The following is a 72,089-nucleotide window of genomic DNA, read 5'->3' on the forward strand; positions in this document are numbered from 1 at the left end:
GAACCTCAGTGCTATAACAAAGGCACAGTGGAATCACAAGATATGATATTGTTGGGACTATCCATCTAAGGTCACCATCACCCATAACGGTTCCACTTCTTTGATCTCCACCGTGGAAGAAGGGCTTCTGCTTTCCAGGGAAATGGGCATCCTCCCAGAGACCAGATCCTCATCCCCGGTGGGTGCACCTCCATCCACACTCTCATATGCAAATGGTCACCCACAAATGCCACACATTATTTTCTACCATCTGATTAGAACTAGTTAGAAAGGGGGCACAAAGGAATCAGATGGCTGGATCAAAAGCTTGTAAATGTCAGAGATCATATGAGAGGATGGAGGCAGCAGATATTTTCAAAGGATGATTCCAAGGGACTGAAACTCCTCGTTTGAAAACAGAGGAACAGTAAAGTTGTAATTGTTGGAGACACCATGGGGTTCATTTACTAAAACTGGACAGTGCTAAATCTGGTGCAGTTGTTCATGGAAGCCCATTAGCTTCTAACTTCAGCTTGTTCAATTAAACTTTGACAAAAAAAATTCTGGAAGCTGATTGGTTTCTCTGCAGAGCTGCACCAGATTTTGCGCTCTCCAGTTTTAGTAAATCAACCCCCATGCATCCAAAGAGGGGGGCAAACGTATTGTAGGACATAGCTGGGTTTCAGGTCAGACTTACATATGAAGTCTCTAAATCTATAAGTTCCCAATTGCAGGTGTTGCCTGAAGCGGGGACAGCAGGAACCTGGGGCCCAGGAGGAAGTCTGGGTTGCCTTATATAGGGGACAGCAAGGAGCTGTCAGGGATAAGAGCAGATGGTCCATGGCCCAAATTAGGGGCCTGCAAAGTCAGGCCTATGGTGGGGTGGTTCTTAGGATCAGGGACTAAATCGAGTCTGATCCAGGGCAGGTACCTCAGGGGGATGTCAGAGCAGGATTTTTCCAATGATATTAATTGCTTGGTCTCCAAATGTCTACACCAGGCTATTACTCTGGACAGATGCAAAGCTTGGTAGTATTTCAGGGGATCAGGGAATGCCACGCCACCTCTCAAGTTGGGTATGGAGAGGTAAGTATAGGGCAATCAGGAATGGGATCAAGCCCAAAAAAAAGTAGAAACTCTCTGAAAAGTGTTCAACAAGAATTGTGGGATCATGTTTGGAAGAGCCTGAAAAAAAATATAACAACCTGGACAGCATGGTGATATTCAATATGGCAGTTCTGCCCAGCCATGTATACATGGGTGTCCGCAGGTAGGGGCAAGGGGGGGCAACTGACCCCCCCCCGGAATTAGCAAGGGTCTGCCGTGGTCGCAACTGTAGCTGTGCTGGCTCTCTGGGTTTGTGCGAGTCGGCTCCACAGCTGCTTCAGATCAGTGTCACTGAGCTTACAGAGCTCTTTACTGCCATCTATGACTGCTTCCTGTATGTGCTCCCCTCATGTTTGCTTTGCTGCCTGTTGTATTTTCACAAGGACGTGTGGAAACAGGACTTGGGAGGAGGAAGACCACCTTACAAGTGAGGGCTGTGAGTACAAGTAAAGGGAGGAGGCTGTTTGTGTATGGGGGGGCAGAGCTGTGCGTGTGTGGGGCCCTGACATATATACAGATGAGGGGGGCAGCTGAGTGAATACAGGTATGATCAGTGAAGGGGGGTGCTAGATACTGTATAGGAAATATCATATCATCTGTCCTGTCCTGTATACAGCTATATAAACCCATCTTCCTTCCTGTATTCCTCCTGAGAGGGCCTAACCCAAAAACAGGATTGGACAATGATAGTAGTGCCAGCTACTGGCACTAAGGCTGGACAGTGTCTTTGCAGAAATAACGCATCAAGCATCAAGGATAGAGAAGCCTGGTAGGGAACTTCTCTAATGGGTAAGTTAGGTAAGTCAGCAGACAGCCAAATCACATTGGTCTGCAAATAGACAGACAGACAGGAGTCAATTGATGGAAAACTAGGCCTATAACAAGTCCAAAAGTCAGAGTCTCACCTTGGTAAGGGTGGCTGATGTCCCAGCCTCCTGGAGAAGGTATCCACTCTGCGCATCAACGGGCCGAGGCCCATTAAATGTGCTCCCCAACCTGGAAGACGTCAAAACACCACTGGACGGCGGTGTGTGATGTCACCAGGTCTGGCTCCCCGCACTGCGCGTGCGTCATCACACTGACGTGCATGTGCGCATCGCCTAGTATCAAATGAGCGGGTGGGTCCAAAACGCAGGTAAAACAAGTGGGAGGTGGTGTTCCCAAAGGCCGGCCACTCCCACCAGGGGAGTCACATGGCCGCCGTTAAAGGGGAAAAAAAAGGGGGCATACAAGGACCAAATGGCCAGGAACATGGGGTAAGCAACAGCCCAATACAGTATTGTAGATGAACAATCACATATAAAAAGGAAATCACAACTTTACGGTACAGTATAATGGTCGGAGATTAATACCAATTTAGGTGTGATAAATACAACAGCATAATATTAAAGACAAAACATAAAATTTGGCAGATTTCAAACCAGGACAAGAAAAGATGACTTAGTTGGACAGTAGGCTGACGATAAAATGGGCCAGTGTATGGTTTCCAGCATTCAGTTAATGATAACCTCAAGGACCAGGAATTTTACCACCGTGGTGTCAAAACGGTGATGCAAGCCAATATGGTGGCCCACAGTGGTTAGGTTACCACTGCTAGAATAATATAAGTGGTCACCAATTCTCTGGCGAAGTTCTCTGATAGTTTTGCCCACAAAGTAGAATTTACATTTGCAGAGCATTAAATAAATTACACCCATTGTACCACAACTGGAATGGGACCGTGGTGCAAACGTTTCAGCGTTTGGTAGCTGAAACCTGGTGCCCTCAAGAATCCGTGGGCAAAGGGGACAGTCGCCACACTGGAAGGTGCCCCTGGGTCCAGTCAGCAAATGTTCTGGTGTTTGGTAATAGCTATTGGTCAAACGGTCTCTTAGAGAGGAAGCTCTTCGGAACACCAATTCGGGGGTAGATCTCACATGCCTATTCAGGACATGGTGCTCAGTGAGCAGGTACCAATGACTAGACAGTATTCCTCTAAGTAGTTGATGGCGGGCAGAGTATTTAGTGACAAATTTGACTGTTTCAGTTTGTTTAGACTTAGGTGGAGGGTAAAAGCAAGGAGCTCCTAGAGCGAGCTAATTCTCAATTTAATGCCTTCCATAATTAGTCCGTGAGTAGCCTCTCGAGAGAAGCTGATCATGCAAAGAATTGGCTTGTGTCCGAAAATCTGTCTCTAAGGTGCAGTTCCTCTGTAGGCGCAAATATTGCGCGTACGGAATACTGTCCACCAGTGGTCGAGGGTGGGCACTTGACGCATGCAGTAGCGTGTTGCTGGCCATCGGCTTGTGAACTAGATCTGTGCCAATTGTACCATCCGGATGTTTGACGATAGTCAGATCCAAAAAGGGGATCCGAGTATCGTTCAAAACTGAATGTAAACTTCAAATTGAAGTTACTGGAATTGAGAATGTGGATAAAGTCCAGTAGCTTGTTTCTGGTGCCTGTTCAAACTATGAACAGGTCATCAATGTACCTGTACCATAGTAGGACATGGTCCAAGAATGGCGTGTACCTGTCATCAGAAGTTATAAGTCTCTCCCACCAGCCCAGATTAAGTTAGCATAAGCAGGGGCACAGGACATCCCCATGGCGACTCCCTGAGTTTGAAGGTAGTACTGATTATTGAAGATAAAATAATTCTTTGTCAAAATAAATCTTAAAATTTGAGGAATGAAGTGGTTCAAGGGCCAGGAAGTCCGTTCCTGTTCAGCAAGAAAGGATCCAGCCATCTAGACACCCTGCTCATGGGAGATACTCGAGTACAGGGCCTCGATAGCTATAGCCACAAGCAGGGCTTCTTTGGATCCCCTCAATGTGTTTCAACAGGTCCACTGTGTCCCCCATATATGAAGAAGGCTAGGTACATGTGGCATTAAGAAGGCATCCACAAATTTACTGGCATTGTCCGTAAGGGATCCAATGCCAGAAACAATCAGTCTGCCAGGGGGTGAATGCAAGTTCTTATGCGTTTTAGGGAGCATGTAGAAGGTAGGGACATGGGGAAATTTGGGGACCAGGAACTCTAGGGTGTCTTTGTCAATGAGGCCCTCATAGAAGACTCCCGTGTAAAGCTCCCGGAGTTCCTGGGCGAATGTGGAGATCAAGGAAGGGGAGATGGGTTTGTACCAATGTTTATTATTTTTTTATTTCAAAATATTTTATTATTTTGTGCAAGAAATTACAAAGTACAATTCAAGACATTGTACGTCGTGCAACGATGCGTTTCTTAAGTAAAAGATAAAGTAGAGAAACAACTTAATTGAACTAAATGTAATAGTCAGCAGCTTGACATTGGGTTTCGTGCAATCAGGTGAGCCTAGGTAAAGAAATACACTGCACTGTAGCTATGAGTTTATACAAATATTTATAACTCTAGGGCGCCTTCTCCCATCGCAGCACCCCAAATGGGATCTCTTTGTGCCGCAAGGGGAGAACGCCCCCCAAGATTAGTAGGTATGTACAGTCCACATCCTTTCTATTGAGGTGTGGAACCTCTACTGAGGTCGGAGTGTAACTATAGGGGCACATATATGATGTACACATTGCTCGGTCAAGAAGGTTTAAGGTCGTCATTGAGTTTCTGGGTATGGACTGCAGCATTAGTCCAGTTTGTCCAGGGTAACCATTGTTTATTGGCTTTGGATGGATGACCATTGCTGGAAGCCATCATTGTTTCATAACTGAAGTGGAGTGAGACCAGGTCTTTTGTTTGTGTTATGGAAGGGGGAATGTCTGATTTCCAATACCTTGTTATGTTGAGTCTGGAAGCTAATAGGATGTGGGTTGTTTTGTGTCTGAGAGGGCCAGGTATAGCCTCTATGTTTAGGTTTAGAAGTGCCATCTCAGGCGAAGGTGGGATAGAAGTTTTGTTGATGTTGGTAAGCAGATTGAACGTGTCTACCCAATATTTTCGGATGGAGGGGCATGACCAAAAGATGTGGAACATGTCTCCCCTAGATGATTTGCATCGCCAGCAAATGGGGGTGTTAGTGTTGAATGTGGCTAGTTTATCTGGGGTTAAGTACCAACGGAGTGAGATTTTCTGGGTGAGCTCCCAGAGTGCTGAAGATTGGGTTGCTTTGTAGATGGACTTGAGAGCTAGTTGCCATTGTGTGTCAGAGAATGTTTTTGTGAGATCTTTTTCCCATTGATAGTGGGGGGTCATCTTAGTGAAGGATCTTTTACCCTGTAGGAGGTTATAGAAGTAGGATATGCCTTTGGGCCGTGGTGTGGGGTTTGTGAGGAAGTCCCATGTCTTTTGGGGGATGTTGTAGAGAGGGAGAGGTATTTTATTTAAACAGTGTTGGATGCGGAGGTAAGTGAAACTTTCAGAGGCGGGGAGAGCAAATTCCCTTTGTAGTTGGGAGAAGGGTTTAGTTTGATTACCTCGTAAAAGTTGTTGTAGTGAATGAATTCCACTAAGGGACCATTTGGAAAGTCCGAGGTCAGGTGTTAGATGGTGAAGAGTCTCTAGGGGTATGTTGAGGAGCGTGTTAGGGGGATTATATTCTGAGGGGGTGATCAATTGTTTCCAGGCATAGACTGAAGCTTTCATGGTCGGGGAGATGGAGGGGGATAGATAGGAGCCCAAAGGGGTGCTCATTAGCCAGATTTTTAGGTTTGGGCGTACCAACGATGTATTTTCTATCTGTGCCCAAAGAGATTGGGTGTTAGGTTGACACCACTCTGGGAGTTGTGCAAGTATTGCTGCGAGGTAGTAATCCCTAAAATCTATGGATCCTGTGCCTCCCGCTAGTCTGTGTTTGATTAATTTTGCATGTGCACATCTGGGTTTTTTCCCATTCCATAGAAATTTGTTGAAGATTGATTGGAGGGTCTTAAAAAAGGAGGCTGGGACTGGGATTGGCAGTGTACGGAAGAAGTATAATATTTGGGGAAGACATGTCATTTTGAAGGCTGCCAATCTCCCCGACCAGGAGAGCTCATGTTTAACGATATGTTGTGTATCAGATTTGATTTTTTGAAGGAGTGGGAGAAAGTTAGAGGAGTAGATATGTCTTGTAGTTTTTGGGAGTTGGATTCCCAGGTATGTGATTTCCTTGTCTGCCCAGTCAAAAGAATACTGTGTCTGGAGTAAATTCTTGGTGGTGAAATCAATATTAATACCTAGAATTGAAGATTTGGTTGTGTTTAGTTTATAATATGATACCTTACTGAACCAGTTTAGAGTATCTTGTGCTGCAGCCAGGGAAGATGAGGGGTTGGTGAGTATTAGAATAACATCGTCCGCGAAAAGGCTAATTTTGTGACAGACGTTACCAATTTGAATTCCGGATATTGTAGTATTGGTTCTAATATGTTGTGCTAATGGTTCCATTAGTAAGTTAAAGATAAGTGGGGACAGGGGACACCCTTGACGCGTGCCATTTGTAATGGGGAATGGTTTGGAGAGCATACCCTGTGTAAAGACCTGGGCCGAAGGGGTAGTGTACATAGCCAAGATGGCTCTAAGGATGTGGTCTCTGAACCCAAATCTCTGTAGGACCATTTTAAGGTAGGTCCAATGAACCCTGTCGAACGCCTTCTCTGCATCCAATGAGAGGAGCAGAGAAGGCGTTCCGGTGGATTCCGCATGATGTATCAAGTTGAGCATTCTTCTAGTGGCGTCTGGTGCTTGTCGTCCCCTAGTGAATCCTGTCTGGTCTCTATGTATGAGGGTAGGTATAATGTCTAAAAGACGTGCGGCGATGGTCTTAACATAGATTTTCAGGTCAAGGTTGAGTAGGGAGATTGGTCTAAAGTTTTTGGGGGAGTTCGGCTCTTTCCCTGGCTTTGGTATCGTAACTATTAATGCATTTAAGTAATCACTCGGAAGTTTAGAGGAGGAGGCAGCGTTGTTGTATAGTTCAGCAAGTTGTGGGACGATTTGGGGGGAGTATTGTTTATAATATTCAGCTGTTAGGCCGTCTGGACCTGGAGCTTTTCCATTAGGTAGGGAATCTATTGATAATAGAATTTCCTGTTCTGTAAAGAGCTTATTGAGTTTCTCTAACTGTTTCTCATTCAGGGTAGGTAGCTGAATGGATTGGAGGAAGAGGTTAATCTCTTCTGGTGAGGGTTGTGGAGTATTAATGTCGTGTTTCAAATTGTAAAGGTCGCTATAGTAATCGCTGAATGCGTTGGCTATATCTTGAGGGTTGGACTGGGGTATATTAGTATGGGGGTGAATAATCTGAGAAATTTTAGTTTTAAGTCTTTTACCCCTAAGATTTGTTGCCAGAGATTTTCCTGCTTTATTGGAGGTGGCATAAGAGGTGGCTTTAATTCTACGTTGGAGATATTCAAATGATTGAAGGAGTAAGGTTTTCAGTTCTTGTCTTAGGTTGAATAGTTGGTGGGTTATTGGGTTTTGGGGTTTAGTCTTATGTTGTTGTTCTAGGGAGGCTATACGCTGCGTCCTCCTCTTTTTGTGAAGGGAGCTTAGTTTGATTAACAAACCTCTAATATAGGCCTTATGGGCGTTCCACACCACCCCATGGTCAGACACTGTGCCTTTGTTTATAGAGAAAAATTCAGAGAGATGGTTGGAGATTTCTGTTGTGTACTTTTCATTTTGCTGTATGTAGTTGTTTGCGCGCCACAGAAATTTGTTGCGTTGTGGAGTGGAATCTGAGATAGAGATAGATATTGGGGCGTGGTCTGACCATGTTGTGGTGTGGATTTCAGATTTACAAATATTCTGGAGTAGCCATTTATCTGTTGCAAAAAGATCAATTCGTGAATATGAATTGTGCATGGGAGAATAAAAGGTAAAGTCCTTTTCTGAACCATGGTGGCAGCGCCACACATTGAATAAGTCCTGTGTAGACAGAAAATTCTTCAATGGCGATATTCGCCGTTTCGCAGGAGCTGTTGTGTCCATGGTGACGTCAAGAACATTGTTGAAGTCCCCGCATAGAAATATGTGGCCTTTTTTTATCTGGTTGATTAACCTCTGTACTTTGTGCATGAACTTCATCTGTTGGGTATTTGGTGCATAGATGTTGGTTAAAGTGTAGAAAATTTTGTTGATGGTGCACACTAGAATTAAGTATCGACCGTCAGGGTCGATTAGTAGATTGGATAGGTGGAAGTCCACCGAGTCCTTGATTGCTATCATGATTCCTTTGGATTTGGTAGAATGGCAGGCATGAAAGATGTGTGGGAATTGGCGGTTGTTGCATAATGATGAATCTGAGTTTATCAGATGTGTCTCTTGGATACAGAGAATGTCGCTCTTGAGAGCTCTGGCGGTTTTCCATAAAGAGTGGCGTTTAGCCGGGTGGTTCAATCCTTTGGCATTAAGTGAGAGGACATTTAGTGGCATTGTGGTGTGGGATGGAAATTGATCTGAGTGAGAGTCACTTACAGTTAGTTGTCCTGGTCTAGGATACGGAGGATCCTGCTATCTGTGTCTGTTGGCAGAAGGAGTTCGGTCCCCTGGTAGGGAGATGGTTGGCTAGAGGAGCTGCGGATAGAGCAAAATGTTAATCACACTTTATATTAGTAACCCAATGATCAAACTGCCGATAAAGTAACTGTGCTTAGTTGAAAGGAACAACGTAGAGGAGGTGTAAACACCGCTTCAGCCTCTATTTGGGGGTTAAACAGTTTTTAACGAAGGGACCTGAACAAACAATGGAAGGTTGCGTAGTCTCCAGGGGAGGGGTGAAGTAGTAGTTAGGCCTACTATGGCAATAGCTGTAGGGTCTCTTCAGCTGGGGTGGTGATCCATACGGTTGCGGGCGTTAGAGGGGCCGCTGCGGATTGGTGGGGTCTTTGGAGGTTCAGTGATTATTCCCCAGTTGTGGAGGAGGTGCAGGCCTTTGTTTAGGTCATGTATAGTGTGAGATTGACCATTCCTAGTGACCAGGATAGTCGCTGGGTGGCGCCATTTGTAAGGAATTTTGTTGTTTTGTAGCCCCTTTGTGATCGGGTTCAAGTTTCTTCTTAGCTGGAGAGTGTATTTAGAGAGATCCGGGAAAAACTGGATTCCCGTGTACGGAGCTGGTAGTGGAGATTTGTTTTTGACCCCTAGCAGGAGTTTCTCTTTAATGTGAAAGAAGTGGACTCTCATTAAAACATCTCTGGGAACAGAAGCAGCAAGGTGGGATGGCTTGGCTATCCTGTGTATTCTGTCTATGATTATGTCCCTGGGGGATGCTTCTGGGACAATGACGTGCATTAATTCCTTTGCGTATCTTGGTAGATCTGCAGGCATTATGGATTCGGGGACTCCACGCAGTTTGACATTGTTCCTGCGAGATCTGTCCTCTAAATCGGCCAGCTTGGCGCGGATCCATGTTTGTTCCTCCCTCACATCTTCACACACATCTATGACTTCTTTAACTGTGGCTGTGCAGTCACTCATATTTTTTTCAATGCATGTCACTCTCTCATCTATAGTGTGTATGTCTGAGGAGATTTTAGCAAATAATGAGGAGAGATCTGTCATGAGGGAGGTCTGTAGGGACAGTAGCATGTCCTTTAAGGTGGTGTCCATCACAGGCTGCCCCGATGTGGGGAATGATGCCATTGATGAATGCAGGGCCTGGTTGCTGAGAAGGGGATTGAAAGCCTGGGCCTCAATTTGTGAAGGGGGCGGGCGCTGCGGCGGCACATCGAGCCTCATCTTAGCTTTCACTGGGCTATTTAGCAGGTGGTCACCTTCCAGGGGGTGAGTGGGTAAAGCTGGGGGGGTCAGATGAAGCGGATTCTACCGGGAATTCGTCCGGTAGATCCGTGTATGATTAGTTCGGCGCGGCCTGGCCGGCGCCATCTTGGCTTTCACTGACCTGCTCCGCCGGCTTGTAGGAGAACTCGGTGAGTTTTTTGGGCTTGTATTCCGGGTTTCTCTTTCTGGATACGCTGGCCATGTTCCCAAGTGTCTCAGGCGCAAGGATGGCGCTGGATTGTGTTAGCTGTGCGGCCTGAGTAGCTGTAGTATCTCCCCTGTGGGACGAGCTGAGGATTCAGGCGTCCATCTTCAGCTCCGGTCAGCCACGCCCCCCCCATGTTTATTATTAAGGACAGCAGTTTAGTTTAAATTTGTATATTTATGTAAATCTACTGTAATAAGGCTAGCAGGATGGTCAGGGTTAAATTTACAACCAGACCTTCCCCTACCCTATATTTATCCAATGTTATTAACCGCCTGCTGACCAGCGCATGCCGATGTGAGTCAGCAGAATGGCACTGGTAGGCAAAAGGGCGTACAGGTACATTATCTTTGAGAAGCGGTGTCGCGAGCACATGCGCGCCACCGTAGGCGCACACCTGCCGCAGACTCCATGGCCGTGACTCGATGTCTGCTGGGTGCCCGTGATCTTGTCATTGAGAGGAAGAACGGGGAGATAGATGCTTTTGTAAACAAAGCATTTCCCATTCTGCCTAGTGACAGGACAGTGATCACAGCTCTCTCTCATCGAGAGCTGTGATCACTGTTCTGTGTGTTGAAGTCCAGCCCCCTCACAGTTAGAATCACTCTCTAGGACACACTTAACCCCTCCACTGCCCCCCTAGTGGTTAACCCCTTCACTGCCAGTGTCATTTACACAGTAATCAATGCATTTTAATAGCATCTATCGCTGTATCATTGACAATGGTCCCAAAATAGTGTAAAAAATGTCTGACGTGTCCGCCATAATGTTGCAGTCCCGATAAAAATTGCAGATCGCCGCCATTGCTAATAAAAAAAAAAATAATAACATTGTTATAAATCTATCCCCTATTTTATAGACGCTATAACTTTTGGGCAAACCAATCAATATATGCTTATTGCGTTTTTTTTTTACCAAAAATATGTAGAATACATATCGGCCTAAACTGAGGAAAAAATAGTTTTTTTATATATTTTTGGGGGATATTTATTATAGCAAAAAGTAAAAAAATGTGTTTTTTTCAAAATTGTTGCTATTCTTTTGTTTATAGCGCAAAAAATAAAAACCGCAGAGGAGATCAAATACCACCAAAAAAAAGCTCTATTTGTGGGAAAAAAAGATGTCAATTTTGTTTGGGTACAACGTCGCAAGATGCGCAATTGTCAGTTAAAGCGACGCAGTGCCGAATCGCAAAAAGTGCTCTGGTCAGGTAGGGGGTAAAATCTTCTGGGGCTGAAGTGGTTAAATCTGCATGCACTGTATTTTGCACCGCTCTGAGACTAACTGAGGCATGTGACAACTTGATGTTTAGCTCCCCCAGCGGTGCCTCTCCAGGAAATGAAGGAGCTCTGTATAAGAGCTATGATTTATTCCCACCATTATAGGGTCACTGCGCATGCACCAATTGTGCACACGCAGTGAGGGGAGTCGGACCCAACAATGTCATCCGCCGGCGTTAGCCGGCTAATGAATGTCAGCTGGGTTGGAGATACAAAAGGATGCCGAGAGCAGCCCCCAGCAAGGAGGACAACCCCCCGGAATACACAGTAATAGGAGACACGCGGTGAGTCATTGGATATTGTGGAGCACTGCAGTCGTTGATACATATATCCGCATCAGGCCAGCCGTATATTGTTTGGCGGTTTTGGCACTGGGGATGGATATGTTGTCACGGATGTAAACTGCTCCATAGATATGACACAATAAACTCCACCTATTTCTTTCTTCCCTTACTGACTCTCAACTATTTTGATTATAATTATCCATCAGGTGGAATTGTTTCTTGCTGCATCTACTGTACAACTAGACATTTGCTTAAAGAAACAATTCACCGCCAATAGACCGTTTAAGAACACACTAGCAATAATACTCCTTTATTTCCTAATCCCGGGGGGTTTACACTGGATTTGCTGACCCAAAAGGTCGGTAATCTAATATATTAATTTTTTAACAATTTCAGCTTTATGAATGTTCTACCTTAAGCTAGTTTTATTGCCTATTCTACAATATCTAAACTACACTTTTCAGTCTATTTTCCTTCTTTTTCTCTTTTAATTCTCCAGTCTTTTTTCACTCCCCCCCCCCCCTCTTCCTTTTCCCCCCTCTACCCCCCCCCCCCTTTCTTCCTTTCCCATCCTTTTCTTCTCTATCCTAGTTCTTTTCACCTTCCCCATCTACTTTCCCTTTTCCCTCCCCCCCTTTTCCTTTCTCTTCCCCCCTTCCCCTTCCCCTCTTTTCTCCCTTTCATTCTTTGTATCTAATTTATCTGGCTGTAACACACATACTTATAGACATACTTATAGACAATCATTACAAGCCAGACTGTGTCATCTAAACTATATAACATTTAATATCTAGTAATATCTATCTATTTATCTATCTAGTAATTTAATAAAAGTGTAGGTTAAAAAAAAACTAACAGCGTATGGCCAAATTTAGGGTTTACATCTACTTTAGAGTGATTCTGTTAGCATAGGGACCCAGAATTGTCAGATACCTACAGTGACCAGAGAAGCAACAAAGTTGTGGGCCCTTGGAAAGCTTGTTTTTCTTCTTCTTTTACAGGCTGACTTTACTTTGGGCCCATAATGACAGGATTGGATTAAAGTGGATGTAAACCCTCATATATACCCAGTGAAGTGAACAGCCACAAATGATACACAGGGATGAAACAAATCATCCTACATAAGTTTTGCTTGCATATCTGCTGTCTTCAGCTTTATATATTCTTTAGAAAGTGCACATCATGTTACAGATTTTCTCTTCCTGTTCAGCACTCTGAGTAAAGTCTGGGCATACAGCCAAGACAGCTGATTGGCGGAAAAGGCACACACCCCCACTCCACATAGGTAGAGACAGGCAGAGACTTGCAGAGCTGTTTCGTGAATAGTTTAGCTGTCTGCTAATCTATGTATAGCCACCTCCCACGACACAAAATTCAGCCTGATTTTATCACTGTTGATGGAGAACTTGTCAGAAGTTATGAAGGGGAAAAACCACGCTCAGTAAAAAATAATAATGAAATAAATATGTCAAAAAATGATAATAGAAAACAGTCCAATGAGCAGTAGCTTAATGCGAGATATGTACAAAACAAAGTATGGAAAGGAGAAGCTGTGCAACGCAGCTTCTCCTTTCATACCCTGTCAGAAGTTATGTTGATAACAGAAGAATCGAACAGGAGAAAGCCACGGGACTTAGTGCTTTGAAGAGAGATAAGAAAACACTGCAGATATATGTGCCCAGCTCAAATTTCATGAATCGGGTTTACATCCACTTTAAAGGGAGCACTATACACTAAAAATATTCTCTTATTTCTCCCTTCTTCATGAAAACACTTGATTCTGTGTGTGCATGGAAAAAAAATATTTTTGAATCAGTAGACCAGCCATCCGCAATTATAAAGCAAAGTGGTCAGACAAGATGGAAAATATTTGTTAGAGCAATCATCTGTGTACCTGTGCAATCAGGTGCAAAATAATCATATTATAACACAAATACTAATGTTGTTTTTTCACATGGCAGTCAGAATCATTTATTTTTGAATAACTGACAACACAATTTTCATGGTCATGTGTTTTTACGCATCTGAACATACCGCTTGACAGTGACAAATAAAACACGGGACTTTTACACTTCCCCTCGTTCCTGCTTCAGTTGTCACTTTTCATATATAGATTTTGATTTTGACATTTGCTGTCTGCTCTGATTTCCACTACTGAGATAAATGGCTTTTGGTCGCTCAGGTGTTAATTTTTTACATTTACATGGTTACAAGAGTTGCATTTATGAGGAACTCCACTCAGTGCAGTGAGCAGGTTAGTAGTTGCTTGACAAGGGCATCCTCTTATAAGATTAGAAGTGTCAACAGGAGGTGAGGAAAATATATGACAAGATCCATCATGCTTTGCTCAGCCTTCTCCAATATTTTCTGTAGATGTAGATACACTATATTACGAAAAGTATTGGGACGCCTGCCTTTATGCGCACATGAACTTTAATGGCATCTCAGTCTTATGCTGGCCATACACTATACGACAAATCAGCCGAAAAATCGTTCGTATAGACACTTCGTTCGTTTTTCGGCAAGTTAATGGGCACAAATCGATAATCCTTTGTGACGTTTTTGTGGAAAAAAAACGAACGGGAAGTTTGGAAAATTTCTGCCGAACGTACGATAAATTGCAAGGTTAATGTGTTTCCCGTCCGAACTGTCTGCACTAGGTATATGTAAAAAAACGAACAAAAAATTATTTATTCATGTCCACTGAACAATTTATCGGTCATTATATGATGGCACGATCGTTTGCGGTCACGGTCAAACGTTCGTTTTTCGAAAATGGGTTCGGCCGATTTTCTGTATAGTGTATGGCCAGCATTAGTCCGTAGGGTTCAATATTGAGTTGGCCCACCCTTTGCAGCTATAACAGCTTACCTGCTTCCCGACCGCCTCATGCATATATACTGTGGCAGAAGGGCACGTACAGGCAGATTAACATATATGTACATGGCCCTTTAAGAGGCGGCTTGCGGGCGCGCCCGCCGGGAGCTCCGTTACTGTGATCGCGGGTCCCGTGGACTCGATGTCCATGGGGATACCTGCAATCGTCTCACGGTGAGGAAGAACGGGGAGATGCTAATGTAAACATTAACAAGCATCTCCCCGTTCTGTCTAATGACACTGTCACTGATCACAGCTCCCTGTGATCGGGAGCGGTGATCCGTGACGTGTCACACACAGCTCCTCCCCCCCACAGTTAGAATCACTCCCTAGGACACACTTAACCCCTACAGCGCCACCTAGTGGTTAACCCCTTCACTGCCAGTGACATTTTTACAGTAGTCAATGCAATTTTTTAGCACTGATCACTGTATTAATGCCAATGGTCCCAAAAATGTGTCAAAACTGTCCGATGTATCCGCCATAATGTCGCAGTCATGATAATGACTGATCGCCGCCATTACTAGTAAAAAAAAATATCAATAAAAATGCCATAAAACTATCCCCTATTTTATAGACGCTAAAACTTTTGCGCAAACTAATCAATAAACGCTTATTGCGTTTTTTTTTACCAAAAATATGTAGAAGAATACGTATCGGCCTAAACTGAGGAAAAAAAATGTTTTTTTATATACTTTTTGGGGATATTTATTATAGCAAAAAGTAAAAAATGATGCGTACTTTTCAAAATTGTCGCTATTTTTTTGTTTATAGCGCAAAGAATAAAAACCGCGGAGGTGATCAAATACCACCAAAAGAAAGCTCTATTTGTGGGGAAAAAAAGGACGTCAATTTTGTTTGGGAGCCACGTCGCACGACCGCGCAATTGTCAGCTAAAGCGACGCAATGCCGAATCGCAAAAAGTGCTCTGGTCTTTGGCCAGCCAAATGGTCCGGGGCTTAAGTGGTTAAACTCTTCTGGGAAGGCTGTCTACAAGGTTTAGGTGTGTCTATGGGAATGTTTGACCATTCTTCCAGAAGCATATTTGTGAGTTCAGGCACTGATGTTGGACCAGAAGGCCTGGCTCCAGGGGTGGCCGTCCATTAGGGGTGCACGGGCACTGCCCCCCTATTCTCTCCACCCCCTATATACAGGGGATAGATTCTTGCATAGCATGAATCTATCCATGGCCGCCACTGCCGCCCCCTATTCATGTGTCAGGCCCCTTTCGGGTCACCGGGCATATGAATTAGAGTGGCCAGGGTTGTTTTTGAAGAACCTGATTAGAGCCATAGGCTCTAACAGGCTTTAAAATAAGTTGGACTCGGGATGCAGAGCATTGCTTCTGAAGCCCACCCAGGTGTGTTGCAACAGCGAATGAAAATTTGCTGTTGCAACACTGATCCTCCTCCCGGCCAATCGGGAAGCAGGTATAAAACCTGTTTCCCGATTGCCCAAAATGTCAGACGATTCTATTGGACGCCTAGCGCCGGGAGGAGGAGAGAGGAGACACCGCCGAAGCTGGTCCAGGAGAGGACACTGGTCCCCAGAGCAGCTTTCCTTGAGCCTGCCACGCTCTCCCTGCCCACATCCAAGGTAAGGACAGTGGGTGGTGGAGGAGGAGAGAGGAGACACTGCTGAAGCTGCTCCAGGAGAGAACATTGGTCCCCAGAGCAGCTTTCCTTGAGCCTGCCACGCTCTCACCACCCACATCCAAGGTAAGGACAGTGGGTGGTGTTCTATCATGTTGAGGTCAGGACTCTGTGCAGGCCAGTCAAGCTCCTCCACCCCAAACTCACACATCCATGTCTTTATGGACCTTGTTTTGTGCGCTGATACGCAGTCATGTTGGAACAGGAAGGGGCTATCCCAAACTGTTCCCACAAAGTTGGGAGCATGAAATTGTCCAAAATGTCCCTTCACTGGAACTAAGGGGCCAAGCCCAACCCCTAAAAAACAACCCCACATCATAATCCCCCTCCACCAAATGATTTGGATCAGTGCACAAAGCAAGTCCATAAAGACATGGATGAGTGAGTGGTGGGGTGGAGGAGCTTGTCTGGCCTGCACAAAGTCCTGATCTCAACCCTGACAGAACACCTTTGAGATGAATTAGAGTGAAGACTGCGAGTCAGGCCTTCTTGTCCACATCAGTACCTGACCTCACAAATGAGCTTTTAGAAGAATGGTCAAACATTCCCATAGACACACTCCTAAACCTTGTGGACAGCCTTCCCTGAAGAGTTGAAGCTGTTATAGCTGCAAAGGGTGGGCCAACTCAATATTGAACCCTACGGACTAAGACTGGGATGCCATTAAAGTCCATGTGCGTGTAAAGGCAGGTGTCCCAATACTTTTGGTTATATAGTATAGGTGTGATCCTTGTGGAATCCTTGAAACACCATCATCAGAAAGCGTTTGGCTGCCTTCCCCAAGTGTCTTTAGAACTATTAGCATCAGAATAATTGTCCAGAAAGCTCCACCTTTTATCATTAAACCTGAACTATTAATTGCATAATTACATTGGCACTGCTTGGGCCAAAGTAAGTATGCATTATTCATACCTAAAGGGGTGCTGTGGAAGCTGACAATCACTGGTGCTACTACAGTGATTATCACAAACTTCCAGGTTATGTGTCGAGCAGCTGCTCCATTGCACACTGGCCACATGGGGGTCAGCACCTCTGCCATTCACAATGAACTCAAGATGCTCTTTGAATTTATGAGGTGGAGATTACCACCCCTTCTCTCCACCACATCCAATCATAGAGTGCCTTGTATTCACTGAATGTAAATGGCAGTATTACTGAATGAGCAACCCCCTGTGGTCAGTGTACAATGGGGCATCTGCTTGGAACAGGATGCACAAGATCAGGTCAGTCTCTATGATTACACCAATTACTACAATGATTGACAGCTTCCACAGCAGTGTGAGATGTAAGTTTGTAAGTATGCAATTAAGAACATACCTGGGGGTCAACTTTGAAAAGCAGTCCTTGAGCTCTAGTCAGTCACTTTGTCTAGGCTGAGTTGATGTTTTTTAGACTGCAACATTGTGATCTTGTAACAAGTCACAAGATAGAAGTTTGCATCAGGGGGTGATCTAAGTAAAATTTCTGTGAACACAGCCAAGAACTGCACACACACCATGATTTTCACGGTTGTGCCATCTATAAGCGGCTATCTCAGTCCAGGAAGTAGATGCTGATCCTGGATGATGCCCCAAAAAAAGATGCTGCCATCCTTCTGCAAAGAGAATGAGATGATGGCTGTCAATACCATGGTAGAGGATGAGCTGACGAGAAGACTTCCCTCACACCACCTGTCCTATTACCCCTGGTTGATGACAGGATATACCAGGGCACAGAGTGACACAGGTGCCTATAGAGGATCATGGCTGGAAGATGCTACGGGTGGTGCAGGAGATGCCATAAGCACAGAACTGTAATCCATGCAAAAGGTAATCAAGAAGCTTGCAGATACAGAATCGTGAATTGGAGTCAGGCAGGCAGGATTCAGTAACAACCGGGCAGCAAAAGTGCAGAATCGGGAAGCAGAAGCAGAGTCAGGGCTAGGCCAAGGTCAGTATTAGAGGAACAGTGAATGTACTGAATCAGCGGACAGAAGACAAGGTCAGTCACACGCTGGCAGATACAAGCAAAGGGTCTGGTCACTGGTCACAGAAGCTAATGACCACTTAGCAGTCTTCTGAACACCCATGTAGCTTTAAATAGGCCCATTAGGCACCAAAAGATAAGTGTCCAATGTGCACGCTCATCCACACTTACGTACGCATAGCTATCACTCTGTGTAGGTACATGAACTGTGTTATGTGCATGAGCATATCTTCATGCATGGCTACGGAGATGATTCTTTTGACAATGACCTTGTCAGGTAAGAGTATTGTGATATTAGTATGAGGTAATAAATATCTGTATGTGTTGCACTGACACATAACTTGCTTCCATTTGAAATGAAAATTAGAATTATATCGTATGTTAGGTCCACTTTAAATGCTTAAAAATAGTTTCTGTTTCTTTGTGTTTGGGAAAGAAGAAAATGTGAATTATAACAATAGTTTTGTAAATGAAAATCATCAGGGAAGGAAGTGGGTTATGGAAGCGCCATCAACAACCCTTTCTACCTATAGGCCAGTGATGGCAAACCTTGGCCCCTCAGATGTTTTGGAACTACATTTTCCATGATGCTCTCTGCAGTGTAGTTGAGCGTCATGGGAAATGTAGTTCCAAAACATCTGGCGTGCCAAGGTTTGCCATCACTGCTATATGCCATCAATTGCAAAACCACAAAGTAGATCATCCCAAGAACATTTCTTTAGATGTTTTACATTTCTTTGGCTGTGGCACAAGGAATGCCATTCTGCCACACCATCTTTGCATTACATCAGTAAAACTCAAAGAAGAGGGCACCGCTCATCCAAATAAAAATGGTCAGCTCGACACCTTTCTCTGCCACCACTCACTGCTCCTTATGGCACAACAGCTTTCCTCTCAAAACAAGCTCTAGCTTTTGGGCCAACGTTCTGTAATGGTTCAGTCTGAGTAAGAGACACACAATGTAATGTTTAACAACTAGACTTTCTCTTATAGTAACAGGACGGCCTTTCTTGACGTTAATATAAACATCAAGATCTTGAAATGTCCTAGATCCTGCACCCAGGTGCACTTTCCCTAGTATTGCTTGGCATGACCCAGGGAAGGGGTGGGGGGGGAGTTAGATGTACTTCTCCCTATTATTCTTTAGTCTGGAATACCACATGCTCTAGTCACCACATGGTGAGTGCAACTCAATCTTTTCTCATTAGTCAGCCAACATGAAGTGAATCTGGTTTCTGGCAGTATTTACAGTATCTCTCTTCTAATCCTGATCAGATGCCGTTTGTTCAGAAGGACCAGACTGGTGCTTTATCAACTGTATGATTTCCTGCTAATGACATGCTCTGTCGAATAGCTCCCTAGTGTGTATAACAGCAGCATATAACACAGCCCCCATAATTGTCTAGATTTTTCTTTTTACTATGGGGCTATTATACTGTACACCTCAAGATCTGGGAGAAGATGAGTGTTATTAGTAAGAAGTTGGGCAGTTGACTAAGTTGAATTTATCAGGTCCCCTCTTATCCCCATATCTTAGCTCTGAGAGCTGTCCTCTAGACAAGAAAAAGTTATTAGCAAAAGGAAACTTTCAAATCATCATCAGATTGTTTTAGAGTCCACCGAGTTAGTAGCAAAGCTGTATTGCAGAGATTCTATCACACAGCAGCTTTACAATACCACTGAGGGTTCTCTATAAAATAATAAAAAAAAATGCTTTTACAGGCAAAACAGTTGCTAGATGAACCTTTACTAGTAAAGCAACTCATCAAAAAGGAAAAACAAATTAACTTCCGGGCTGATCAAACTGGACTTCAATATGAGTTTCTAAATTAATCTATGGTAAGTGCAAACACAGCAAAAGTTTCAGATGCTGTAAATTCTGGAGCGTATTGAAGTAGCGGATAGGTCAGTATGTACAGTATCTTTTGCTTCCATAAATGTCATTTTTGTGCAGGATCTGGACATGATGACAGTGATGAACTTTCTGTCTTTTCTCACCAGAGGTCTAAAACACACAGGGCTAAAATGCAAAGGTGAAACCAGGCTACTCTGTGCTGGCATCTCTGTCCTATTCATCTCTAGAGATGCTAAAATTAGATACATTTTTTTTTTTTTGTTTAACTCCTCATAGCCAGACTTAAGGTTTCACAACCCCCCTTGATCCCTATAGACATTTTCCCCCTTTTGACCCCTGAAGGATTTCGTTTATACAGTTTTTGTTTTTATACTCAACTTTTAACAAAAGTTTTCAGGACAGTCATGTGATGCCACATGATCTTTTTTTATCATCCCCTCTTCTGTAGACTGGGTCAATACTGATGCAGAAAGTAACACTGACATGAGGCCATCAGCACCGCTCCCTGCACGAGTGCATTGTGAATGCAGGGTGCCATGGTGACATCCTCTCACTTCTTGGAAGAGCGACACTGGGCATTGTTCAACCTAGAAGACCAAGAACATTTGTTATCAAGCAGAGGTACTGTGGAGGACATCTCCAGATCAAAGGTAAATATTTCATACAGCAGAACTTGGGTAACTTTTTTAAAAATTAAAGTTTGCCCGCAGATTGCAAAACATAACAGCATCAAAGTAGTATAATGTAGTCAACTACAGTAGAGAAATCACACCAAACATAGTACTATCAAACAAGTCAAAGGCTAAGGAGGATCCTAGACCTGACTGTGTTGCTTTCCTGCACTGTAGGCTGCAGAGAAGTCTGCTCTGTCTGGTAACAGGTCCTTGGATCACAAGTCTGATTTATCAGGAAATAAAATCCACAAGTAAAATAGTTTACATCTATGAATGTCAATTGTATATCTCATCATTTGCCTGGAGGTTACCTATGATTGGATGATGAAAGAACAGAAGCACACTGATAAGGTTAGCTCATCAACCATTCCTGTAAACATGTAGGACTGACAGCCAGTGCAAAGTGGTAGAGCTCTAATTAGATAAGAATGTTGATCCTTTGTCTCTCTCTCTCTACTCGTTTTGTAAAAAATTATTCCAACTTTGGACTAACTAACAATCTCAATATCTCTCTACTTACCAACCCTAGAGAAAATTCTTCTTAGCCGATTTTGAATCAGAAGACACTTTTTCTAACAAAGTAATGGAAGCCATAATATACTTTCAATACAAGAATACTATTAAAGTTACAGATATAAATAAGCCTATAATTCTTACTTTATATTTTGTATGTCTTTCATAAATAACATAACTACGTAACGCAGTAGACACAAATAAGCTTATTTTTTGCTTATGCAACTGGAACTATTGTTTTGTAGGGAAAAATACTTAATTTATAATTGTGGATTCTCCCTGAAAATTACTTTGACGTCAACAACTGTTGGATCTTTGTCTATTCTTCTAAATAAAGATGTTACAAAAATATATCCAATATTTCTCTTTTTATGAATATATACTTTAATTAATTGGAGTTTCTTTTAGATAATACATACATCATTTCATTTCATAAGTCATCTTTCCATGAAGTTATACACTATATTTAAATGCTATCGACTTTTTGTCTTTTTTTACATACTGTAAATAGTGATAGGGCATGAGTTTTGGAAAGTTTTAATTGGAAAGTTTTGTAGGAAAACCCCAGTGCTATTTTTTATATGACAATTAAAGATCAGTTTATATGATTTACTGTACAGGCTAGAATTAGAGATGATTTTAAAGAAGAACTAAAAATAGAAAGCAGGATGCCAAGTTTGCCATAAATATCATTATGCAGCTCCAAGCATGCTGGCTGCTAGCCTTGTATCTGAAAATGTAGTCTCTAGTGCAATGTTTCCCAACATCAGACATTTTGTACATAAATTTGACTTATTTTTTAGATAGATTGTGATAATTTCTAAACATAAAAAATGTATTTTTATGATTTTTTTTGAATACCTAACACCAATACAGTATATGTACTTGTTGGACATTCCATTCCAAAACAATGACCATTAATATGGAGTCAGACCCCCTTTTTGGCTTTAACAGCCTCCAGTCTTCTGGGGTTGTGAGATGTGTGTCTGTGGGAATGTGTGCCCTTTTAGCCAAAAGATCATGGATGAGAGGTTGGATGAGAAGACCTGGATCACAATCATTGTTTCAATTTATTCCAAAGGTGTTTGATAGGGTTGAGGTCAGGGCTCTGTGCAGGTCACTCAAATTCCTCCACACTAAACTCATCAGACAATATCTTTTTGTACCTGCTCTCAGTGTCACAGTTCTGCTGGAACAAAAGAGGACCTTCTCTGGGGCCGTGTCTGAGCCACCAAGCTGCATGGCAGCCTGAGCCAGGAGCTCCGTCTATCCCCTACCTCTTCTCAGCAACACTGAGTGATGGCAGCCACACAAACACTTGCCACTACCTCAGGAACTGGTGCCCAACACAGGGAGGAACCACAAAGAGGAAAAGCACCCCTACTCCTGAAAGCTAACCAATTCCTTCCCCAAGACAGCAGCAGAGGCGAAGAAAGATGGCGCTGGTACACAAACCACTCTGCTCCCAGCGGCACAGCCGCCCTCTCCTCCCCCAGACACAGAGCTGCAGGCTGAGTTGGAATCAGATAAAGACATTGCTGACACAACTTCACCACAAAGGCATCCCAATAAAAGACCTGCTCCATCACTGCTGCAATCTCCATACAATAAGGCTCCAGTGAGTAAAAAAAAAATGTCATGTCTCCTGCTCATATTCTACCATAGATAGCTGAGTCTTTTACTAGCCAAAAATACATCTGTGTGGTGCCTAAATTCATCTTTGCTTACTAACTCTAAATACAAGGACCAGGTCAAATGGGAACTCCTTTCTTTTTTTCAAACAAATGAAACTTAGGATGTAGACAAGTTCATATTGTGGAATTCGCATAAAGCTCTCATGAGGGACATATTGATCAAGATGGGTGCATTTGAGAAAAGGAGGAGAACTTAAGAGATATCCGATTTACTATACCAAATTCAAACTTTGAAGAAAAAACATAAAACCTCACTAGATATTAATATAGCTAAAACTCTCTACATCATACAGTACAAGTATGCACTTAAAAGATCCAAGCTTAACTTTTAAACCCAAGCGAATAAAGCAAGCACCCTACTAGCTAGACAGGTCAAACAGAAATAAGGAAATCCAGTGTATCTTTTCTTGGGGACCCTAAAAAAGGACTAATTACTAATCCGTTAGAGATTGCGAATGCTATTAGGAAAATTCTATGATGCCCCAGCCTTTCACCATCCTACAGAATCCCAAATCAATACCTTTTTAGATTTGATCCACCTCTCTTCACTGTCTGCTCCCCAAGAAGCCTCTCTATCTGCACCATGAGCAGTGAAATACACAAAGTCATCCACAATCTTCCTTCTAATCACCTGGCCCAGATAGCTATATTAACAAATATTATAAAATATTTTTGGACATCCTTTCTCCACACCTGAGTGCTGTAGCTGTTTAAACAGCCAAGGCAAGCTCTTTTCCTAGGAAATCCTAGGAAGCCCTTATCGTTGCAATACCAAAGCCTGGGAAACCGCCATCAGATCCCACAAACTTCAGACCCATCTCCCTACTAAATAGCAACATTCAAATTTATCCTAAGGTACTAGCCAACAGATTATGACCCCTTATAGGATCATTATTCACACCCAGACCAAGTAGGGTTTATTGAAGGCTGACAAACACCCGACAGCACAAGGAGATTCATTGATTTGATTCAATGGGCTGAATACTATTGAAAGCCTTCTCTGCTTCTATCCTGAGATGCAGAGAAGGCATTTGATCGGGTGCTTTGGGGATACCTCAGACAAGTGTTATGTAAATTTGAACTTATCGGATCCTTTGGAGAAACTATTATGGCCTTATACTCTGACCCAAGTGCTAAGGTATGGATTTCTGGCATGTTGTCCGATTCATTTCAGATAACTAATGGCACTAGACAAGGCTATCACTCCTTATCTTCACCCTAGTTATTGAGCCACTAGCGGAGACCCTCCGCACATGCAAAACATTTAACGGATTACAGCTTGGAAAGGAGGAGCATAAAATTGGTTTATATGCAGACGATATTTTGCTCACCTTAACGGAACCCCTTTTTTACTTACCAGCGCTTAAAAATATTTTAAAAGAATTTAGCACCATTTTGTTATACAAAGTAAATGAATCAAAACTATTTATGCTTCCTTTACAATTGCCTTTAATTACTCAAAAAAAAAAAAAAAAATCTGGGGTTACCTCTTTCTCTTTGGTGCACTCATCTCAAATAACATACATGGTACTCACATTCTTAGGACTAACTATTCACTCTTGCTTAAAAAAACTCTCAGATCTTTGTAAAGACCTTTCCAAGGCCACAGTTTCTTGGGCAGGAAAAATAGCCCTAACAAAAATGTTCCTCTTACCCTACATACTATACTTTTTCAGAACAATTTGCCTCCCAATGTTATCTTCTCATCTTAAGACATTGACATAAGACAAAAATGTTAGATAATTTTATTTGGGAGCAAAAAAAGCAAGAGTGAATAAGATATATTTGTATACTCTTACATCTCAGGCAGGTTTAGGGGCTCCAGACCTCTCTAAATACTACAAAGCTTCTATCTTAGACCAAACAAAGTTTTGGTGGTCTCCCTCAGCAGATAAAATATGGATTCTGAATGATCATCAAAAAGAGGTATTTCTCTGATTTATACCTCTCTGTGTATAAAGGCGCTTCCTGAAAAATTTCCTGCCATGATATCATGGGAACAAGACCTGGGTATGTCGTTGACAACACAGCAATGACAGTGAGCCCTCTATTGGCCTAGAAAAATATCCCGCTGCATCTCTCATTGGGAAACTATGCAAAAAGTGTTCCATACGTGGTATCTTACACCTCAAATATTAGCCTGCCAACATCCTGCTATTCAATCCCCATTATGCTTTAGGAACTGTGGACACATGGGATCTATCAGCAATATAAAAATGAACCTGTTCTGGAAGGAAGTTTTAGCCTCCAATGCTCCATCACTGGTGTGACTCAACCTCCAAAACTGGAGACTGCCCTTTTTCGTATAGGTCTAGACAAGTGGCCTTATCAGATAAAATTCTTTACCACAAATGTCTTAATTGTTGCCAGCTACCCTAACAAAAGCATTGAAAAATACTCACGCTCCAGTAATTAATTCAGTAATAGACCTTTTAAATACTCATGCTTCCTTCGAGAACTTCCATATTTCAGAAAAATTGGGCCTATTGGCTCAAAAATAGTAGAAATACTTGCAAAATTGTCAAAGTGTCTTTGTATGTTGCAGCATTAACCATACCCTTCACAAATGAATGTAATAATTTATAGGGGAGCCCACATACTGTACCTTTGTCCATATATTGTAGGTTTTGATCATTTGTAAAGACATCAACATGCTGTTTTATCTCATTACATTTATTTTTTTAAACTTCACTTTAATGTTGCCATTCACTATTTTAATGCTTTGTAATGTGGATAGAAGAACATTAACAAAATAGGGCAAAGTGCAGAAAAAAAACCTATAAAAACATCTTTTATACTTTTAATTTTTTGTATATTCCTCCAAAGTACTTTACATTTTATCACAAATCACTCGTGGAGCGTTTTTACAGGATCATCCTGAACTTTGTACGTAGCTTTTCTCTGATGTGAAACAAGAAAAAAAACATGTATTCAGACAGAAGGACTGTAAATGACTTTGATACTTATTGAAATGGATGATAAGATTTATTAAACATGGTGTAACTAAAAAGGCATCATAATTACATGATTTCAGGCCTACTTAATCGTTATTGATTAACCACTGATTACCTTTGAATTTATTCTGCAAGATCAGCGCTTCTAACAATTTAAAGATAGAGTAGACTGCTTCTTAAAATATGTTATAAATCAGCTTTTCAAGACTACATGCATCTTTTTTAATCACTTCCAAGGGAAAAAAAAAATTCCAAATATTTACTTCTACATTTTTGTTCAGCTATGTCATTGGTAGAATATCAACAGCGTTGTAAAGTGAACCTGTCAAAAGATGAAGAGCAAGCATTCCATACCTGGGAATCACTTTAACTTCCTCTAACAATAAATTAATGGATGCCAACCTTAAGCCTCTAATACACACCATAAGGGAAGACATGCAACGATTTGCCAAAATTGAGCTGTCCTGGGTTGGGAGGTTGGCGGCAGTCAAATTCCAAATTCTTCCTAAAATTCTATACATTTTCCGCACAATATCGATCCTCCTATCATCACATTACCTTTCTTTGCTGAAATCATTATTAAAAACCTTTCGCTGGAGGAGCAGCAGAGCTAAGTGTGCTTTTCGTCACCTTAAAAAGACGGGTGGGTGGCCTGGGTCTACCCGACATAGAGGACTATTTCTATGCCGCCCAACTTGCTCCCAACTTGCTCCTTGGTTCCACACTTCCCAAGACATTCTTTGGTTAGACATTGAGACCCCATTCACGCGTTCAGTTAAGCTATATCACCTTTTGCTAGTGGACTCATGGGCCCCATTAAACCTCAAAAGTCTCCCCATACCTACCCGTGCCTCCATTATATCATGGAGAAAGCTTACAACCCAAACACTTCAGGGCCCAAATCAACACCCAAACACTTCAGGGCCCAAATCAACACCCTATATGTTACCCTTTTAGGGGTTTTAGAACTTCTCATCCCTTGTAATTCCCTTAAGCAATGGGAGGAAGAAGGCATCCTCTGGGTGGATCAGCTTTTTTTTATGATAATCTCCCAAAACCATTAGAGTCTCTACAGACTGAGTTCAACCTACCCAAATCTGCTCTCTTTACGTACACCAAGATTTTCACCTTCATATCCAAATACCCCCCTCCTCGAATGAAGCTCTCCAACCACGTTTGGAATTTTTTATCCTTCCCAACTCCTTCACACAAGGGGATCTCCCTGTTTTATAACACCTTACAAAACCAAACAATTTTTGTTAAGACACCCCCTATGCTAAAGTGGGAGGAAGACCTCCAGCTATCCTTCTCTGACACCCAATGGATGACGGCCATTCTTTGTAATTATTCAATGTCCCACTGTATATCACATTGGGAACAACCGCAAAAACTCCTTTCCCACTGGTACCTGACACCTTACCAACTTTCCAAGTTTTCTAAGACTCAATCTCTCCTCTGTTGGAGAGGATGCAGACAAATAGGCAACCTCCTCCATACATTTTGGACTTATAACAGTCTCATGAGTTACTGGAGAAAAATCTTCTGTATCTTCAGAAATCACAGGGGTCCTGACACAGCCTAATCCTGCACTAGCTATACTCCATGTAGGTATAGAGAGATTCCCCCGCAACCTTAGAAGGGTTGAACTTGACTTCCACTCGTTAGTGGCTGTTAAAACAGTGATAGCCAGGCATTGGACGAAAAATATGGCACCCAACTCTTCTGAAACCATAGATCTAATCAATATGCAATTTTCTTATAAAGAATGGACTCACGAAAGAGCTCCTCACATGCATTGTTTGATAGTTTGTGGAAACCAATGGATGGATAGAAAATACTATACCAATGTCTTTAGAATCATTACAGTATTTGTATGCTCTTTTTTTTGCATTCTGGACCACTTATGTATAGTGCATCTTATTGTATTATCATCATTTTCGTTAACTCTGTGTTATAACTTGTAAAAATAAATAAAAATTAATGAACTAAAAAAAATGAAGAGCAGTTGTTCTTAAAGTGTCCATGCACATAAGATAAAGGTCCCATTCACACCAGAACATGCCTTTCTCACATCGTGTGTGAATGTGCTGTCCTTGTTAGACGTGTGTGGGGCCATTACTTGTTAATGGCACTCCAAATGCATCTAACAAAAGTTGCTCATTTTCAATCATAGTACAGCGGTACCATACGGTTTGGTGTGGCACAATTTGCAAAAGTGGCATCTGCACTACTTTTTGTGCATTCTTGTCCATTAAAATGAATGGGTTGTCAAAACTGTTACTCGCATCTTTGCGTTACTAGGGGTTAAAGAGAGCTTGGGTGGGGTGGTTCATTACAAAAGTTCCAAAAAGTTAAGATATCTGGGAACATAAGCTGCCAATCACAGTGCTGCCTGGGACCCCCTGTAGTCAGCAATTAAATAGGAATTATTTGATGGTATGATGGCTGTTATTTAGATCAGTACACACATGGCCTCCACTTGTCCAGGGCTTCTGATGGATCACTCAGGCCTTCCATATTGCATTGTGTGATGGGGCATGTATGTTCTCTACTAATAGGAAGTGATAGGAAGAAGGAGAGATAGCAAGGAAACGGAGCAGGGAAGGAGCTCTGAAGGACCGAAATTTGCCGCCACCCATAGAAAAACTGCTTACGCTCTTGTTTGACCCCTAATTGATATTTATTACATATGTTGTACAGCACGCCAGCAGGGATGGGTCCTGAACAAGAGGTATATTTCAAAACTATTTGGGTTGTGGTTCGTTTAACCACTTCAGCCCCAGAAAGTTTCACCCCCTTTCTGACCAGAGCATTTTTTGCGATACAGCACTGTGTTGCTTTAACTGACAATTGTGTGGTTGTGCAACGCTGTACCTAAATAAAATGTATGTGCTTTTTTTTCCCGACAAATAGAGCTTTCTTTTGGTGGTATTTAATCACCTCTGTGGTTTTTATTTTTTTGAAAAAAATATATATATTTTTAACTTTTTCTGCTATTTTAATTTTTCAGCTATAAAATATATCCAATAAAAAAATGTAAAAACCTAATTTCTTCATCAATTTAAGCCAATATGTATTCTGCTACATGTTTTTGGTAAAAAAAAATCCTAATAAGCGTATATTGATTGGTTTGAGCAAAAGTTATCGCGTCTACAAACTATGGGATAGATTTATGGACTTTTTTTTTTCTATTTTTTACTAGTAATGGCGGCAATCAGTGATTTTTAGCAGGACTGCGACATTGCGGCGGACAAATCTGACACTAAGTGACACTTTTTGGGGACCAGCGACACCAATACAGTGATCAGTGCTAAAAAAATGCACTGTCCTTGTATAAATGACACTAGCAGGAAAGGGGTTAACATCAGTGGCGATCAAAGGGTTAAATGTGCTACTATGGGGTGCTTGCTAACTGTGTGGGGGATGGTTTGACTGGGGGAAGAGAGAGATCCGCGTTCCTGCTTAGCACAACACAACACAAGATCTCCCTCTTCCCCACTGACAGAACGGCAATCTGCCTTGTTTAAATAGGCAGACCGCTGTTCTGCCTCTCCACAAACAATCGTCAGGTGGACATCATGTCCGCCGGACCCACTGATTGGCTCCCACTGTGTCCAATCACAGCAAAAACAGTTCGTCTGGGGCTCACGTGCTTGCCCCAGACCTGGAAGAAGCAACCAATGTACAGGTACATTGTTTTGTGCAGCCGAGCCATCCCACCGCAGTATATGTGCAGTGAGCAGTCCAAAAGCGGTTAAGGGGGGGCGATGGAAAAACATTTTAGTATTCATGAGTTCTCACCCATGAAGTGTGAGGGTTTTCCAGGGTAGTCTGATCAGAGATGAGGAGACTGACCTACAGTGCTCTCTGGATTGGTAAGTCTTCATTTATGACCCAGAATTCAGAGGCTCAGAGAGACTTTGGGTGGTTAAGAGCCTCCAAACCCTGATTACAGGGACTTTGGTCTGGATAGGGTTAATCAACCCGCAAGGAAGGCTTGAAAAGGAACAGGAAGGCGTCAGCACCTGTCTGTGAGGTGGAGTGGAGTGGTTCACAGCCATGAGAAAGTGTTGACTATCTGGCGATTGAGACACTGTTTGTTGGGCTCCTGTGACCTTTGCGGCACACCAAAGTGGGCAGGAACCCTAAACCCTAGTGTAAGACTGGTATTTCAGGAGTAAGCCAATATGTTAGTTTCATTATACCAGAAGTATGGACTGTTTTTTGTTTGTGTTGCTGACGAAAGCTGTTTCTTTTGCTTGTTTTTGAGTGGTCAATAAAGGCTGTTTACTTTTACAAACAGTTGGCTTGTGATCCCTGGCTCCCCATATCACTCACAGTATATGAAGCACTTCCTTAAAGTAGAACAATTACCTCCTGCCTAAATAAATATCTGCTGCAGGGAAGTACTGATGCTTTCTTGTAATCACTGTGACGTTTATTTCACACAAAAACTATGGCATGGCAGAAAAGGGAAACTATTTTAGCTGAGAACAAGATGTCATATTTTTTACCTGGATTTTCATAACTCACAACAGCAATCATTATCACAGTGGCACTGTGGCTATCATTGCTATTTTGCTGCATTTGGTTTTATTTCCACATAAATCCTTCTGGCATAGAATTTATATGCGTCCAAACAAATTGGCATCAGTGGATGTCTGTATAGTTGTTACTTATTATTATTATTGTAATTCTTATCTGAATAAATTGCTTGTTTATAAATCAGAACATACTGTTAACACTGTCTGCACACTGTGCACATTCCTAGTTCTTTAGTAAAACGTTACATATAATTGACTCTAAAGGTTAGTTTTTTTTATTTTTACAATAACAAACTTGTCATATTTACCTGCTGTGTGTAATAGTTTTGCACAGAGCAGCCCCAATCTTCTTTTTGGGTCCCCTGCCGGAACTCTTGGCCCCTCCCTCCCAGCCAAGAGCCCACCATAGCAAGCTGCTTGCTATGGGGGTGGTTGTGTAGACTCGCTTCCGAGCTGCCTCTGCGTCTCTATGAGATGTTTTTTTTTTTTTTACCTTCATGCATAGAATGCATGGAGTTAACAAAAAAGCCTTCTGTATTTGCAACCACTTTAAATTAGATCTATACCTACAATAATAGACCTATTCTACTCTGACAGAATGCACCCATCAATCCTGTTCAATATTTTGGCCACTTTCAGGTGAAGGATCCTAAGTCAGTTTGATCAACCCAGGTTTTTCATTAAATCTACCCAGGATCTATAGATACCCCGGTGAATATTTAGGCTTAAGGCTTAAGGTACATAAAGGGAGCACAGCATACTTGGCCATCACTTTAGTTTTTATCCCAGATGTTACATAGGAACATAGTTAGTCAAGTTGAAAAAAGACACAAGTCCATCTAATTCAACCAATAAAAGGAAAAAAATATATATCATACAATCCCATATACACAATCCTTGTCAGGTACAGGTGTGACCAGAAATGTGTGGATTGCCACAGAGAATACCAGGCTCAAGTAACGTGTAAAATAATATGATTTATTTAAAAGTAAGTGAATAACATAAATGTAAATGCATCGCCAATGTACCAGAACTGTATAAATCAAACCAGAGAACCAAACAAATAGTGACACACAATGAACAACTGCCCAAACCAAGTATATACAGGAAACAGGATAAGCAAAGTGTAGTCGTAACAGAGCCGGGGTCATACACGGAGATCAAGCAGAGGGAGCTGGGAACAAGACAGGACAGGGAGAGGGTAACAGGAGACAGAGCGAGCAGGTTGGAAGGGATCTAAAAGTGATCGCTGCTGGGACCACTTTTATTTTGTAGACAATCATCCACAGAACATGAGGATACTGGGGTTATGGCAGCTAGCTGCTGCCAGAACAACAGTATTTAGCGTCCAAGTAATAACGAAAATGTACTGTGGGCGGTCGTCAAATGGCTAAATCTCTTTTCCTCCAGACATAAAGAGTGTCCCTTGTCCTCTGATGATGATGATGATGTTGGCGTAGGGTTCCAGTCCACTCCTCTACTATTATTTGTTATCCAATGATCTGAGGATTTCCAAACAGACACACATACTGCAGTATCTTTTCTGTCACTAAGATACAGAAAACTTGGTGTAACAATTGTTAGTGCTAATAGTTTTATTTTTCCCAGCTATCAGTCAGTTTCAAATCTGTTTAGAGCGCAATTAAAGTGATTGTAGACCCTTACAGACCACTTTTTGCTACAGGTAAGCTTATAATAAGGCTTGGTTGGTTTAGGAGATATCCCCTGTATTTGCATGTGCCGACGTCATCGGCACATGCGCACTGAAGCAAAGTGAAGCAATGGCACGTACGTGCCGTTTGCTTCAGTTAGTTTGCCGTTACCGGCGGTTCCAGCATGCATGCGCGGGAGTGACGTCATCACGGCTCCAGCCAATCACATCGCCGGAGCCGCGGTACCCGGGAGTAACCCCCAGGAGTGATGTCGCCGGCCAGTGCTGTGTACGGGCACTGCAGTGAGGGCTTCGATCTCAGGTGAGTATTACATAATGAGCTAGTATGCTATGCAAACTTACTTTTTCAAGGTGGGTTTACAACCACTTTAAATCTTCAGTTTTAGTCAGCTAAATACATTTTGGGTGCATCACAACAAAAGGTGTTAAAGGTGTTCGATGTCGTACAGTTTGTTTTTTTTCTAAAGCAGCCACAGGCTGAGTAGAAAGGTCTGTCTCCTGCCAGCAGCTGCAGAGAAGGACCTTTGCTCACTGTGTGAAAGAAGTGGTCTTCATACAGAGGTCCGACACTCTCTGAGCTGAGTCCTATATTGCTGGCGCTGCAATCAGAAAATTTCACGATCTCTGCTGCTTAAAGAGCTCTGGCTCTGATTTATCAGGGAGAATGTCGGGCCTCTACAAAAAGATCACCCCACAGAGAGCAAGGCTCCTTCTTTTTTTATGTTTAAAGTATTTTATTGATTTTCAAGAAGATAACAAAATATGTCAATACAGGATGCATATCAATACAGGAAGCATGTCAATCAGTAGACAGAGACATTGAACAACAATCTAGTTCTACATAACCAGAACCTATAAATTTGAGAGATAGTCTTCAAGGGTTCATACTATTTTCTAGGGATTTGGATAAAAAACAAAAAAGTGACTGAGCAGCCATGGACCAGGTTGTATTAGGTAGAAGATCTTGTTATCTCCTCTCCCTACACCCCAAAAGGGATCAAGCTGTGCAGGGGAGGAGAGAGTCAAAACAACAACAAAAAAAAAAACAGGTTTTTGAAGAAGACTGTCAAACCACTGTACCACCAAAACTAGTTGATGAAGCTAATCTATGAGTGACCATGCATGGCATCCAATAGAGATAATAACAAAGGAAAAAAAGAAAACTGGAGGGGATATGCCCCAATATCTGCACCACAGATGTCCATCTATAGGACATTATTACACCGGAACAAGTCCCAAATTAAAATAGGAGCGGTAAGGAAAAAAGAGGGGGGTGGGGGGGGGAGAAGAGAGAGAGAGATAGAGAAAAAGAGAGTAAGCCTTCTGCCAGTCAGACTTTGAGTAAAGATATTACGATGTGTTTAAGTTTGAGTAGTTGTCCACACCTATGAATTTGGCCCAAGGCTCCCAAGTCTTCCCGAACTGGGCTGAGGTGTCCAATATAAAGCTCACATCTTCTCTTGGGCCATTATCCAAGATATTTTGCGTTTAGCTGCTGCAATGGAGACCCTAGGGAGCTTCCACGCTTTGGCTAAGGTGAGCTTAGCACCTAGTAATATAAAAAATATTACTTTTTGCGAATACTTTGGAACCCTGGGAATTAGTTGATTAAGCAGGGCCGTCAGGGGAGACTTGGAAATGGTCAAAGCCGTGACTTTAGATATGATTTGAAAAATTTTGTTCCAAAAGCCTCTGATTTTGGGGCAGTCCCACCAAATGTGCATCATGGTGCCCCTCATATGGCACCCTCGGAAGCATAGAGGAGAAACTGCAGGATACATGAGGGAGAGCCGGGAGCGGTTCATGTACCATCTGGTGATGACCTTCAGGCTGGCTTCTATTAGTGAAATATTGAGGATACCCTTGAAGGATCGAAATAAAGTTTTGTGCCAGGATTCAAGATCCCAAGATTCCTGCGTGTCCTTCTCCCACTCCAGCATGAACGGTGCTTTCTGACCACTTGTAGCAAGCGACGTGTAGATTATGGAGATCCCCCCCTCTGCTCCAGGAGTTGTCCACACCATTGTTCATAAGGGGTAAACTGAGGTGGCTCAGGTTTCGAATCCCAAATTGAATGAAGAAAATGTGACAGTTGCCGAAATCTAAACCTCTCTGAGTTGGGGATGTCCAGGTGCTTAATGCAGTGGGCGAGGGAAATAGATCCAGCTGAGGTAAAGTAGTTCCTGATCCGGTACATCCGCCTATCTAGCCACCACTGAAATGCTTTGATGTTTAGGCCCGGACAAAATTCTGGGTTATGGAAGATATGTATTAAAGGCTTGATTAGTGAGACCTAAGAAGAAGACTTCCTGAGAGTGTCCCAAATCCTCATGGCATGTGACAGGGAAGGTGATAAGATGGGATGCCTAGTCTTAGGGGGACACCAGAGGAGAAAATCCAAGGTGAAGGATGGGACTGCCTGCCTCTCCATATCTACCCAATCTGGTCTGGCCGTTTTAGAATAAACCACGGATAGCTGAGCAAGTCTGGCTGCTTGGTAATACCAGAAAAAATTAGGGAGACCTAATCCCGCCTTATTTCTCAGGCTACATAATGATCGTCTTGCTAAGTGGTGACCAGATTTACCCCAAATAAATGTAACCACTTTACTTTGGAACGCCGCAAGATGATCCTTTCTTATAGCGATCGGGAGCGAGCGAAAGATGTATAAAAGTCTCGGGAGGAGGGTCATTTTGACGGAGTTTATCCTACCCAGCCAGGATAATTGGTGTGGTGACCATTGTTTAAGATCTAATTCTAATTTCTTGTAGATGGGGGGATAATTAGCTTGATATAGTTGTTCAAATTTAGGTGTAAGATTTATACCTAGGTATCTTAGAGAAGATTCACTCCATGAAAAGCGGAATGATTCCTTCAGCTGAATCACCATAGATGGTTGGAGTGACACATTGAGTGCTTCGGACTTAGTGTAGTTAACATGTAACCCTGAGATCTTAGCAAAGTCATCTAGAAGCTTACATAACACAGGTAGGGATGTGACCGGGGAGGTGAGGTAGAGAATGAGGTCATCGGCAAATAAGCTGCATTTGTGCATTTTGGGCCCACATCTGACTCCCGCTATGTCCGGGCTGGTGCGAATAGCAATTGCCAGCGATTCAATTACTATCGCAAAAATAAGTGGTGATAGTGGGCACCCCTGGCGAGTCCCTCTCACTATTTTGATGGGGTCTGAATACTGCCCTTGCAATTTGATCCTAGCCTCAGGGTTAGAGTATAGTGATTTAAGTAGCCCAGAGAAACGGGGACCGAAGCCCCACCTTTCCAGAATGGAAAACAGGAAGGACCATGAAACAGAGTCGAAAGCCTTTTGTAGGTCTAACGACAGTAACATACTCCCTGTAATTATCTGGGTTGATGGTATAGTGGTGGGACCCTGGAGGCGGTCCGGATTACAACCCGTAAACCGCCTCCAGGGTCCCACCACTATACCATCAACCCAGATAACTACAGTGAGTTTAACCTTGACTCTCAAGGTTGTTTACTTTGCCCCAAACATTGTTTTTTCATCTCCATTTTCTTTCCTAAATAAATTTTTATCATATGTTTCTATAGATCCTGCATGTGCTTGCTCCTGACGAGTGGTTTTCAAGCCACGAAATGCGTAGAGCTACCGGTTGCCGTGTCCTCATCTATCTCACTAAGCTTATCAATTAGTACCAATTTTATTCCCCCTCAGATCTAGTGAGGCCATAGGTTCTGCAGGCATTACCCTTTATATTTTTGTTTTATGTCAATTCTCCTTGAGGTGAATGAGGGAATTACAGTGTTTTACTATAAATGATTACCTTCAATTTTATTGTTCATTACCTTACGTATTGAATACCATTGATATCATCACATGTTATACGGACGATGTTTATGGTCTAATCATTATATGTATGTTACCTTGTATCAATGTTATTGACCATTGTAACTCTACAAACTTATTTGTCTAATAAATTCCTTTACATTTATCCAATTACTTCCTTGCTGTCACGTGCTTCATACAAAGTCCCACCTTCCCTATTAACCAACCCCCCTTCTCCTTCGTTCTTTTGATTTGATCGGGTCCTTGCCTTCCGGGGATGAACCCAACTTGATCTTTATTAATATAAGATCCAATGAAGGACGCCAGGCGATCAGCCATAATTTTAGTCATTATTTTAAGATCGTTATTGATCAAAGATATGGGTCTATAGTTAGTAACCTCACCTGGATCCTTGTCTGGTTTTGGGATGACGGTTATGAAGGCAGCGTTCATCTGAGAGTCCAGAGGGTCTCCTTTGATTTTAGAGTTAAAGCGGGGTTCCACCCAAATTTTGAACATTATCTCTATGCATTCTCTTCCTTGCCTAGATGCTGACATGCTGTGTAAAAAAATTTAAATCGCCGTAATTACCTTTTTTTTCTAATCTTCTTAGCACTTCCTGGTTTTCCTCCCATGGGAGTAGGCGTGTTTCTAGACTCTCCCAGACCTCCCACAGTTCCCAGCATGCATTGTGCAACAGCGCCATCACAACATCTCGGTGAATTCTGGGAGCACAGCATTCACCGCATCCAGGAAATACATGCTTGTGGGCTTCAAATGCCCACAATGAAGATGGAAACCGCCTTCAGTGAATTTTATAAGTTATTCTTTACAACGAAATCGGACACAGGCGGACTTATTACACAGAACATGTGAGTAGATAATCATGAGAAGAAAAGTTTGCGAATGAACTCCAAAAAAAAAAAAAAACGATAGATAGGTGGACCCCCGCTTTAATAAATTTAGCCAAATAAGGTGCTATGGTATTTGCAAAAGCTTTATAATATGGTATAGAGAATCCATCTGGACCTGGTGTAGAGCGTTTCTTTAAGTTTTTTATCACAGCTATGACTTCCTCTGCAGTGACTGGGGCTTCTAGTTTATCTCTGTGGTCCGCCGACAGGGTGAGAATCTGTACATTTTTGAAAAATGTGGTCACTTCATGAGAGATTTGCCCCGTGTTCACTATAGAGGTCAGCATAGAATCTATGAAAGGCTTCCATGATTTTGAGGGGATTCGCCGTGGGTGGTTGACCAGCTATTTTAATTCTGGGGAATGTGTAAGAGTGGATACGTGGAGTGAGTTTGGAGGCCAGCTTTATCCTTTTGGTGGTAGTATTTTGCCCCTTGCCATAGAATGCTTTTTTCTGCCTTAACTGTGAGAGCTAAATTAAGTTCAATCTGGGCTGTGTCCAGACGGGACATGGGAACACGACATGGATCTCTCTTGTGCTCCAGACGAAGTGTTTGAAAGTTCTTTTCAAGATTGTCAATGTCTACCTTTTGAGCTCTTTTAATTTGGGAAGCTATTTTAATTATTTTCCCTCGTATGGTCGCCTTATGAGCTGCCCATAAGGTTTCAGCCAAAACGTCAGCAGTTTCGTTCTGAATAAAGTAGTCAGAAATGGCCTTTTCAATTTCTATTTTCCTAATAGGGTCTGAGAGGATCATTTCATTCAATCTCCAGTAAGGGGATTTGGCTTGTGGAGCTTGGTTGTTAATTGCCACACTCAACAAGGAATGATCAGACCAGACCGTGTCTATGATCTGTGCTCTTTCGGCTGACGGGATTAAGCCATTTGAGACCAACAGATGGTCCAATCTGGCGTATGATTGGTGTGCATGGGAGTAATGTGTATAATCCTTTTTGGTGGGGTTTAGCTCTCTCCAAATGTCTGTGAGGCCTTGTAGGTGAATCAATTTAGCTAACTTGGATCTACTCCTGGTTGGGCGAGTCGATTGGGCGTGGGGGGGTTTGGATCTGTCCAGGCCCTGATCAAAGGCTACATTTGAATCTCCGCCAAAGATTGTGGAGCCTTCTAATTGGGGACCTAGCGTTTTGAACATGTTACTGAAAAATCTAAGTTGTCCTGCGTTAGGGGCATAATAGGATACCAAGTAGTAGAGGGGACCATCAATAGTTCCTTTTACAAGGACAAACCTCCCCTCTGGGTCCCGCTGTTCATGCTGCAATGTGAATCTACAATTCTTTGAGATGAGGACTGCCACCCCTCTGGTTTTGTCTTCCGCATTAGCCAGATAAAAAAGGGGGGAACTGGGCGTGTACTGGATCGGGAAGTGTGTTTCCTGAAGAAACAGAATATCTATTTTGCGTGATTTCATATAATCTAGTACCTTCCTACGTATAGAAGGTGAATTTAACCCTTGGGTATTATGAGTCGCTACTCTTAACAGTGTAGACGGTGAATCAGAATTAGCCATGGAGCAGGGGGGGCGGGAGTACCACTATCTACTGTCACTTACCTGGACCAAGCAGCTATGGGATTCTGAAGTCTGTGCAGGAGTGGAGATCTGTCGCTTTCTGTGTGGGAAAGGGTCATCGACCAGCAGATGGCAGAATGCAAAAAAAGAAGATATTAGAGAGGAAAGAGGAAAAGGGGAAGGGGGGAGAGGGTAGAAGGGTGGCTCAAACCCACGAGGGGCTTGAGTGAGCAGTGAGAGCAATGAAGCTCACTACTCAACAATAAAGAAGAGACATCCAATCCCTGCTGACAGGGTGGACTCCTAACCCAGGGAGAAGGCATAACCTAATCCGTGGGGTAGGGGGAGGCACGGCATAACTGCCCCAACCTCGGCGCACCTTTAAACAAACTGTAAAACTAAAAAACAGTATTATCCTGATTTGGGGGCTCAGCAGACCCCGGCAGCCCACCCCCCGATAGTCCGCTCACCCCTCCCGATGAGAAAAAGATGGGAGGGGGGCTCGGACTTCCCAGGAACCAGCCTCGGGGGGATAGGGCCAGACCCACTAACCTAACACATCAGCAGTGAATGTGAGAGAGCAATAGGATACTGTAAATAGCCTCTGTAAACTTATACCTGGAACTGTAAAGGAGACAATTGAAAAATGAGAGACTAACAATGAACTTTGACCAGATCCCAGTAAATTCTACATTGACGTTATAACCGTGCAAATAGATCCTGGTAGGTAGGCCTATATCAGGATCAATAGGTAAAGTTGTCAACAAAATGGCGAATAAACCAAACAAAAAGGGTTATTGAGCTATGGGAATTTGTGGATGAGAGAAGAAAAAAAATTAAGAAAAAAAGGACAAGAGCTTGTCTACTCCAGTGTCTCCCGGAACTCAGATTGGAGACTAAGGAGAAAGTCCTTTTAGAGTGTTACCAACAAAAAAAACCTTGACCCGTGGTGTCATGGAGGTCTGGCTTCTTTGGAGCATTTGTATTTAGGTTTGTCCCAGACAGGCTGAAGAGGGCTCGCTGGAGAGGGGCGTTTGGTGGAACCTGTAGAAGAGTTAGTGAGATCCATCGCTGACTCTTGTGAGATGAGGCGAAGATCTAGTAGGATACGTTCATCTTCTTGTAAGCTGCGGAAGGAATGCGTCTTGCCCCTATAGTCGAACTTTAGTGCAAAAGGGAAGGCCCATTTATACTTGATGTCACGTTGAGATAAAATAGTAAGTAGGGGTTTCAGGGATCTTCTTTTTTTGTATTGTGGTTGGTAAAATGTCAGCGAACACTTGAATGGCGTGTCCTCTGAACGCGAGGGGGTGTTGATATCTGCACTTTTTCATCACTTCTTCCTTCACAAAGAAGTAGTGGGGTTTAACCACTATATTCCTGGGCAGGCCGTCTTTCCTCGGGGGTCCCAAGGTTCTGTGAGCTCGATCAATCTCCAGCTTGTGCGATGGAATGTCAGGAATAATCTGCCTGAGGAAATCTTGTACCACAGGTGTGGTGTCTGTGATCGATTCTGGGAGCCCCCTGATTCTAAAGTTCTCCCTTCTAGATCTATTTTCAAGATCATCGATACGAGATAGAGTAATGTCCAGTTGATCTTGTAACACCTGGATGTGGTCAGAGTTCTGTCTGGTTTTAGAAATTGTTCGGTCAAGTTTATCTTCAATAGCTTCCATCCTTGAGCCAAGGATTTGGAAATCCTCCCTGATATCTCCTGTAATTTTGGCTGCAGTCTGAGCTAAGCCTCTGTCTAACAAAGCTGACAGTTGGGAGAAGAGATCAGGTTCTGAGAGCAGTGAGTGGGAAGGTATGTCTGTCAGTACAGGGCCATTATCATTGTGAGGTGAAGCAGGCCTCATGGGAGAGCGCAGGAGATCCTCCATTGACTGTTCAATAAGAGCTTCTGTTGATGCAGGGGAGTGAGCCATAGGCATGAGGTTACTCACTGGGGTCCCAGGAGGGTGGATGCGGGTCACTGCGGCATATGACAGCCTGTCTCCAGGGCTCTCCTCAGCGTTCTGTGTGCTAGTCAGCATGGATTCAGCCCACTCCGCCAAGGCTCTGAACTGCAGCTCAAGGTCTCACTTGAATGATCCTACGGACATGGGTCTGTGCCCCAGCAATTCCGCCAGCGGATGGGGTGGGTATAGCGGCCCCCGGGGTCCCGGATCCCCCGCTATGTGTGCCGGGTAGTTAAGGCAGTGCGGAGCTCCTGGCTTAAGCGGCCATCTTGGAGCGGACCGCACATGCGCCCTTGGCTCCTTCTTTTTCAGGATGCTGGCAAGACATGGGCTTTTCTATTCAGGCTGTGGCTGATTTTTAACAGGTAGTCTTTCCCACAACATTTCCTTATCCTTTCAAAGATTGCTCTAACTGGCAACTAAATTCCAAATCACTTCATCTACTTATTCTTCCTTATCACCATACTGTAACATGACCATGCATCACACGTCCAGCTACGTTCCATTTTCATAAGAATAACGGTGAATTAAAACCATGATTTAATGAAGATATTATGAAGCAACCTGTGAATCTAAAACATTGCTAGAGCCATTACTTCCCCTGATTCAAATGTGATACATCATCATGAAAACCTCGTTTTACATTATTTTACAATAATCAGTTTAAAAATAATTATCTCTAATACAAATGATGACGGTTCTCAGAGATTTATCATCGCTGGTTAATTGCATTGAGCACATTTTTGCTTTGTGTGTAACTTTGTGCAGAAAGTCAATAATGACAAAGCTAAATGTTCAACACCTTTAAATTATTTTTTTTTTATTTATTTTTTGCATTCAATATAAAAAAATAGTTTACAAACACATATACAAAGAAATGTAGCTGAAACAAGATCTATTTGAATGGCCTTAATAGCTATGAAAGGTACACTCCAGCCAAACTTGGAAAATAATTAAACCTTCAAGTCTTGAAGGAAAATAGCTGAAGCATATCTAAACCCAAAAACAGAAATGCAATATATTGTAGCTTACCATTACATAATTGTGGTGGCTGCATTTGTTTTGTTTTCAGTCTTTTGCCTTTATTTTCACCTGGTGATCTGGCCAGTAACACACTTTCCTGTCTTGAACAGCAGAATTGTCAGTATGGGGAGACAATAAATTAAAGATTAACTCCTGCTAACTTATTTTAAGCAATTAGAGTGAGTTTTTTTTTACATAAAATAATGAAAGCTGACCATTATAAGTAAAGGTACATCGAAAAATGAAAATGCAGGATGCGCTTGGCCGAAAACCAAAAACGTTTTCTACAATATATATATATTTTCACATATAATTGTATTATATTCGACTTTCTTTATTAATATGATGAATTTAAATGAATATGAATTTATTGTCGGCCATTATTGGCACCTTTAGCGCAAGAAAAGCTTAAGAAAAATGCATCCCATTCAATTCTATGTATGTCTTCACACTTGTCCGTTGTGGTGTTAAAAATCCTGCTTGCTGCGTTTTTGGTCAGTTAAAAAAAAACGCACCTAGGCTCAGTGCTTTCTTTCAATAAAATGCATTGAACACTCAGCAAGAATGCAGCAAGAACGCACCCATTTTACGTTTTTGATGTGGTTTTGAGTCACATGACCTATGAAAAACACACAATATATACTGTAAAATCACCATTTTCAAAAATGTAAACAAATCACAGCAAAATCGCCATTTTCGGACGATATGTTTCGGCTGCTGAAGTTTCCGTGCATCTCTAATTATTAACTCCTCCTATCAGTGATAAATTAATCCACTCAACCCTCTGCCACTTTTTCTGGACAGCTTGGTCATTAGAGTGGTATTAAACACTTCCTATCTTATGGTGGCTCCTTTATCCATGGAGCAGCAAATGATTCCCTCTTGGAAAGTGTCTGGAGAGGGATGTGTTTGATGAACTAGTAGATTTAGATGGACTTTACATAAGGGACTGACAAATTAAAGCCAAACTCCACCCAACACGTTTTAAACAACAGGTTTTTTTTGTCTATTAAAGTAAAGGCAACATACAAATTTTAGTAAATCCTCATATAAATACCTGAAAGTTACACATGGTAATGAACATAATAACTGAAATTATTATTTTCCTACCATATAGCTGAAATTGGGGTCTATAATCCCTTTACTATTCATTATCTACTGGATAATGTTAGTGATGGTGGGAGGAGTTCTGCAGAGTTGGTACGTCATTTCCTTCCACTGTGCCAGCATCTGCATCTCCCACAGGGAACTACATTTTCCATGAGTCTTTATGTCTTCTATCATGCTTTGTCTATTTTGTATAACACACGTCGATCTATCAATTAATAGCTGGGTGTGTGCTAAGCAGAGTTGTCCCTCATTAAAGGAAGTGAACATGAGAGCTTTCAGCTGCGGGGGGAAAAGGTAGCTATCTCAATATCCTTACTGCTATTTGAAAAACAACCAGTGAGATGTTTAACAGATTGTAGAGTTAAATCACATATTGATTTTTCCATTTTGACCATAGTTCTTCTTTAACCACTTCCCACCCGGCCACTGCACATATACGGCCGGGTGGGAGCTTCCTCCTGCTAAATGGACGTTCAGGACCGTCCCTCAAAAGGAGGGGAATCGCGCGCGCGTGCCCTTGCAATGGCGCAACCCCGATGTGCATCTCCCATCGGCAGGAGGGCTCTGTGAATGGCCCTCCTGATCACATGACGACTGTGTCCAATCACAGCCGTCATGTGATGTAAACAGAGAGCTGGTTGCTAGGCGATTGGCTCTCCTCTCACACGGAAATTGTCAGTGAGGAGAGGAGAGCGGATCGCTGCAGCCAGCCAGTGATCAGTGAGTATGAACTGTTTTTTGCAGCTTTTTACACACTGATCACTGTTCCAGTGTCTCCACACAGTGTAGAATCACAATGTCCCCTACATAGTGTCCCCAAAACACTGTGCCCTCACATGTCCCCACACACATGTCCCCACACATGTCTCCACACAGTAAAAACACCTGCCCCACATATGTAACAGTAAAATCATATGTCCCAATGATCATCTGCACACATATGTACATGATCATCTGAGTACATAAGACATGTAGCAGAATACATTTTGGCTTACATTTATGACAAAATTTGATTTTATTGGATTTCTTTTAAAACAGAAAGTAGAAAATATTGTCTTTTTTTTTAAATTGCAGATCTTTTTTCACTTATATCGCAAAAAATAAAAAAATTATTTGTGAATAAATACCACCAAAAGAAAGCTCAATTTGTGTGAACAAAATGATAAAAATGTCATTTGGGTACAGTGTTACATGACCGCGCAAGTCTTATTGAAAAGACAAGAGCGCTGAAAGCTGAATATTGGCCTGGGAAGGAAAGGGGTGAAAGCGCCCAGTATTGGAGCGGTTAAGGTTAATGGATTTAACTAAATGAAAAAAAAATGAATTGTTGTAAGCACCCCTATCAGTGTTAAATGATTTGTCCCTAAGTTCCGCTTTTGCTAGACAGCTTGGTCTGTTAAAGGAAGTTGAAAAATACCAGCCAGCCTGTGTTTTGCCTTTGCCACTTGTAAAATAATAGACTTAATGGAGGGATCAATGGGTAAAAATAAAGGGGAAAAAGCACCCAAAAAATAAATGAATGCAGTCACTAAATCTAAGGAATGGTAAGTTACAATATATATATACAGTATAAATACAGAATATCACATTTTAGATACAATTTTAGTGTAGCACCATAAGGGCCATGAATTTGCCACAGGTTCCTCTCCCCAAATTAGTGCAATGGTTGCTAGGCACTCTTCCTGGTTCAATAAACAGTGTAATGTTTGGGGTATTTAGCTCAAGCGATAAATGCGTTTTTAGTGCAGTGAGTCCACCTCAGACAGGCATTATAGTTAAGGGCCTGGTAGCCCACGTTTATTAAACCGAAAAACAAAAGCAAAAAGGTCCATTCAGGATTCCCACGCAGGGGTTTAACTTCATTAAGCACTCCAAAAATAAGGAAAACATACCAAGCCACCTGGCTCTCTTGTCAGCAGTTCCTCTGCTTGCTCTCAACAGATTTGCCAATTCTTTACAGCCCCCTGGACTCACTGGCTTCCTCAGTCTCCCCGACTCTCAAGGCTGGCCAGCCTTTCCCAGTCCCTGGGCAAAGAATCCCCTTTACATAGGCTGCAGACTCCCACAGGGCAGACCGCTCTCCAGACACAGGTCTGTCTTCACACAGCAGTAGCAACAAGCTACACACACTCCACCTTCCTCCACCCTCTGCTCTCACTAGCCCCTCGTTATATGGGCTGTGTGCACCTGGGCACACAACCTGCTGGCTCTCCATAAGACATGGACACAGGGTTAGGGATCCTATCCCTTTTCCCAGTGACAGGGACTATTACATATCCCCCCCCTTTGTTTCGATCCGGAGGGAGGAACACCAGCACCCGTCATGGTTGGGACACCTCTGTGCTGGCTGTCAGCCACGTAGGCCCAACCTTTTTTCCGGGTGCGCTTCCAGGTACGTCCCACCCTGGATCTTAACAGGGTCCTACATTTCCCTATACTCCCCCCTTGTTTCGCACCGGAGGGAGGAACACATAAACCAGTCACTAAGAATGGGACACCTCTGTGCCAGCCATTCGCTGCGTAGGCCCATTTCTTTTTCCGGGTATGTTTCCACCAGCACTTCACCTTGAACCATGGGCTCCCACTAATCTCTCTATCCCTTCCACCTTCTGGCCACGGGATCCTCCTTTTCCCTCCCACAGACCTACTCTCCTGGGACTGTTGGGGACCCATTTCCATGAAATCTGTCAGGGACTGACCCCTCTCACTACCTGACGCAACACTAACCAACAACATCTGTTTATCAGGTTCACTAACCCCTGTGTGGTTACCCTTGGCAACCAAATCATCTGAGATCAACACCACATACTTCTGTTTAACCTCGATAGCAATGTTCCACAAGGGGTTATTTAATTCAATATTATCATCATCATCATCAAGACCTCTTGTCACCTGGTTTGCTAGGACAGGGTCTAGGGAGGGACCATCTACAGGCAAGCAGTTACTCCCTATGGGACATTCCCGCAGTTTCACATCGCTCCCGGTTGTCCAACACTCCAATAGCGACTGTCCTACCAACACACATTTTGCGCCACATTTTTCCACACCAATCTCTTTAACCATTTCTGTGTCCATTGGTACCTCAACCAATACCTCTGAGTTGTCCGACAGTGCTCTACAGTGCTTCTCATACACTTTTTCATTACAGTTACCAACACTGCCATTTCCTGTCAAAGTGTCTCCGGGTACCTCAAACTGCACCTCCCTGCGAGTGATGGATTGAATTCCCACTACTGCTGCGTCTTTTCCGGGCCCTTCCCTTTCACGAGGTCTAGCGGGTGAGACAGCACACGCGCCATGTACCAACCACTGCTCAGCTGCACCTCGGATCGCACCAGCAGGAATGCACCTCATCACACCAGCATACGGAGAGACTTCTACTATGTCTATCATTTCTGATTCCTTTAGCAGTTCCCCTGAACGCCTTCCGCACATAACTGTCGCTGGAAGCATTCTCGCAGAGAACTGCGAGACCACTTTCTGCAAAAGTAACCAACATTGCAGTAACCAATTTTTATCAACCTTGCTTAACATCGCCTGTACCACGTGTCTCCACTGATTGGTACTACGCAGTACCAGGTCGCCCATCTGCGGTGGATACATGCAGGTATACAGCGGAAAGATTTTCACCAATTCCAACAACATCTCAGTTATTTCTAGACATGCCACATCTAAACACAGAACTCTAGGGACTTTTCCCTTACTAACGACGTGGAGGGGCTCATTTGCTAAGGCTTGAGAGGCTGAGACACTCAAAGAGACCTCCACCTCAGAGGCCACTGACAAAACTTGCGGCTCCCAATGAGCACCGCTAAATGCATGTGTCACACTCATTGTCTCATTTTCAGCAACACTGAGCCCTTCCAAGTCCCTATCCATTATCCCATCATCCTGGCACTCAACATGACTCATCTCTTTTGCTGTGGACAAAACTTCTGCTATATATGCGCCCTTTTCCGATCCTTCCGCCTGGAGGGGGTTAAGTTCTGCAACAGCCAACGCACCTGTGTCTACTGGCTTTGCAGCCTCTCCATTTGTCACAGCAGCAATAGTGTCCAGCTTACTATTACCTTCAGAAATTTCTTTCCACCACGCTATCACCTTAATGGCGAGACTATCCCAGTCTATCCTGTCTGTGCTCCAGTCATCAGCACTCTGTAGTACTGCTCCCTCTGCCCATGGAGACACAGGTGGACAGAGTGGTTTAGCAGCAGACAATCTGCACCAGTCACTGTCAACCACATCAGATTGTGATAATACATACTCCCTCATTTGAGCTATTTTCCCATTGTTTTCCACCTGAGCAGTATCAGAGCTGTCCTGGAGCCCCGCCGGCTCCAACACTGGGAGTCCTCCTGAGATTTCCTGGGACAACTCTGCTGCACTACCTGTGGTTACCATGGGAGACACCAAACCATCAACATTGTCAGTAATACACTTTTCAACATCATCATTACTTTTGAATACAACACAATAAGTACATGTATCATCAGCCATAGACATAGTAGTGTTATAAGCTTTAACAGGCTGTTTTTGGTCAGAACACACAGCACCCCGTGTAACGCTCAGCACACCACCCTTCCTCTCCAAAGGCATTCTTTTGCCCACTAGGGCGGCTCCACAGTTGTCCTGGGAAACCATGTGCCTCACCACTGCGGGCTCCTGGGAGGTTTCCCTGGGCATCTCTATAGCACCTGTCACTAGGGAACCTGGCACACAAACTGTATTGGTCACCCCTAGGTTACCACTTCCAGCACTCTGGTGGATTACACCAGGTACATACAGAGTCCAGTCTTTTTGAGTTCTTAACCTTGCTGCAGGTTGAGCTTCAACCTGTGTCTCCCCACTACTCGGGGTAGCAAACTGCAGCAAGTCCATTTTTACCACTTCTGCTGATCTCCCAGCCGGATATACTCCCACTTCACTGGGATCAGTCCCGCAAACTGCAACAGTCTTACCATAATCTGTAGCAGGTAACTCTGGCTTCATTTGAGTACGTTGTCTATCCTTTTACTGACTAACTCTCCCTGGTGGCCATGGGATGAAACTGCAGCAGCCACTTCTGACTCCTTAGCACCCCCTGCAGGCACAACAGGTACTTCCTCACTGTTGCCAGAGGTGACTGAAAATAGGTTTGCACAAAAATCTGGGCTTGCAGACAAAGACTTCTGCCCAGTAACCACATCTCCAGGCATGTTCCATAACCTGGGACAAGAAAAAATTTCATGCCCCAGTTGACCACATTCCAGGCATGGTACATTTTTACACATATCTTTAATGGGATGCCGCTCCACATCTCCACTGTATCTCCTCCTTCCGGTTAACACCCGATCCCTTGTTGCTAAGGGAGATTGCACTCTTCCAGCTGTACTTTGCTGACTCTCCCAAAAGCAGCGACTTTGCGCTCCTTGAAGCATTGTTGCTTTAAACATGCCACGATCCTCTGTCGGCAATACGTTTCTCGCGTAGTCCACAGACTTGACATCACTGCCATTGCTACGGGCAACCACATACTTGTCAAACTTCTGATAAGCCTTTTGGACACTCCTGGGACTTAAATCAGGCTTTCTAAACATTGTTGCAGACCTCTGTCTGGCCGTGTCGCCTTGTATTGGAGACTGAGACAAAGGGCACTTGGAGATAACATGCCCCCACTCTCTGCACCGAAAACAGCGCTCTTGCTTCAGAGCCTTGACAGGGCTTCCCAAATTGCATCCTCTTGTAAGCTTGGGACTTTGCACCTTAATAGCTGGCCTGCTTGCACCAGCGTTGCCAGGGGCAACAGCATGCACTTCCCCTTTAAGTGTAGCAAAAAACAGTCTGCAATATTCTCCGGCAGGCTCAAACTCTTGCTTCATCTCTGCAGTCACTCCACCACACTTTTGCGCTTTCCAGCAAAAAATGAAGCACTGTTACTTTAAAGCAAGTTGCTTTTCACTTCATGCAAGCTTTCCTCACCTGCACAGTGCACACACAGATTGTGCTGTCTCATGCACACAAACACAGTTCATCAATTTAACTTCTGCGCAATGCAGTTTGCCTGGCTGCCACACACCGCTAGCAGCAATTCCTGAAATGACTCACTACTGGCGCAGAGACCCGGACTTCACCGTCTGTCTGCCCGCATTCGAACACCACTTGTAATGTTTGGGGTATTTAGCTCAAGCGATAAATGCGTTTTTAGTGCAGTGAGTCCACCTCAGACAGGCATTATAGTTAAGGGCCTGGTAGCCCACGTTTATTAAACCGAAAAACAAAAGCAAAAAGGTCCATTCAGGATTCCCACGCAGGGGTTTAACTTCATTAAGCACTCCAAAAATAAGGAAAACATACCAAGCCACCTGGCTCTCTTGTCAGCAGTTCCTCTGCTTGCTCTCAACAGATTTGCCAATTCTTTACAGCCCCCTGGACTCACTGGCTTCCTCAGTCTCCCCGACTCTCAAGGCTGGCCAGCCTTTCCCAGTCCCTGGGCAAAGAATCCCCTTTACATAGGCTGCAGACTCCCACAGGGCAGACCGCTCTCCAGACACAGGTCTGTCTTCACACAGCAGTAGCAACAAGCTACACACACTCCACCTTCCTCCACCCTCTGCTCTCACTAGCCCCTCGTTATATGGGCTGTGTGCACCTGGGCACACAACCTGCTGGCTCTCCATAAGACATGGACACAGGGTTAGGGATCCTATCCCTTTTCCCAGTGACAGGGACTATTACAACAGTCTTGGGGTTGCTTTCTTTTAAACTTTATTGCTAATTAAACTTGGACATGGCATAGGGAGCTGTGAGATACTCAATTAACTCTGAACAGCAATGAGAGGACACTCTTCACTTTGGCGCTACTCCTTAGGACAGTCCCCTTTATTAATGGCCCAGAATATGTACTGCACTGAGACACTGTCGGAGATACAGCAGCAGTCACCAGGATCCCGCACTCAGGTCTGTACTCACAATGTCTCTGGATACTTGGATAACTCCTTCCAATATCAGTCAGACGTGAACTCTCCAGACTGGATTCTCAGTGAAATTCCTTGCTTATCTTTAGAGATTCTTACCAAGCAGGCCCCCAGCTTTAGCATAGCTGGCAACTTCATGAGCACAGGAAGAAATTCAGCTGGGATCCCTGGGAGGGCAGCAGCCCTTCTGTTTGGAATCCTCTTCTCCTGAAGAACAGAGCAGCTCCAGCTACCAGGCTATTTATGCACTCCCCCAATCACTTTCTGGGCACCCCCCCTCCAGAGATTGGCTGAGACAACATAAATATTCAGGTGTCTGATTTGCCTTTCCAGCCTACTACATTTTGGAATCTTCCAGAAGGCAGGGGAAAACAATCAAACCTGCAATCAGAGGAGCCCAAAACAGCCCAAAGCAATCGCAAACTGCTCCACTGATTACAGCGGAGCCAAAAAGAACTACATGTACCTAGCTTTCCTAGCAACCTCTCTAGGAGGGTGCTACATCAGTTTTTCATCAAGCCATAATTGTATTTCATGTGCTTCCTCCCTCTCCTTTATTTCAGTACTTTGAGATCTTGCAACCCCTGTTGCTTAACTGTTCCTAATGCAGGAGAGATATTTTCCAACACATCCATTACAGATTTCTTAATATCTCTCACTTACAGAGAACCTGAAAGTGGTTGTAAACCCTTTACAACCACTTTAACCTACAGGTAAGCCTAGATTAAGGCTTACCTGTAGGTGCTTGAAATATATCCCAGACCTGCGCGGTCTAGGAGATGTTTGCAAATCGCCATAGGGTGATTTCTTCTGCACCGGAGTTAGAAAGGGCACGTTGTGCCGTTTCTAGCTCAGGTCATGCCGTTAAAGGTGGCTCCCGCACGCATGCGCGGGAGTGACGTCACGCACCGTCGCTTCACTCCACTCCAGCCAGTCACAGAGCCGGAGTTCGCAGCCCCAGGAGGAAGAGGGGTGAAGAATGGATGCTCACTACTAGCGAGGAGGACGGGGACATCGAGGGCTTCTCCTGTAGGTAAGTGTCACATAATGGGCTACTATGCAATGCATAGTAGCCCATTATGCTTTACCTTTGCAGGGAAACAAAGAGGAAGTAACACCCATCAGGGTTTACTTCCTCTTGAAGTCTCAATGCGTCTATACTAAAAAGTGGCTAAATTTTTTCATCCTTTGGAAGATTCTATTTGTTTTCTGAAATAGTGAAAGAAACAAAATAACAAAGTACAAGCTTCAGGAAGAAAACCAAATCAGCTCATTATGTAGAGCTTAGATTAAAGTACATTCATGGTCAAAATTTACAAAAATCACACATGTTATGTAAGTGAAGTGAAATCCAATTAAAAAGCCTTGTCAGTTAAAAAAAAATGTGTTTCTTGCCAGTTAAAAAATGCCTTCATGTCAAACTACAGAGGAAGACCATAGTACAGCTATAACACAAAGCCAAAATAAGGTAATACAATCACTTTTTTCTATTCGCTAACTAATTAACTAGCATTAGCCTTGAATTTAGCCTTCAGCAAAGTACTCTGTATAACAAGCATTGAAAACCAAGGCTTAATATCTACTTTAACGGAAACCCCACTTTCCCCACAAAAAAATGTAGCCTATAAAATTACTAAGCCGGGATGTAATTTAACAGTATTAAATATTACCTTTCCATTTCAATCTGCAGCTGTTGTAATTTTCTAACACTGTCAAAAAATATAATGCAATATGGCATCCTGGAGGCCTTTTGTACGGAATGCCCCCAGAAATTTGATTTCTTCCTCCTGTGATTTGATCACCAGTTTTAACAAGATGGCACTATAACACAGAGAAGTGTCGAGATGATTGTAATGAAAGCTGACCCACCAATTGAGGAATCAGTCTGGAAAGAACATGGTAAAATAGCTAGTTCGGACTTGGTAGTAATCTTCAACAAAGTTTGTGAAAATCTTTGCAATTATATAGATCACTCGGTGGGGATCTTTTTTAACTTCTCAGTGAAAGTGGAGTTACACTTTAAGATGATCTTAGCGGACTTTCTGATGTTAGCTCAGTTGTTCCTCCATAGTTCACTGATTGGTTGCTCTTCTTAAATTGAATTGGCATATTCTGTATTACAAACATAATTGTATTAGGCAGACTTCTCGCAGTGATATCTTGGAAATGTTAAAAGGAATAAAAGAAAAGAAAAAATAGTATCCCCCACTGTGACTACTTAAAGCGGAGCTCTGGGCTCTTTCAGAAAAAAATTAAAAGTCAGCAGCTACAAATACTGTAGCTGCTGACTTTTAATATTAGGACACTTACTTGTCCACAAATCCAGCTGTGTCTTCACCCGAGCCGATTTTTCAATCGGTTCTCGGATGCTGCCGCCTCCATCTTGGCTAAGGGAAACTGGCAGTGAACTCTTGCGGCTTCACAGCCAGTTTCCTACTGCGCATGCGCAAAGTGCCCTGTGCTTTGTGAATGGCCCGGTTGCGGGGGGAAGAAGGAGGGGGCCTGTGAGTTCTCTGCGTCGAAGTGAGCCAGATGTGGGAGCTGGTACTTACCAAAAGAGGAAGCAAACAAGCGGATCTCCCCCTTTTGGGTGGAGCGCTGCTTTAATGAAAACAATATTTAGTAAATACATTGTTCTGATTATAATTTTAAATACATATGTACATAAAGCAATCCATCCATATGTGTTAAACACCTGCTTCTGCTGTTCTTCCCGTTTACTAACACAGCACAGTAACTGACCCTTAAAGTGAACCCATATAGTTACATATTTACATAGTCAGGCTGAAAAAAAACACAAGTCCATCTATCTCAGTGGTTCTCAACTCCTGTCCTCAGGGCCCACTAAAAGGCCAGGTTTGCAAGATAACTGAAATACATCACAGGTGATATAATTTGCTGCTCTAGTCTGCATCTCCCCAAGGTAATACTTAAAATCTGGCCAGTTAATGGGTCCTGAAGACTGGAGTTGAGAACCACTGATCTAGTTCAACCAAAAAAAAAAAAACATTCGCATATACACAATCCTATACCCACAGTTGATCCAGAGGAAGGCGAAAAACTCCAGCAAAGCATGATCCAATTTGCTACAGCAAAAAAAATTTCCTTCCTGATCCCCCGAGAGGCAATCAGATATTCCCTGGATCAACTTTACCTATAAATGTTAGTGCCCAGTTATATTATGTACACCTAGGAATGAATCCAGGTGTCATAAACAGGTGTGACCAGAACTGTGTGGACTGCAACAGAGTGAACCAAAACATACGTAAGGTGAAAAAGTAATGTAATTTGTTAGGATAAGTGAACACAGATATAAACGCACCTCCAATACCAAACAGTGTAAAACAAATCAACAACCAAACAGTATGTACAGCAAATAGGGAATACCAGAATCGTAATCATAGCCAGGCCATTGTCACATACGAGAGATCAGCAGATGGGGGCAAGGATCAAGACAGGACAGGGAGAAGGTGGAAGGGATCAGGCTGCAGGGCAGGGGTACAGGATAACAGGAACACAGGAGGGACAGGAACATGGAACAAATACAGGTTCAGGTTCTCAGGATAACAGGTCAGGGCTCAAGGACAATACCAAGGCAAGTGTGTGCTTGCCGAGTATAAATACACATCTCCTGCAATTACTCTCAGGTAACGCCTGATTGCAGGAGATGATGTCGGCTCCAGATTGCTAGGAGACGCCCGCTGGTGGACACCAGTACTGCGGCCCAAAGATCTGACAGTGCCACCAGCAGGTGAAACCTTTCCTGACAGCTCCAGACTGCCAAGAGACACCCGCTGGGAGACACCAGTACTGCGGCCCAAAGATCTGACAGTGCCACCAGCAGGTGAAACCTTTCCTGACAGCTCCAGACTGCCAGAAGACACCCGCTGGGAAACACCAGTACTGCGGCCCAAAGATCTGACAGTGCCACCAGCAGGTGAAACCTTTCCTGACACCAGGCCTTTTTTAAAGCAATCTTACTGAGTTGGCCAGAACCACCTCTGGAGTGAGTCTATTCCACATTTTCACAGCTCTTACTTACGGAAAAAAACTTTCCGTTTGTTGGAGATTAAATCTCTTTTCCTCTAGATATAAAGCATGCCCCTTGTCCTCTGTGATGAGTGACCTTAAAGTGAATAACTCAACACCAAGTTCACTATATGAACTCCTTATGTATTTGTACATGTTGATCATGTTCCCCCTTAATCTCCTCTTCTCAAGATAGAATAAATTCAGTTCCACTAATCTTTCCTCATAGCTGAGCTCTTATGAGTTTGGTTGCCCTTCTCCGCACTTTCTACAGTTCTCCGATATCCTTTTTGAGAACTGGTGCCCAAAACTGAACTGCATATTCCAGATGAGGTCTTACTAATGATTTGTACAAGGGCACAATTATATCTCTCTCTCTGGAGTCCATACCTCTCATAAGGTTGGAAATATGGGAGCTGCCATTGTTGACTTAAATTTAAAGGTGCAGGCTTTGGGCCTTAATCCTTATCCTGGCTTTACTGAATTGTAAAGCACTGACCTTGAACATTGCTATTGTTTACAGCATCCTAGAAGTTAAAACGTGTTCCAGGAAAACAGGGAATGAAACAAAGTTTTTTTTTTTTTCTTTTTTATCTCGTTCAATAATTTTTATTCTTATAGATTGCAATTAATTACAATAAATCAGTATTATAAGAAAACAAGTATTACGAGATAAAGTCAAAACATAGATTAAAACTTCTTATATAAATAAGGATTAATAAAATAAAGGTAAGACTGTAGTATATTATGATAGATTATATAATAGATAATGCATTGTGTTAGAATATTTGCACTGAAGAATAAAATAGAATGTTCAAAATAGAAATTAGTTTACAAGTGTAAGAACATTAGTCAGGTATTATTATAAATACGTAATGTTAGAGAGGGTTAATGATAAAATAATAATATAAAGCAATATAAAACAATAATGGTTTATAAATTACAATCAGGGCCAAGGTCCGTCTTTGTGGCTTGGTATTCCCTGGGATAGTAGTTGAGCAAATTTTCTGCCCCTATTTGTACTATAAGAAGGGGGTAAGGAAAGGGAAGGGTTAGTAGTAGAAAGGGGATAAAGAAAAACCTTCCAGAGAGTAATATAGTGTGGTATAGTATAAAACATGCATCATTTTTTTCTTTTTTAAACAGCATTGGTAAACAAAACAAGTGCTGTGTGCTACATGTTTTTTAGGGGGTAACTATAATGGCATTAGGTCAAGTTTGTTTTAATTTGTTTTTAGTTTTTTTAATTTTTTAAAGTGTAACTGCACCATTTGGGTAGCTACACTTAAAATAGAGCTCCCCCACCCTGTTTAACATTCCCTTGTCCTTGATCCAGTTAGATCATTGTCCAGCTTGCTTAGCCAAACTGTTTTTCAGAAGTATAATGGGATAAGTGCTCAGCCGGGAAGATTTTGCAAAACAGTTAGGTAATCTACGCAGCAATATCTTGCTGGTTTGAGCTCAACTGAATGTAACCTTTTCAGGAGGGTTGGGGGTGTTCTCATACCAATGTAAGTACACCAATGAGTACACTTTAAACTGATTTTTTTTTTAAATCTTTTTGAATTACAGTTGCATTGCATTTCTACAAGAAAAGATACTGTATTTCTTCCTTCATTATGTATTTGATTTGTAAGTTGCCCAAGATAGACTTCAGTCAGTCTTTGTATTCATTTGTGTAGAAGATATATTTTGCTGACATTACCTGTTGCCAGATGTTTGAATCCTGCTGCTCGCCCTGACCCTTTGGCTAATTTTGATCTAGACCTCTTGAACTTACACTATTTTACCAAAAGTATTGGGATGTTTGCCTTTACACGCACACAAACTTTGAAGGCATCCCAGTTTTAGTCCGTGGATTTCAGTATTGAGATGCCCACCCCCCCCCCCCCCCCCCCCCTTTGCAGCTATAACAGCTTCAACTCTTCTGGGAAGGCTGTCCACAAGGTTTAGGAGTGTGTCTATGGGAATGTTTGACCATTTTTCCAGATGCGCATTTGTGAAGTGAGGAACTGATGTGGACGAGATGGCTTGGCTCGCAGTCTCCACTCTAATTCATCTTAAAGATGTTCTATCAGGTTGAGGTCAGGACTTCACCCCAAACTCTTTCATCCATGTCTTTATGGACCTTGCTTTGTGTACTGGTCCAAATGGTGGAGGGGGATTATGGTGTGGGTTTGTTTCTCAGGGGTTGGGCTTGGCCCTTTAGTTCCAGTGAAGGGAACTCTTAAGGCGTAATTTTTGGACAATTTAATGCTCCCAAATTTGAGGGAACAGCTACGACGGCTCGCGGGATCGTGCCGACCTGCCGCAATATAATTGATGTTGTCTGGTCGGCAAGCAGTTAAGGAAGGCACTGAGACATTGGAGTGGAAAAAAGCTTTATTAGACCCATTGATTGGTGTATGGGTGGATAAATCTCTTAAAATCTTAGATTGAACCAACTGGATATACTTACCTGTTGATTGACTGAAGAAACAGCTGCATATATTTAAGTGCTGGACTTTTTGAATTCACATTAAATCGAAAGCCACCAGTACCAGTAGGTATAGGAAAAATTCCAACATTCACCAAGATGTTTCCAAAACTTTCAGAACTAAGACTTTGTAAGACATCCTCTGAATAAATGAAGTTACAGTGGGATATAAAATGAATTACACAGCAGTGACCCATTTGTCATGGTTATCTTGATACTGACATTGTTTTAATTAGTTTAGCTCTGCTCTGTGCCCCTATAATTGTGAATCTCTTACAGATAGGAATCATGAAACCATGCCTGAAGAAGGGATCTAACTGCTTCTGAAAGCTTGAACCTCAAAATATATACAGGTCGCCACATAAAAGGCATAAAAGGTATCTCTCATATTTGTACTCTTCTACAGATTACAAATGTCAACATTTTTTATCCTTAAAGCATTTGTAAAGGCATTTTTTAAATTAAAATACCAAACATGTTATACTCACTAGCTCTGTGCAATGGTATTGCGCAGAGCAGCCTGAACCTCCTCTTCTGAGGTCCCACGCCAGCGATCTTGGCTCCTCCTCTTCTGTGTCTGTCCTCATAGCAATCCACTTGTTATATGGGCAGATGTGCGGGCTTGCTCCTGAGCTGGCTGGGTGTGTCTATAGACACACCCAGCCCAGCTTGACCCCACCCCCAGCTCTCTGCTCACAGGATTTGATTGACAGCAGCAGGAGCCAATGGCTTCCATTGCTACACAAACATCCTGTGAGAAGAGAAAGACAGTGGAGAAGAACTGCAGCCAGGCACAGTGCTGGATCGATTCAAGACTCAGGTACAGTAAGTGTTCAGTGGGAAGGGGGGAGCACAGCAAGTGGCAAAACATTTTTTACCTAAATGCAGGGAATACATTAAGGTCAAAGACATTTAGCTTTAGAACCACTTTAATACCTGTCTTCATTATACATTAAACAACAGCGCATAATAGTGACTATCAAAATTTATCAAACTAAAAATAAAATGTCATATTAAAGAGGAAATAAACCCCGTTTTCCGAAGCTGATGCGGATGTCATTTCTGCCCTTAGTTCGTATCCCTTCCGAAATCTCGCATGCACCGTAGCGTCGTAACCAGGCCTCGATCTCGATTGCCTTTACTACGGCAACAGAGCATTATCAATGAGAACGTGAAATGACTATCATTGCTGCATAACGAGACTTCTCCTCTGTGCGATTCAGAGGGCAATCTCGCTCACAGTAATTTCCTGACATGCAGGAAATACAGAAACGCCACAATTTACATGCCGTTAATGAAAGAGCATACTGCACAATCGCGCATGACGTCATCAAAGATAAACAGACGATTTACATTGAAACTACACAAGTAAGTGCACTTTCACAGGCAGTGATCAGCTGCCTGTGTTATCTACTATCTGCTAAGATTAAGTTGACTCGGAGGGTTTACAACCACTTTAACCCCACGTGATAAAAATATAGTCCATGAAATATTCTTATATTGTCCAAAAATGTTCATTCCACAATGAACATTCTTCTTGTAAAGTGCTCCATGCTCAAAATATTAATTAAAAAAAGTGCTAAAGTGCTCAGAAAAACCTCATGCTGTGAAGTGTTGCACACACCCCTTTTGTGCCCTTACTCACCAGAGAGAATGGACCCCCAGCTGAAGGGCATGAGGGCCTAACACGCTTAATTCTGGTGAGGGGTGTTTAGTAGATCCTCTCTATCTCCCTAGATGGCCAGTGATGCAAGGTGTCTAGTTGACAATGTTAGCGTCACTTATAGTCCACCAGGATCAATAGATGGAGAGAACTCATTATAGTGTAGTAAGTTTATTCAATAAAAAAGTATAAAAACACACTTACAATGTGCAAGATGGGTAATGGCTAGTTGCAAGACACAGATGCAGAACCGTCAACAAGACTCACGCGTCCTCCTGGTTCGCCGCAGCTTTACGTGCATTCCACCGGTACATGACATGACGTCACTAAGGCACCGGAAATACCATCAACCCGTTTTGCCCTTCCCACGGGGAGTTATCAAAGACAGGAAGTTCCGGTATCCTAGCTCCTTATATAACCGTCATACCCACAGAATATTTCACGGACTATATTTTTATCACCTGGAGTTAATATGAAATTGTATTTTTAGTTTGATGAATTTTGATAGTCACTGTTATGCTCAGTGTTTTATTGTATAATGAATTGTATAAGGTTGTTTACACTTTGAACAGCAGCAACAGAGGTAGAGATTTACTTGTCACAATGCTATAGCACAAGTTTTTGATATTTATAATACCTGTCTTCAGATTGATCCCTTTGTCCCGGTGTAGCCCCAGGGATCCTAAGTCCAGGCCGGACACACTAATTAGATATACTGTGAAGTTTGTATATGTAATATAGGAGGTCCCTTAACCACTTCAATACCAGGCACTTCCTGCCCAGGACAATTTTCAGCTTTCAGAGCTGTCACACTTTGAATGACAATTGCGCGGTCATGTAACACTGTACCCAAACCAAATTTTTATCATTTTCTTCCCACATATAGAGCTTTCATTTGGTGGTATTTGATCACCTCTGGGGTTTTTAATTTTTGATAAACAAACTAAAAAAAGACCAATATTTTTGAAAAATACAAGTTTTTCTTAGTTTTTGTCATAAAATTTTGTTTTCCCCTTCACTGACGGGCACTAATGAGGCGGCACTGATGGGCACTGATAAGGCGGCACTGATGAGCACTGATGAGTTGACACTGATAAGGTGGCACTGATTGGCACTGACGAGGAGGCACTGATATGTAGAATTGATGGGCACTTATAGGCAGCACTGATATGCAGCACTGATGGGCACTGATAGGCGGCACTGATGGGCACTGACAGGAGGCTGTGATGGGCACTGACAGGCGGGTGTGATGTGCACTGACAGGCGGCACTGATTGGCACTGATAGGCGGTACTGATTGGCACTGACAGGTGGCACTGACAGGTGGCACTAATGGGCAGCACTGGTGATGAGGTACTGATGTGTTACTGACAGGTGGTACTGTTGGGCACTGATTGGCACTGTGGTGGCCACTTATTGGCACTGTGGTGGCCACTTATTGGCACTGTGGTGGGCTCTGATTGGCACTGTGGTGGGCACTTGAAGGGTTTTTATTGGGGGGGAATGCTGGGCACTGATTGGTAGTGTTTTTTCACATCTGAGGGGTCTGTGCTGATAATTAATGTGCTGATTATCAGCACAGACTCCCCCCCCCTCTGACAGGGAGAGCCACCGATCGGCTCCGATCGGCTCTGTCACGAAAAGCATTTTTTATAAAGCAAATGCTGTAAACTACTTGAGTAGTAGTGAGAAATTAACATCCTTCACTCTCACGCCTCAGATCAGCCCCAATTCATGCACCTTCTGTTGTGGAATCTCATATTAGCCAATGTATTTCATATTATATATATTGATTTGCATATATTTTATTGATAAATATTATTATTATTATTATTCATATTATTATATGGTAGTGGTTTTATCAATATTATTATTCAATAAGTAAAGCAACAATTATTAATCTTTTAATAATGTATACTGTGTTTTCCATAGATTTAGAAAGTCTTCATTTATAAGTGTTGAACTTTAAATGACCTCTGCTTTATGACAAGTACTTGTAAACAGGTGTTCTCGAAAATGTATTAAGATAGTCTACTGGATGAAAGTTCATTAGAATAGATTCAAGTTATGTAGAATGGTCTCAGACAGATAAGAAAACAGGTGGTTAAAATAATTAGGTGGAATACAGGAAAGTTATGTACAGAACATTAATTAAGTTTGACAGGGTCAAACAAAGGTCTGCTTGTGCCCTCATTAAAACTGTTAAAATACATGCATATAGTGAAACATATAAAACATCTGGTGGGGTTATTGAAAGTTAATTGTCTCAAAGTTGTAAATCTGCAAATCCTTAAAGCTAGTTAAATCTTATCAAGATAAGGAGAGTTTGATAACACAGCTGGGTGCCAGACTGTCTCTATACAGGTGTTTTTAATTGGACAAAAACAGTTATAAATCACTTTAATGAACATATAGGAATTTTGGGAATAATTAAGTTTGTCTGGTTGTAGAACAGGTGTCAGATTTATGGTTGGTTACTTTGATGTAGATCTTAGCGACCAATCATAGGTAAGAAAGATAGTTGAGATAAGACTTGTGAAATGGTATATAAATACAAGCTCTGCAATTGTTAGACAGACAAGTCAGATAGGAGCTCATAAGGCTGAACTCTATGTATGCTGCCCTATTGCACGGGTCATAGAGGTCAGAACCAATGGGCAAGTATCTGTCCTAACTTGTCCCCTCGGACAAGTCAGATAGGAGCTCATAAGGCTGAACTCTGTGTATGCTGCCCTATTGCACGGGTCATAGAGGTCAGAACCAATGGGCAAGTATCTGTCCATAACTTGTCTCCTCGTACGAGTCAGAGAAGACTTCTTAACTTGTTCCAGAATGTGGTCTCAGGTGAATTTCCCTCAAGAACTTGGTCGAGCTGGAACCCAGAACTCTGTTAGGGGACCAGATGACCGGCAGATCGGCTGGTCCCTATCAGGTGAGAGGTTCCCAAAAATTGGCAGTAAAGACCCATTCTGGTTCAAGGTGAGAACAATTCACAATTGTTTAAATTTGGTTAGAGGATAAGAATATTTATATCTAATATGCATGCATTGTAAGAAACTGTATAAATTAGACCTGTATATTGTAATATTTTGAACATAAACCTATATGTTATCAGCTGTTAATAAACCTGCATTGCTGAAGTTCTGCCTGGTTCGATACTTTACTATTCTACTTCATTTGGTGGCCCGTACGGGGACAGCATAACCTCAACTCCGATCTTGCCTAACTCCATGCTGGTGAGGCACTGAGCTCAACACAATTTTGCGCAATTTATATCAGGTTAGCAGACACCTATTATTAGTTCTGCATTGTGTTGTGCCGTGTTTTGCTAGCGCTAGGAGGGGCGGGTGGTTGTTGTTGGGGTATCGCTGTCCACCAGGCAGATCTTTGTGATGGCAGGTTGGGTTTTCTCAACTGTGGGTGCCTTAAAGTACATTGTACAGGATGAGATACCCTGGGTAGAAAATGTATTTATTTATTTATTTAATTTTTTTCTCTTTTCTCTTTTTCTTTTCTTTCAATTCTTTCTTTTCCGAAGGGGTACCCCTGTAGAGGGTTAATTACTCTCTATGTAAACCTAGGCGTAACATGCATGTTGTTTACCTGGACTGCAAAAAATTAGTCAGGATGAAGTTTTGGGGACTTAAAGACCCCTGGAGAACTTGCGTAACATGCATGTTGATTCCCTGGACTGCGAATTTAAGTCTGGATGAGGTTTTGGGGACTTAAAGACCCCTGGAGAACTTGCGTAACATGCATGTTGTTTACCTTGACTGCTAAATTTTGTCTGGATGAGGTTTTGGGGACTTAAAGACCCCTGGAGAACTTGCGTAACATGCATGTTGTTTACCTTGACTGCAAAATTTTGTCTGGATGAGGTTTTGGGGACTTAAAGACCCCTGGAGAACTTGCGTAACATGCATGTTGGTTTCCTGGATTGGTAATCAATCAGGAGAAGGCTTTGGGGTTATCAGATCCCTGGAAAGCCTAAGTTAAAAAACTGAAACAGTACTGATATGTAGCTACTAGTAGAAAAAGTACCTTTGTGGTGTAAAATAATACTCATGAGTTTAGAAGGTTGATGTCAGGAAAGGTAAGTCCTGACAGGTAAATAAGGTGTAGGTTTTGGAGTTCCATTTGTTAACAAAGTTAAAAGGTATGTATCGTCTTTGTGCTATAAGTGTATGTGTTTATATGTATCTGTTATAACGGTCTGTGTACTAACTGAGTTAAGATCAGGTTGAGACATTCCTGATCGCCGTGGCAAGCAGGGCTTGGCGGTTTTTCGTGTCTTAAGACAAGCATTTTGGTAAGGAGACGTATGCGCGTACGGTGCCTATTGGCTTTACTCTGAGCACTGCTGTCCATAAGTAATTACTAACTAAGCTGTCAGTTTTAATATTCTGTGCATATTTGTATATTTATATATAGTCAGGAATTTGTGTTCATATGTATGCATACTTTGCTAGGTGGGGTGACTGTGTATTGCTATATAGAAAACAGAAGATAATGACATTTTGTTAATGAATGTTCACAAATGTAAGTTAATTTATTTGTAATGTTTGTAGACTGTTAGGGAATATTGTATGTGTGAGGGAGACTGATCATCTCCCAAATTAGGTTAGAATAAGTCTGTAGTGGTTGTAAAAACGTTGGTGTGAAAGGACCCTGTGTGTTAGTTCTATGAGTGAATTGTAAGAAGTATGTAACTGATGCTGAATTCTGCATAGTGTATGATGCATAGGGAAATGGTATGTATCTTCCATACAAATACAATTAGAACTTTCTGTGTCATATCTTTGATTTTGTGACACTTGTTATTAGTATTTGTTAGGAGGATTTATATTTATATGAGTTAAATGTGTGTGTGTGTGATTTTTTTTTTGTATGAGGTGTGAAATGAATCCCTAAGTGAATGATTGTATGTGTCTTTCGTGGAGAGGCTAGGGATTGATACATCTATGGTGACTGATTGACTTTAGCATCAAAGTTCTAAATGTTATTGGCAGTGAGTGAGTGTGTGTGTTGAAGGCACGATTCATTATTTTTTTTTTTTTATATTCTTTAAATATGTACCTCAGCTAGATAGCGCCATGAATGAGCTGAGGGAGTTAGAAGTTATTTAAACTGTAGAAAAAAGAAAGTTGTTTGTTTTAAGTAATTTACGAGACAAAGTTCACCCATATTTTTTTGTATCCAGCATGCTGCTTCTAGAAAGAAAATATAAATAATTTGTTTCTTTATTCCAGGAGCAGCCAGCACGTTTTCATATGTAAAGTTATACTTTGTAAAATTTCACTCCTTTTGATTTTTTATTATTCAAGTTCCTAGTTATGCTACTACAGGTGGCAAAGTCAGTTTTTTGATTAGGGTCACTCTGCATTAATATGATCTAATTAACAATAAAGTTTGTATATAATTATTCTTAAGGAAGGGACATAGTAATGCACATTTTCTTGACCTCTTTAGATTTAACAGACTGTGCAAGTGACCATGTCATTTTATTTTGATTTCTTTTTAATTATGAACAATCACAATGTAGTTTCACAAAATGTAGTTCTTCAAAGTCTATTTCGTGTGCCTGTATATAGACTTTATTGCAATGAAAGAACAAAGCTGTAGATATAAATATACTTTAATAAATGTCTGCTCCTTTTTAAAGTAAATCACAGTTTTTCATATGGTCATGTAAATGTACGAGACAACAGCTAAGTGTCTGATGTGGGAAATTTTTCCCAGGATTGGAGTGTATACAGCACTGATATCAGATAATTGTACCCATTTTTATGAAAAATCAGTTCCATTTTGCTCTATGCTTGACATAGACAATAGAACCTTGTGTCCACACTCATATTCATTAGTGGATAGGTTGTATGGGCTGTTGTAGACCAAATTAAATACAATTTGCTGGGCCATATGAAACTTTGGATAGATTTGTGACTAAGTTTAGGAGTTCTAGAGGCAAATCATAGTTGCTTAGACTTCATGTTGTACAGTGGGATATAAAATGTTCATGTGTTTAAAATAATTAACCAAATTGGTGTAGTTTTGTTTCTAAACAGATCCTTGTTTTAGATGTGATCTCTTGTTCCAGTCAAAGCCACTAAAGGAATGTATGTCAGTAACTCTTGATGACTGCAAGCACATTAAAGATCATAAAAGGAAGTGGAGGAATTCACAATTCAAGTGTCCATTTAAATCCGCATTTGTGACAGTGACATTTTCAGTTTCTATAGTAGTCAAAGTCTGAGTGAGATTATCATGAATGTTATTCACATAAGTGCAAGTGGAATACATACAAGAGACTGTTGCAGACAAAGACATTGGAAATATTTCAGTAATGGACAATTCTAATTAATTATATGTGATACTTTGTATGTAGAGACTTACTGTTGTTTTGTTTGTTATATATGTTGTAAGTATTATTATTGTGAACACCTTAAAGTGGAACTTTGGTTTAGAAAATTAATTCCTGCTGGGTTACTTGAGGCTGACCCCTTTTGCAGGTGTAGCTATGAAACACAGTAAAAAAATAAGTGTCTATACTGTTTAAAATCCACTGTTCCACCCTGCTCTACACAGGCTCAGTTGTGCTCTATTTTTTGCACTGATTAAAATCTAGAGGCCAGTCTGCTGACAGCCTGAAATTCTACTGCTGCTTAAAGGTTATGGGCTTCAGTAGAATGGTAGCATAATAATTAATGTGGAATGTATTTTTCTTGCTAATGAACCTTATTTTATCACATTTTTGTGAGTAGAGTTCCACTTTGAGTAAATGTTCAATCATTATAAACAAATAGTTTTATCATTTAAAAAAAAAAAAAAAAAAAGTGGGGAGGTGTAATGTAATGAGTATGACATTTTCGCTAAAGACTGTATGCTATTGATGCTTTATAGGATATGTTATGATATTTGTCTTGATTTTGTTTTATAATTTATGTTTTAAGACACAGGAGAGGTAGGCTACTAACTTAGACAGTATAGCAGTGACTGACAGAAGAGACCCATGCTGACTGTTATTGTATAATATTCTGCAGTATAGTATGTGCAGAAATGGACAAAAAGTGAAATGGTTTTGGGTTTAGCAAACTTTGTGGGAAGACTACAAAATTAAAACTAATGAAATTTCTGGACTGACTATATTGACATTATGACATGACCAGGGTAATAGTGACTGATAGTTGGAGTCAAGATTAAGAAATTATAAGAATTTTACAATTATTGTATGGGAAATAGTATAGGTTGGGAAATGTAAAAAGAATAGTCTATATAAAATACTTTGTAGTGAAAACATGTACTTCAAGGGATTTATAATAATAAATATTATTAATATTGTAAGAGTATTGTATTGTGATAAAACTATATAGCTACATGTATATTATTTTAGCGGATGTTGTAGAAATAAAAGGAACACACTAAATTAAGTTATTAAATAAAATAAGAGTGTAGGAGCCATTGCTTTGTAGGTTGCCCTGAAATGTTTGCAGAGACCTATTGTATCCTGACACTGACTTTATTTTTATTTTTTATAACTATATTTTTGAAGTGTATTTTACAGTAGGTGACCGCGATATTGTGTCAATCTCGCTGCACTTCTCGGCGAGATTTGACACCTACGAGCCCCGTCGCAGGGGCCAGCGCCGAGATGGCTCACTCATCGCGAAAGGAAAACTTTGTTTTCCTTCCGCGATGAGTGACAGGCAGTGCTGACAGCTGTCTGGTATGAATCCTGAGGCGGGAACACCGCGCCAAATTTTAAATGAAAAAACCGGCGTGGGTTCCCCCCTCGGGGGCATACCAGGCCCTTAGGTCTGGCATGGATTGTAAGGGGAACCCCCTATGCCGAAAAATCGGCGTGGGGGTCCCCCCCAAATCCATACCAGACCCTTATCCGAGCATGCAGCCCGGCCGGCCAGGAAAGGGGGTGGGGACGAGCGAGCGCCCCCCCCCCTCCTGAGCCGTACCAGGCCGCATGCCCTCAACATGGGGGGGTGGGTGCCTTGGGGGAGGGGGGCGCCCTGCGGCCCCCCCACCCCAAAGCACCTTGTCCCCATGTTGATGAGGACAAGGGCCTCTTCCCGACAACCCTGGCCGTTGGTTGTCGGGGTCTGCGGGCGGGGGGGCTTATCGGAATCCGGGAGCCCCCCTTAATAAGGGGGCCCCCAGATCCCGGCCCCCCACCCTGTGTGAATGAGTTTGGGGTACATGGTACCCCTACCCATTCACCTAGGGAAAAGTGTCAATGTAAAAAAAAACACACTACACAGGTTTTAAGAATAATTTATTAGTCAGCTCCGGGGGTCTTCTTCCGACTTCGGGGGGTCCCCTTCCGACTTCTCCCGGTGTTCGGCCTCTTCTCCCGGTGTTCGGCCTCTTCTACCGGGCCCCACCGCTATCTTCTTACAGCTCTATTGCCAGCGAGGGGCCCGGTCTGCTGCCGCTGTCTTGTCGCCACTGTCTTGTCGCCGCTGTCTTGTCGCCGCTGTCTCGCCGCCGCTGTCTTGCCGCTTCTTCTCTTCTTTTCTTCTTCCCCGATGTTGACACGACGCTCTCTCCGACTCGAATGCTGTGTGCGAGCTGCGGAGCCATTTATATAGGCGGTAACCCCGCCCCCTTACGACGTCATGGTCCCAGCATGCGCAGGGACTCTGGCGTCATAAGGGGGCGTGACCCCAGAGTCCCTGCGCATGCTGGGACCATGACGTCGTAAGGGGGCGGGGTTACCGCCTATATAAATGGCTCCGCAGCTCGCACACAGCATTCGAGTCGGAGAGAGCGTCGTGTCAACATCGGGGAAGAAGAAAAGAAGAGAAGAAGCGGCAAGACAGCGGCGGCGAGACAGCGGCGACAAGACAGCGGCGACAAGACAGCGGCGACAAGACAGCGGCAGCAGACCGGGCCCCTCGCTGGCAATAGAGCTGGAAGAAGATAGCGGTGGGGCCCGGGAGAAGAGGCCGAACACCGGGAGAAGAGGCCGAACACCGGGAGAAGTCGGAAGAAGACCCCCGGAGCTGACTAATAAATTATTCTTAAAACCTGTGTAGTGTGTTTTTTTTTACATTGACACTTTTCCCTAGGTGAATGGGTAGAGGTACCATGTACCCCAAACTCATTCACACAGGGTGGGGGGCCGGGATCTGGGGGCCCCCTTATTAAGGGGGGCTCCCGGATTCCGATAAGCCCCCCGCCCGCAGACCCCGACAACCAACGGCCAGGGTTGTCGGGAAGAGGCCCTTGTCCTCATCAACATGGGGACAAGGTGCTTTGGGGTGGGGGGGCCGCAGGGCGCCCCCCTCCCCCAAGGCACCCACCCCCCCATGTTGAGGGCATGCGGCCTGGTACGGCTCAGGAGGGGGGGGGCCGCTCGCTCGTCCCCACCCCCTTTCCTGGCCGGCCGGGCTGCATGCTCGGATAAGGGTCTGGTATGGATTTGGGGGGGACCCCCACGCCGATTTTTCGGCATAGGGGGTTCCCCTTACAATCCATGCCAGACCTAAGGGCCTGGTATGCCTCCGAGGGGGGAACCCACGCCGGTTTTTTCATTTAAAATTTGGCGCAGTGTTCCCGCCTCAGGATTCATACCAGACAGCTGTCAGTGCTGCCTGTCACTCATCGCGGAAGGAAAACAAAGTTTTCCTTTCCCGATGAGCGAGCCAGCGCGACATTCACAGTACCCTGTCGCCGAGAACCAGCGCGATGGTATCGCGCTGGAAACACAATCTCGCGGTCAGGTACTGTATATCCAGACAAATATCGGGTGATCGCAGAAGACATGATGCAACTTGTTACAAGTGTTAATTGCTACAAAGGAAGGATTTCATGCAATAAAGGAACATCTGAGACTTGTACCCTTGCAGAACAGGTATGCACTGAACTTGTGTCTTACAGCATCCAAAGCAGCTTGTGCTATGATACTGGACCAGCAAATGATGATGAAGGAGATCTCTCCAGACACATCAAGCACTTGGCTAAGCTGAAAAGACCTATGCAGGAAAAGGCAGAGCCTTATGGGACTGAGTCTGCTGAATGCTCCCTGGAACCACATACTTGGCTTTCATTCACTAGCTGAACGGATTGTTCCTCTTCCCTGTTATCCTTGATGTGATGTTGCTGAGTAACTGTTGCCTGTTGCAAGAAGTTTGTGGCAAGAATGATCACAATGCCACTGAGACTGACAACTATGTTTTCCGTGCCACATATGGAGAAGGACTTTGCAGCTACAGAAGAAGATGCAGTGTTATTTTTTGGACTGATTTATTTATTTATTTTTATTTTTGGACTGATTTATTTTTATTTTTTTTTTTGGACAATTTATGTGATCAGTGTTGGGTGCATGGGGTCTCTGAAGAGCATGGTGGGTGATCTGTACTGTAATTGCTGTGAGGCTTATGCCTCAACAGGGGGGAAATGTTGTGGAATCTTATATTAGCCAATGTATTTCATATTATATATATTGATTTGCATATATTTTATTGATAAATATTATTATTATTATTATTCATATTATTATATGGTAGTGGTTTTATCAATATTATTATTCAATAAGTAAAGCAACAATTATTAATCTTTTAATAATGTATACTGTGTTTTCCATAGATTTAGAAAGTCTTCATTTATAAGTGTTGAACTTTAAATGACCTCTGCTTTATGACAAGTACTTGTAAACAGGTGTTCTCGAAAATGTATTAAGATAGTCTACTGGATGAAAGTTCATTAGAATAGATTCAAGTTATGTAGAATGGTCTCAGACAGATAAGAAAACAGGTGGTTAAAATAATTAGGTGGAATACAGGAAAGTTATGTACAGAACATTAATTAAGTTTGACAGGGTCAAACAAAGGTCTGCTTGTGCCCTCATTAAAACTGTTAAAATACATGCATATAGTGAAACATATAAAACATCTGGTGGGGTTATTGAAAGTTAATTGTCTCAAAGTTGTAAATCTGCAAATCCTTAAAGCTAGTTAAATCTTATCAAGATAAGGAGAGTTTGATAACACAGCTGGGTGCCAGACTGTCTCTATACAGGTGTTTTTAATTGGACAAAAACAGTTATAAATCACTTTAATGAACATATAGGAATTTTGGGAATAATTAAGTTTGTCTGGTTGTAGAACAGGTGTCAGATTTATGGTTGGTTACTTTGATGTAGATCTTAGCGACCAATCATAGGTAAGAAAGATAGTTGAGATAAGACTTGTGAAATGGTATATAAATACAAGCTCTGCAATTGTTAGACAGACAAGTCAGATAGGAGCTCATAAGGCTGAACTCTATGTATGCTGCCCTATTGCACGGGTCATAGAGGTCAGAACCAATGGGCAAGTATCTGTCCTAACTTGTCCCCTCGGACAAGTCAGATAGGAGCTCATAAGGCTGAACTCTGTGTATGCTGCCCTATTGCACGGGTCATAGAGGTCAGAACCAATGGGCAAGTATCTGTCCATAACTTGTCTCCTCGTACGAGTCAGAGAAGACTTCTTAACTTGTTCCAGAATGTGGTCTCAGGTGAATTTCCCTCAAGAACTTGGTCGAGCTGGAACCCAGAACTCTGTGAGGGGACCAGATGACCGGCAGATCGGCTGGTCCCTATCAGGTGAGAGGTTCCCAAAAATTGGCAGTAAAGACCCATTCTGGTTCAAGGTGAGAACAATTCACAATTGTTTAAATTTGGTTAGAGGATAAGAATATTTATATCTAATATGCATGCATTGTAAGAAACTGTATAAATTAGACCTGTATATTGTAATATTTTGAACATAAACCTATATGTTATCAGCTGTTAATAAACCTGCATTGCTGAAGTTCTGCCTGGTTCGATACTTTACTATTCTACTTCACTTCACACCTCAGATCACTGTCCCCCCTGAACATCTGCCCCATCACTGTACCCCCCTGCTTTTCTGTCCCACCTTTGAACCCCCTTCTCATTCCTCCCACTACTGTACCCCCTGCACATCTGCCTCTCCACTGTACCCCTTTTCTCATCTGCCCCACCATTGTACCTCCCTGCACAACTGCTCCACCGACGTATCCCCATGCTCTTCTGTCTCTCACTACTGAATCAACTTCTCATCTGTCCTAACACTGAACCCTCATCTGCCCCACCACTGTAACCCGCTTTGTCATCTGCCCTACCAATGTGCCTCCTGCACATCTGTCTCACATCTGTACCCCCTGCTCTACTGCCCCACCTCTGTTCCCTCTGCTCATCTGTCCCACCAATACACCTCCTTTCACATCTGCCCCACTGCTCTACCACCCTGCTTTTCTGCCCCACCACTGAACCCCCTTCTCATCTGGCTGAACCCTGAACAACCCTGCTCATCTGCCTCATAACTGCTGAAACCCCTTCTCATCTCTTCCACCACTGTACCTCCCTGCACATCAGCCCCACCGCTGTACCTCCTGCTCTTCTGTCCCACCTCTAAACCCCTTCTGCTCATTTTCCCCACCGCTGTTCCCTCTTCTCATCTATAATATGCATGATATGCAGAGTGGTGAAAGGAAGCAGGGATGAGACGCATCTACCTGTCCTGGCACACTCATCCTGCTGATCCACCTCTCGCATCCAGCCCACGTGCTTGTATGTGATGTATGTGTTGTATGTGATGTATGTGATGTATGTGATGTCACATACAGGCATCTGGAATGGATGAGCAATGATGAACTCAGGTCAGGGGCATTTTCTGATAGCAGTGGGCCTGTGTGCAGGATCAAAAGTTGAGCCCCCGCAGCTGCGAAAAAGTGCAGCGCTCCACGCCGCAACAAAAGTTGGGTGTGATTTTCATTGCCCTGAATACTGGCTGTGGCTTACAGGCACACAGAATGCACGAGGGGTTCAGCAGTAAGTGACGCAAAGGTTCAGGAATAATTTCAACAAAGTTCCCAGAAGCTCAACAGTAATTCCACAAACTGTCACCTTATTGTGGTTTTCTCAATCACAGTGAAATCCCTTCTTTCTGAGATTTGTAGTCGCAACCAATTGAGTCATCTTCTTCCAGATGGTGGGCGCGGCCAGCAGGACTGTGATTGGCTTTAGCAGTGGCCAATGACAGTCCTCCTCCTCCTGGAAACAGGGACTGCCCCCCCTAGCAGAACTGCACCCAATCTCTTCCCCATCACAAAAGCTGACGATCGCAGCTACAGCAAAGTTAGCGAACCAAACAATGTTTCCCATCTTTTACAATGTGTGGGGGCACAGTGGGAGGGGCTTAATTTACAAACCTCAGTACACTCATTTTAATAAAATAAAACTGGTGTATTGCATATCCTTTACTACACACAGCTAACCTTAAAGTGATATTAAAGTCTTGTTTTTTTTTGTTTGTTTTTTTTTTAAATAATAAACATGTTATATTTACCTGCTCTGTGTAATGGTTTTGCACGGAGCAGCCTGGATCTTCCTCATCTCGGGTCCCCCGCAGGCGCCCCTGGCCCCTCCCTCCTGTACGGGTGTCCCAACAGCAAGCAGCTTGCTATGGGGGCTTCCAAGCAGGCGCACTCCCGAGCTGCGGCTCTGTGTGTCCAGTCACACATGAGGCAGTGGCCCGCTCCCGCCCACTCCATCTTCTGATTGGCTCACTGGCTATGATAGTCAATTGATAAATTCCCCTAAGGGGTCATTCAGACAGGTGCTGAGCCACTTTTTGCTGCATCTGCATCCACCAGAGAGCTTCACCTATAGAAGTGGGTGCACAGATCTAAATGCAGACATTGTGCATTCAGATACATGCATTCCTTTCTGTCTGTCCTTGCAGCTGGTATGTTCCAATTGACTTTGACTGGACTGCCTGCACAGGGACGCACAGAACACCAAAGCATCCCCACACAGTACACCATCACACTGGGCATGGACGCATATGCTCCATGTGAATGAGGCCTAATTGTCATGTGGGCCAGATAGGAGGAAAGAGGAGATATTGGGTAATTAAAAGAGAGGTATGGGAAATTTTTTTTTTTTTAAATCATACTTACCTAGGTGGATGCTGCATCTGTCCCCTGCCCACTCTAAGGCTGAGAACCGAGTAATCAAACATTGCCGTTCACTCAGTTCTCAGTGCTCCCTGAGCAGAGAGCTGGTGACTGTCAGTCTCGGGCTGTCTGTTCTCCCCCCCCCACCCCATGCTCACTGGGCTGTGGAGGGGGTGGGAGTGGCTGGCTCAGGCTCTAAGCGGCTCCCTGAGTGTCTGAGATGGTTGCCTGTCCAGGCATGTGGGCAGATCCTGACCATATGGTTGCTATCTTTCCCCAGCCTGGACAGGCTTTGTGACGTCAGCCGCCAGCTCAAATGGGTCACAGGAGTGCAAAACAATCTGCATTGCTGTGATCCATAGGAGAAGTGCAGCCAAACAAGCAATAACTCTATCACACGACCTGTTTCTCTGCTCCTATTTGGCATTACTTGCGACAATTGATAAATGTCCCCATTTATGTTATGAACTCACCCTCCAGGGCCCAGGCAGGCTCTTCCTCAGCCCAGGCTTTAGATCCAGGCTCTTTCTCACTGAAGCTGGCAGGTCCTTCAGGCAACATCTTACCTAGTCCAGAGGGCCTCCACGATCCCCCTCTCATAGTCCAGGGTCTCCAGATACCTGCTTTCCTAGTCCAGGGCCTCCAGACACCTCCACTCCTAATCTGGGACCTCCAAGTACCCCCTCATCTAGTCCAGTATCTCACTTGTACCCCTTCATCTA

The sequence above is a fragment of the Aquarana catesbeiana genome, linkage group LG02 (assembly GCF_042186555.1).
Source record: "Aquarana catesbeiana isolate 2022-GZ linkage group LG02, ASM4218655v1, whole genome shotgun sequence".
NCBI classification, from domain to species: Eukaryota; Metazoa; Chordata; class Amphibia; order Anura; family Ranidae; genus Aquarana; species Aquarana catesbeiana.